Source organism: Idiotropiscis lumnitzeri, chromosome 13, assembly GCF_059441095.1.
Source record: "Idiotropiscis lumnitzeri isolate Australia: NSW breed Sydney's pygmy pipehorse chromosome 13, RoL_Ilum_1.0, whole genome shotgun sequence".
Classification (NCBI taxonomy): domain Eukaryota; kingdom Metazoa; phylum Chordata; class Actinopteri; order Syngnathiformes; family Syngnathidae; genus Idiotropiscis; species Idiotropiscis lumnitzeri.
This window is the reverse complement of record NC_142403.1, coordinates 5,433,982-5,491,170: the sequence shown is the minus strand read 5'-3', so window position 1 is coordinate 5,491,170 and position 57,189 is coordinate 5,433,982. Positions and strand designations below refer to the sequence as shown.

Below are 57,189 nucleotides of genomic sequence, written 5' to 3'. Positions count from 1 at the left end.
CACAGACTTTGGGACTGGGATGATACTAGAATTTGTATACATGTATATATGTAGTGCGCAGAAATGTCATACAGTGGTGGAATGTAGTTTCTACTCTTACTAGTGTGGCCTTGTTGTTCTCGTAGTGCGCTGATTGTCTTACTCGTGAGGACAAAGGCCATACTAATAAATTAACTTTCAGGTGGCTACCAGGGATTGAAAAAAAGATGTTTTCCATGCTTCTACACAAAATACTGTTTTGATCACAGTTTAAGGAGTATTTAAAAGACATATGTTGTTGTTTGACAATATTAGGCATGGAATTAAAAGTTGTAAACTTTCATAGTTATTCTGGTGTAGAGGCATCACAGTGAACAGCACATCACTAGTAAATGCTCGTGTGTATCAAATTAAGAACCCGTGTTCTGAAATGGGGATGCACTTTTCACAAGGATGATGATTCATCATTTGTATTTTTCTTGAAACAATTTGTAAACCATCCCCCTTTTGACTGTTTTTTGGTCTTTTCTTCTTTGTCTTCGTTCCTGCTTTGTAGGATACTTGTGTCGCTCGTCTGCGATAATCGATCTTGCTCCGTCCCTCGGTGGCGTGCAACCTCCCTGTCTTTGTCTTTTGCTCCTTTGCGGTGTAGGATACTTGTGTCGCTCGTCTGCGATAATCGCTCTTGCTCCGTCCCTCGGTGGCGTGCAACCTCCCTGTCTTTGTCTTTTGCTCCTTTGCGGTGTAGGATACTTGTGTCGCTCGTCTGCGATAATCGCTCTTGCTCCGTCCCTCGGTGGCGTGCAACCTCCCTGTCTTTGTCTTTTGCTCCTTTGCGGTGTAGGATACTTGTGTCGCTCGTCTGCGATAATCGCTCTTGCTCCGTCCCTCGGTGGCATGCAACCTCCCTGTCTTTGTCTTTTGCTCCTTTGCGGTGTTTAACTTTTCTGTCCTTTCCCCCCTCTGCTTCTTTGTGGTATTCAACCTGTCTGTCTTTTCTCTCCCTAGTTCCTCTGTGATACGCAACCACTTTATCGTCATCATTTTCATCATCAGTTGCACTGTTGTATTCACCAGGTTGGCCAGCACTGGTTTGGACCTCCTCCATGTTCTTGGTGGCAGGTCTGTGCTCCACTTCCCACAGACTTTTCTGTCTCTCCAAGTCCTTTTGTGCCTGAGTCGATGCAACCTGCTCCATAATCATCTGCCGCATATTGGAAGCCCTGCGTTGTTGAAGCTTAAAATCTAACTCTCGTTTCCGTTGTTCTATCTGCTGTTGAAAATAGTGGTCTTTGGAGGGAAAATTCCTAAACGTCTGTGTGAATGGAGTTGCGAGCGATGCAGGTGTTGTACTCATTCGTGTCATTCCAGTTACTTTAAAATCATCCTCAGCCGATGCAAAGATTTTCTCCTCCCAAGGTCCATAGGTGCATTCTTGTTGAGCAAATGATACTGTGGTTTTCTTCTTGTTCTGCTCTTCAAATGCATCAGTAGCTTCCTCCTCATCCTCTGTGGTTTTCTTCTTGTTCTGCTCTTCAAATGCATCAGTAGCTTCCTCCTCATCCTCTGTGGTTTTCTTCTTGTTCTGCTCTTCAAATGCATCAGTAGCTTCCTCCTCATCCTCTGTCTCCTCCCAGGGTGTATTAGTGGATGCCCACCTTTGCTTTTCTTGAGACACACCGATGGGTTCCTCCTGCTCCTCTTCCCAGGATGCATCAGTAGTTTCCTCCTCAAGTTCTTCAGTTGTCACCTCACCCAGATCAGCGTTAGTCATGTTGTGCTCCATAAATCCTGCAGACCACTCAACCTCATCTGCTGAGTGAGTTATATATCGCGCCCTGGGTGCTGCATACAGATGAAGCTTCTTTCAGATATGTGGTTTTTATTTGGTTTAACTGTGTATTATGCATAAGCCATAAAAACACACTCAGTCCAACCTTCTTTTGACGTAATCAAGAATAATAACGTTCTCTATCTATCATGTCTACTCTTGCGTTAGATGACGTCATAAACGAAAGCGTGTCCGCGACTGACCGCCTTGAAATTCAACTAACCGCGTGATTGACGACAGTGCAGCGCGAGTTTTAGGGATCTTCTCGGCACGCGCACGTATGCTATACAACGTTAAACCTAACGAAGGCCACTTATGTTGGCATTTACACAACGAAAACAGGGGGAAAATACAGGCAATTTGGTTGACCACATCAGTGATTAAAAGCTGCATCGGCAGAAAAGCCATTGAGTACCCTTTAAATTTTGACATCGTATTAGGTGCGTTCAACGGCCATCATCAAAATAGGATGTTTAAAATTCAAATGAGAAAACACCATCACTGAATGAAACATGAATGGATTAAAAACATGAACATTCTTGACATCTCGGTGCTTTTTCTCTTTTGCGTTGAACTATACCTTGGATGTTTTAAAGATGCATTGTTTTTGGTACAGAAAAAGCACGTAATATTCATTGAAAATTACGGATTTTCAACTATCAACCATACAGTGAATGCGCCCTCTTCTGCGGACACGTGGTACTGCAGCAATCTCATGGCGTCTTTTGACCACAACTTTTATACAATACATTACAATACAACACAATACAATACAATACAATACAATACAATTTTATTCATAATTCGCATTTCACAACAACTGCAGTTGTTTTGAACCCAATTCCCAAACACTCAGAGCCAACATAAACTCCCACATTTCTCGGGCCACATAACGCGCTTTACAAGATTTGGTGGCGCTACAACCCTATGTTCACCCAGAATGGACTTCAAATGGCCGTTTAACAGTCCATACTTCCGCCCCTACTGACAGAAACTTGAAAGTTTGTACTTTTCAATGTTCAATCGCGGGTTAAAAAGTAAGTCTGACGGTGCATCATTAAAACCACCAACGAAATGGTTTAAGAAAAAAGGGGCGGAAGGCCCTTATTTCCTTGTGGGTGGAGTCAAACGTTTGGTTTGAGCAACGCCTCAAACTGCTTAGCTTAGCCTGATGAAAATTAATAATCTCGAGTGTGACCACCAGAGAGCGTACTTGGCCCACTTTTAAACGCGTTCCACCCTCGGGTGAGCAATAAAATCAATTTTAATTAAGAATTTAGAATGGATTAAAATAAATGTATTGTTTAGTATCATAATAGCATAATTAACCAGGTCATTCTTGACTTACTGTCAAAATATCAATAATAAAAACAATGTGCTTGTTAAAATATGATTTTGCTCCACAATGTTGATGTTATTATTATTATTATTATTATTATTATTATTATTATTATTATTACTCGATTCATACCAATTTGCTATCATCCATGAGTGAATTACTTTGAATTGCACCATGACGTGGGTGGATAAACACCACGATTTATATGATTATTCATTCATCGATTCTCAAAAACTGTTTATTGTCAGGGTCTTGGGTGACCTGGAGCCAATCGAGTTGGTTTTGGCCAAGAGCTAGGGTAAACCCCACTCGCAGTCGTAGGACACTTGTAGACAAACAATTTCATGCTCACATTCACACCAATGGACAACCTTCTATTTTTGAAATGTGGGAATTTTTGTTCTCGTGGTCTGAGAGGGCAACCTTTTAGCAAACTGCAGGTGGCCTAACATGTGCCTTTTACTGAGATGGCTTTCCTTCTGAAAGGTTCTGCTCTCTCCACAGAGGTCTGACAATGTCATCATCGGGTTCTTGGTCGCTTCTAAAGTCCCTTCTTTCCTGCTTGTTCAGTTTAGACCAGACGTGGGCAAACTACGGCCCGGGGGCCACATGCGGCCCGTTAAACGTTTTAATCCGGCCCGCCAAACTTGGAAAAAAATTAAATGAATAAAACTTGTTAATGTTTTATTGTCTAAATACTGTGGTTTTTCAGAGACATATATATTGTTGTAATGCATTTGTTCACTTTCATTTAAAATTAAATGTATTTGTTTTCTCTGATGAGGTGAGGTTACCAAAACACTCCACCCATCTGCTCCTGGTCCGGTCCCTCTGTCAAATTTTAGAACCCATTGTGGCCCGCCAATCAAAAGGTTTGCCCACCCCTGGTTTAGACGGACGGCGAGCTCAAGAAAGAGTCTTGCTGATTCAGAACTCCTTTCATTTATTAATGATGGAAGCCACTGTGTTCCTTGGAACCTACAAATCAGAATTTTTTTCTGTACTCTTGCCCAGATTTTGTGCTTCGAGATAATGGTGTCTCTGAGGTCTACGTGTGGGATCTTATCGGACAGGGGTATGCCTTTGCAAATCATGTTCAAGGGATGAATTTATCACAGATGGATTCTAATTAAGATGTAGAAACCTCTCAAGGATGATCAGTGGAAAAAAATTGAGCTTTGTGGCATAGGTTGTGAATACTTACTGAATGTACGTGGGATTTCTTTCTTTTTAATTTTTAAAAATGAATTAAAAAAAAAAACTGGACATTTTTTTTTTTATGTTGTTATTATGGGGTATTGTGTGTAGAATTTTGAGGGTGAAAATGTATTTACTCAATTTTACAATGAGGCTGTAACATAAAACGTGGAAAAAGTGAAGTGTTATGAATACTTTCCCGACGCACTGTATGTGTGGCTCATTACAAAGTTGCTGTTTTCAGAAGTCTGCCTGGCACAGATGTGTGTCGGCGTACTTCCAGGTGTTTGTGAGGAAATGCGCTGTCTGAATGAGAAGACCCTCCCAGTGCCCTGTGAGGTCATTTCGACTATAGAACAGATCTGCCAATTATGACGAAGATCGCCGGCCTCTCTCAGCCTATAAAAACAGCAGAAGTCCAAAGTTAAGCAGGATTTACACAGAGCCTTATGCTTGGTAGGTATATTTTTGCCTGCAGTTTCAGTCATTTGCGCTACAAAAAAAAGAAACATTTCAATTTAATGTGCTTACCTTCAGGTACAAAAGAAAATGTCTTGCACTCCTCTCTGCTCACTTATTCTGCTGGCTTGTGTCTTGACTCCAATTGTCAGTCAAAGTGAGTATAATGCTTTAGTTCTCTGGTGACTTTTAAGGGAATGCTGTGTCTAAAAAAATCATTACTGACGCGTGTTTGTTGTACTCATTTATGTTTACCGTGGTGGGAATGATTTACCAGAGAGGGAGTCTTGTGTGTGTCATCTCTTCTCCTCTCAATTTTCCTGTAACACAATGCTCTCATCCTATGAACAGCCAGTTGCAGAGGAAAATGTGGTAATGATTACTACCGGGGTTACCTGTGCCAATGTGACTATAGCTGCATAGCCTATGGCGAATGCTGCCAGGACTTTGAATCTCAATGCACCACAAGTGAGTGAATACTCTATTTCCTCTTGTACGTCACTAATGTTGACCCCTTGATAATGGGAGAGTCGGTGGATATTTGATCAAACTCTCAGCATTCAACAGATATAGCAATGGTTCATTTTCAAGCTTTAAACAATATACATACACTCAAATTTAATGTCACTGGCCTTGGTATTAAAATGTGGCATGCTTTATTGTTATTCTTGCAAAGTCAGCTATTTATAATACTTAATAATAATGACAATAATTACCAGAATACCGGATTTCATTGATCTATTGGTTTACCTAAAGTGTCCGATGTTGCCCTAATGTACTACACTCATTTGGTTTAGCTCACCATGCAAGTTTGTCATTTTGGATTTATCTGCCACAGAAAACTCTTGTAGAGGTCGATGTGGGGAATCATTCAGGAGAGGCCAACTGTGTAGCTGCGACTCTGATTGTGTTAAATTCAAGCAGTGTTGTCCAGATTACAAGATCCACTGTGATGCCGAAGGCAAGCTTTGTCCAGCATATTCAGCATGATCAGTGTAGTGTTTCCCATACAAAGATGACTAAAATAACTTGCATGAACAATAACAATAACAAAAACGAAATAGGACAGGCACAAATGTTCAAAATAGTAGAGTAGTCCAAAGTAGTCCTGCATGGCAACAAGCATGTAGCATGCAATGCATGGAGGAATCCACACCAACACATTGGGTTGATGCTATTTTCTGTTTTAACAATTGCCACAGAGGAAAACAATGGCGCATCCAATGCATCACCACCAGGGACGAGTAGTTCATGTGATAATGTAGATGATAAAAACACCAAAGGTATATTTACTTTGAGAAAGGCTTGATTTGAACAAAATACACAATATATATCATGAATTATCTGTTATGCAAATACATTACCTTTATATTACTGCATATGGTGAAGCCGCTAATATTTTTTCATCAACATTCCAACAGAGGAAACTGTCAATGAAGCAGAACAGCCGCTTTTGGCACTCGGTGAGGGAAACAATGAAGGTAATTAATTGAAATTATTATCTGTCCCGCTTCTCCTCATTAGGGTCGCGGGGGGGGGGCTGGAGCCTATCGCAGCTATCTTCGGGCAGTAGGCGGGGTACACCTTGAACTGGTTGCCAGCCAACCGCAGGGCACACAGAGACGAACAACCATCCACGCTCACACTCATACCCAGGGGCAATTTAGAGTGTCCAATGAACCTGACATGCATGTTTGTGGAATGTGGGAGGAAACCGGAGTACCCAGAATAAAACCACGCAGGGACGGGAATGGCGTCTGCATGTTCTCTCCGTGTTTGGCTTTCCATGAGTTCTCAGGCTTCCTCACACCCCCGAGAAAACGTTCATGCCTCCATATGCACTTCTGAGGGTGAATGGTTGCTCGTCTACATGTGACTGGCAGTCCAGAGAGTTCTCTGCCTCTCACAAAACGTCAACAAGGAATTTAATAAAAATTAAACACAAATAGACAAGAAGAAAAATTGTAGTTGAATTTCTTGTAGTTGACCTGCAACCCCGATGAAGACAATTTCTATCATTGATGGGTGGAAGGATGGTGTGAATTCCAAGGTCCTCCCAAAAATGCTTGAGCTCATCTGTTTTTAATATGGGCAAGACTTATTTATCAAAAGGATATTCTTGAGCAATTGTGGTTCTATTGCTGTGGTTTTGGTCACCGTGCAGAACGAGCCAAGAAGCACAAGCTTGATTGGCCAACAGTAACACAAGAGCAGTGCTGTCATAGTGTGGGAGGCTCATGGGCACAGCTTCACGCTCAAGAGTGGGAAAACAAGAGTGGATGGTAGGACATAGGCTACATGGACAAAAGTATCGGAATGCACTTCGTAATCTGAGAAATGGTCACTAACCAATCAAGGATGGAAAGACCACGAGATTTGGGGAGGGCCTTTTCTTCCCCACTGCACCACCAGTTCGCAATGAAAGGTCCCATAAGGCACGTTTGGATGCTTTTGGTGTGGAAAAACTTGCACAGGAAAATTTAGGCCCAACCTGCTTTTAAATTCAATACCGGTGAACTCTGATCTCACAATTGTTGTTATGGACGAGTGGAGCAAATTTTCCACAGACACACTCCATAGATTTCTCAGACATTTGAATGACGTCCAAATGTGCTTCCATGATTTGCTCTCAAATATCTAATGGCCTACGAGTTCCATTACATGCTCCTTCGTGCGAATGTATTTTGAAAGTATTCATCCAGGCATATGAGTGTAGACATCTGCATCATTTCATATTTTCCTATGACAGATAACAATGAAGTTCCGCTGGTGAGTCCAATATCGTTTCCACACGATGATGTCAGTGATGGTGAGCTGGTTTATGGAAATGTTCTTTTTCACTTGGTGTAGCAATGTTTTCACACTATAACATTGCGTATTAAGGTATGTACACCGACACCATTCCCAGTGATTACCAGGCCTACACCGAAGATCCAGAAGAAAGTCAGTCGCCAGAGAGCACTAGCGGATATGCTGAGCCACTGGATGCCATCTCCACTCAAGCCAGCGTGATCGCAGACACGCCACAGGCGAGTACAGAGACAGCTCCATTGACGACGACACTTTCAGAAGATGACGTCACGTCAACCAACTTGGCCATCGCTGATGAAATCGCTTCCACAGAGAGTGCAGGTGTGTTAAGAGTCCAGTGGGATGGGCTCTAACTTGAGATTGATTTTGCTCTCCGAAGTAGTAGATAAGATGGATTTGGATATAGAATGTTGAAGTTAGAGCAATGATCACCAACTCCCGTTCTAGAGGGCTTCGGTCTTCCTTTTTGATGTTTCCCTTTCCCAACACACCTGATTTAAACGATCAGCTCATCAGCAAGCTCTGCAGAAGCCTGATCATCATCCTGATGATTTGAATCAAGTGTGTTGGAGGAGTGAGGTCAGGTCAGGTTCTGGATGACATCTTTGAAACTGGATTATTGAACCATTGACATTTTACATGTCAAAAGTTCCAATCAACTTGTGTTACTGCACCAACGTAAATATATGTCATTCTGATTGATCTGCTGTTACTGAACTTCCAGAGAGCAGTGATGCTACCACTTTACCAGATTCCGGAACAACATCTCCACAAGCCACCACTGCAGCTGAGCAAGTTTCCAACCAACCCAATCCAACTTCAGCCTCCCAATCGGAACCTCCTCCCACAGCTGACACCACACAACAGGAAACAGCTTCCCTGGCACAGACCAATGAGCCGACTGAAGCTGGTTCTCAAAAAACAGACGGCACACCCTCATTTTCTACCGAAGTTCAAAACATAACTTCAGAACCTTCAGAGGAACCATGCACAACTTTAGCCCCACCAGAACCCTCACAAGAGTCATCCACATCGTCAGTCCCACAAGAACCCTCTCAAGAGTCTTCTACATCTTCAGTACCCTCACCAGAAACCTCTCAAGAGTCATTTAGACCTTCAATATCACCAGAACCCTCACAAGAGTCATCGACATCTGCAGAACCACCAACAGAAACCTCACAAAAGTCAACCACTTCTGCAGTCCCACAAGAACCCTCTCAAGAGTCTTCTACGTCTTCAGTACCCCCACCAGAAACCTTTCAAGAGTCATCTACACCTTCAATATCACCAGAACCCTCACAAGAGTCTTCCACAGCTGCAGTGCCATCAGCAACATCACAAGAGTTGTCCAGAACTTCAGCACCCCAAAAACCAACACAAGATTTGTCCACAGACGCAGCAAGCTCTGAGACACCGCTCACCCCTGATTTGACGACGGCGGTTCCACCATCAATCCCAACCACTTTAGTTGTTGCAACAGCCCGTCCTTCCTCGCAGCCAGACCCTCAGAATTCCTCCACTCGTGTTTCTCCGACGGGATCGGACCTCACCGTCATGACGACCGTGACTGGTGATTCTACAGATGAGGCTACAACAGCAGAACCTTCCACGACTCCAGTAACAGAAAACCAGAAAGCCACTAGTCCTAAATCAACTGAATCTACTGCAAAACCTGAGGACAAGCCAAACACTTCCAGACCACTGATAACTACAGACCCTGTGGAGAAACCCGCACGCATACCTGAAATCAGGCCAGTGAATGCAGTGCTGACTGTGGATAACGCCAGAAACTACCAAGCAGGTAAATAAACACTTGCTTTGAATATTATTTGAAATAATTTTGGAGTTGTGGTTTTACCTATGGCCTTTCACACATTTTTTTAATTCATCTAAAAATGTGATTTCTTCATTTGAGCAATTTCCTTTCACTCCACTGTTGAATGAAAATTCCCATAAAACACACATTTATTATGAATGGAGGAAACTGTTAAAAGAAAATTAGTACAATGGCCAGAATCGCCCACCTTCAGATGAACTCGCGGTTACAGTGTAAGTTTTCATTTCCCGCACAGTGATGTTTTTATTAAAGATGTCTTCATTTCCAGATGACAGCAATGACACAAACTTGTGCAGCGGGCGTCCTGCCAGTGCTGTCACCACATTGAGGAACGGCACAATAGCAGTCTTCAGAGGTTGGTGCCAGAAATGATTTTAATGAGGAAAAACTAGAAGTACAGATGTTAAATTACTGTGGTTCCTAAAATATAATTTGTTATTGTGACTCTGGGACAATATTACATCTTAATCTATGACACTATTATTACATCACCACTTTTTTTGTCAAGATAATTTTGTTGCATACTCACGAAGGGAAAATGTTCAGAAAGTATCGTTACATTAGTCATAATACTTTACCTTTATAAATATATCAAACTTTTAGCTGTAAGACGTAGTGTTAAATATTCAGCATTTTCAAATGATTCATATTCTTGACAATTTTGAAGATCCTTGTAGCTACTGAAATAATATATCTAACGAACAGCAGTCCATTCAACTACAGAATTTACATTTCATGTGCGTGTGTTTAAAAACAATACATTTTTGCGCATCAAAGCTTTCGTGAAAACATTGAAATTTGCCAATATTTTGAAAGTAAAAGCAACTCGTCACTCTCTTCTGCCAATCCCAGCAGGAAGATTCAACAAATAGAAAGTTGTATCTCCTCACTATTCTTTTTGTGGTACGTGTCACGAAGGAAAATCCTTTTAAGTATGCTCAGCATACTCATCAGTGTCTTAAGACAACATATTTACTTGAATGTGTGCATTTTATCTTCGGGGTTTGCATGCAGGTGGACCAGTCTTGATATAATGTGTGTTTATGTTCTGTCTGGTCCACAGGTCACTACTTCTGGTTTTTGGACCGAAACAGGGTACCAGGTCCAACCCGTAACATCACAGAAGCATGGGGCGTCCCGTCCCCCATCGACACTGTGTTCACACGTTGTAACTGTCAGGGGAAAACTTACATCTTCAAGGTCATTTGTGTGACTTCACCTTTATGATCTTAAAATAAAAATAACAACCTGGAATTTTATGTATGAGTTTCATGTGGTTTGCAGGGTAACCAGTACTGGAGATTTGAGAACAGTAATTTGGACCCGGGCTACCCAAAGGTTGTTGAGACAGGCTTTGATGGGCTTCGAGGTCACATAACAGCTGCTCTGTCTGTGCCTCAGCACCGAAGGAGGAGAGAATCTGTCTATTTCTTCAAGAGAGGTAACCAACATGTCAATCATGACCCAAATATTCCATTTGGACACATTCATGTTTGAACTCATGACTGCTGTCTGTTGATTCTTCCAGGTGGATTGGTGCAGAAATATTCATATCAGTTTGGCACCAGTGCATCATGTAACAAGAAACCCACTTTTGCTGTTTATAGAGTCCGTAACCGAGTGGTGCGACAAGCAGGTGGGAAAAACACCACAACTGTGACTGAGGGGGGGAGACATTTTCATAGAACTACAGTGTGTAAAGTGCTCTTTAGTTTGCGGTTGTCACCCCAACAATCTAGTTTATGATGTCAAGTTGTTTTTTTTTGGGAAGGATTTTGTCACGTTTTGATGTTTGTATGATTTAACATGAGGACTTTGTTTTATTCGTGTGTGTGTTGACAGGGAAGAATAAGTTGTAGGGACTGTGTGGCTTGTTTAAGAAAGCCCAAGGCTGTGTTAAATTAATCTTTTGGCAGTATCAAATGAGTGCATGAAAACTTTTGTAAAGGAAGAATTTTTCGTGCGTTAAGAAATTGTGTGGTAAATGTCACAATGGGTGCGAGCAAAGCAATAACAATCAGTGAACCCACGCAGGCCGCTCTTGAGTTACAACACAGCACTCGGGAAAATGAGTCATGCTTCAACTGAGAGGGACAACCTGATCCTGTGAGATTTAACACATGGGAAAGGGCCTCAGCAGCATTTACAAGACGTCTCAGGAGTCAAATGTTAACATTTTGTTTTTTGACAAAGCCGATTTTTTTCCAGCGTCACTTTTGGGACCCACAATCAACATCCGGACAAACTGGCGAGGATTCCCCACCACCATCACTTCGGCTGTGTCTGTTCCCAGTTACAGGGAACCAGAAGGCTACAAATACTATGTCTTCTCCAGAAGTAAGTAACAGAGCATCACCTAAAAAACACACTTCAAACTCATATATGAGGAGTCTGAAAAAGGGACCATCTGTGTTTGGGTGTGCCAGACGGTGGATGTAAAAACAAAAACCCCAACACGTTTAGTGCTGTTCTGACCACAGTCAAAGTTCCATTACAGTGCAAGTCTAGTTTCAAATCATGAGGATGTCGTAATGTTAATTTTATTTTTCCAAAGTTTAATTTTTTTTAGTTGTATTCCCACATTCCCAAAAACATGCATGTTAACTGAAGGGTAAAAATTGTTCATAGGTGTGAATGTGACCACGAATGGTTGTCAATATGTGCCCTGCAATTAATTGGCTGACGCCTCTTGGCTAAAATCAGCTGGAACAGGCTCCAGCTACACATGATTGATGGCGGTATTTTATACAAAAGATACTTGTCACAGATAACCTACGCAACCAAAAACTAGTTCTTGTGATTGTGTCTTGCAGCTAAATCCTACAATATTCGGATGGACAGTGAGCGGCCCGTTGTCACCTCCCCGAGAGAAAACCCATCAGCTCAGAACAACTTCATCAACTGTCCAAAAACACTCTGATGACCACAGGCCACTTCAAGAAGCCTTTGCGATGGACTGGTTAATAACATTTTTCAAAAAGCACATAATTTCATCATAGAGTGTCATCAAAAATTGATTTATTTGTAAGAGATATAAAAGCAACAAGCTTTAGAACAAGTAAACATGATCAAGGAGACTGTCAGGATGATCGTGTGGGAGCTTCACCTGGCAATGCGTCTGCCATGTACTCCTCGGGAAGGAAATGCTTGCCCTGTTGGAATACACAACAGAAGTTTACACAGTGGCTGAATAAACAGAGCGTCTCAAGTCTACAAGTTGAAAACAGAAGTTCAAAAAAGCATGCAAAGACATATTCATATGTTAGAATCATTACACTTTTTGTAACTGCCTATTTAAAATGCAATAAAGATTGTCGAGTTGGAAGCATGGTTCTTTTCTTACAGCTTTGAAAGTGCAGCAATGAAGGCCTATTTACGAGTGCATCTCAAACATCAGGGAATGAAAAATGTCAGCATTTGAGACCAAACGAAACCCCAGATTTACCCTTAAGAAATGTGAATATTACATAACCCAATTGATTCTTTATGTTGAAATTAGGCAGTAATGGAGTTCTGAAAAGTAGTTCCTAATGTGTTTAATCAATGAGTTCCACTTTTTGAATTGAACTACTGAAATAAATTTGCTAATTTATTTAGATGCACTTGAATACGTATGTATTTTTGAAAAAAAACAAAATTTCTTCATCAATTCATAAAGCACAATATCTGCAGGCTCAATGAATCCAAATTTACTGGTAAAGGTATGATTTCTCAATCAGTAAATAGGAGTACCTCAAGTATGCAATATGTACTATCGACAGCTGAAATGTTACCTCCTCGCTTGGCTCGCCCACCGCGGCTCCCTGGCCAACGCTGCAGTTGTCTGCTGGGTGCAGCTCTGGTTGGAGCACTGCTCGTATCTGCCATGAATCATTCAAAAGGACTGTTCGAGTTAAATGTCATCAGAATGTCAGGTGATGATGTTAGGTCACCAAGAGTACCCGCAGAGCTGGACGAAGGCTCCTGGCTGGTTGAAGGCAGGCTGGCTGTGTCGGAAGGCTGACTGGGCTCCACCAAATCATCCTGAGATATCACAGCATCCACCGAACTCTCAGCACTGGGCCTGGAACTAACATGAAATATACCTTTAACGTTTTAAATTTGGTGTGACACATTATTAACCCTAACCCTACCCCCCACATGAGCTTTTATGACACCCTATGATACGCTTGACCTAGGACCATGAAAATTGGGAGGCACGTGTAACACCCCAAGCAATACAAAATAAATAAATAAATAAACAAATAAATAAAAACTTCGGTAACCATCCAATCTAAAGGAAGTGAGATATGAGTTTTTGAATTTGAACAATTTTTCACATTTAAAGGGGTCATTACTTTTGCCTGCATGTACTGGACTGTAAACACAACTTCAAACTTCGGCTGTATCATTTCAACACCTGAGACAATAACAGGGTAAAAAAATCTTGAGTTTTCGACACATTAACCACCTTATTCGTGAGGGCTCTCAAGGGGGAAGCAAAGTGTTCATGACCTCCTGTAAGACACTTCCGGTAATAATTTGGTATTTGTTTCAGCGGGTGTCATTTTCATTGAAGCATTACAGAATTTCAAGCACCAGCTGAAATGCACTGTTTGACCTTGCTCTCTCATTTGTCTCATCTGATAATATCAACACTGACAAACAGCAGCATGGATGGCATCTTACTTATCAGGGTCTGACTCCAGGAAGACGTCGTCTCTTTCCTCGCTTGTACTGGCTGTGCCTGGTCCAAGTATGCCAGGAGTGGACGTGCTCACCATAGGAACAGACTGAGAGGCCTGCTCTGCAGTGTCCGATGGAACCACCTCAGAGATGACTACATATTGAAGAAAGATTAGCATATATATGCACTGATTCTTTGAGTGTGTGCTCCATGGTCATTATTCCAATGAAACATGAGGGATACCTGGGGCCGCCACCTGCAGTGGTGTGGTGGGAACACTACGCCCACCAGAATCCTCTTCATGAGATGTGAGGAACAAAGGGCTGTCAAACATCCCGAGACCTGGAGTGGGTCACATGAAATGTTTTGCTATTTAAAGTGGGATCAGACAAATTAAACAACTGGGTGGTGGGAGTGTACCTACCGCCTTGGGCTGCAAGCTGGCCGAGATCTGAGCTGGTCTGTGGCACTTCGTCTAATTGGCCAAAACGGAAGGACCTTGCAGCCACTTGGGGAGAACTGCTGGAGAAAAGACTTGAGTTACTAGGGAACATTTGTTGGCAGAAGCATGGGGAGACTTAAATTGATTGAACCCACAGTGAGTTGATATAAAAAAAAAATCCAAATCAGAATCAGAATGCCCTGTATTGTCATTATACCCATTTTTTTAAACTTCTGTCATTCTGGGACTGCACTTGGGAGTTTAATATTAAAGCTTCAAAAAAATAAATCACTCAAAAATACTTACTTAACAGTGGCATTTCAGAAACATACATTGCACACACAGCCACATTTTTTTTTGTAATCAATTACTTAAATATTTTCACTTTTCATTGCAGGGCTCGGTCCCTTGCTTCACTGTACTGGTATTTGTGAATTGCCGAATTATTGTGTGCTTATCAATCAGAACTAAAAATATAATTTTCTGAGAGAATTAATTCCTAGAATGAAAAGGTGTGCATGTGTGAGACTTACTGGACAGCCTGGTCAAAACTATCAGAGCGGTGTGGCACCACCAGCGTGGGAGCACTAGGTACCATACGGTCCTCTTCATCAATGAGGTGCTGCTGCAAAGAGAACCAGGTCATTAAATTGTGTCATGTGCTGTGTGCAGTTTGCTTTGGCACATGAATAAAATTTTATGGATGTGACTTACAGCACTGCTAGGGACCGCAGAGAGTTGAGGGACTCGGCCCACCGACTGGCGACGAGCAGGGATACGTTGGGACATCTAAGATAAACACAATGATATATTATTGCCCTTAAGCTGAATGATGAAGAAATAAAAAAAAAAAAAAAGCTTCCCTTTGGGTTAGAAAACAATGTGACATTAAATGAAAACTGATCTATAGTGCAAAAACTTTCAGATTATTATAGGAAGAGGGTAATAAAAAAAAAAGCACTGGTGCAACATTGTCTGTAAGTAGCCATATGATTTGTGCTATGCCTGACGTACCTGAGTAGTGCTTAGTGGATGCGTCGGTCTCCTTGGTGATTGGGGCATACGTATACCAGAGCTTGTGATGGGTTGTTCAGTAGAGAAGGCCTCCATTGTCGTGGTCTCAACTAAAACATTTGGAGAGATGATCATGTCAGTGGAGTGACAATTGTCTTTTATTGCAGTATCTTACAGATGTCTTATCATTCAGACAAAGAGTCCCCATTGGCATATAAGAGATTTGGTTTTTAAATGGAAACACTGTAGGGAGGACTACAACAGAGAATGGAAAAGTTTTTCACCCTCTACTGCAGACAGACAAAAACATTACAACTCTTCAAGTCATGGTGAAGCATTTGATAAGTAATTAGATGACGGGACAGGTTGTGAGAACATTGGGCGAGTCCAAGGTGGAGTTACACGTGCGCATAAATAAGATTTCCTGGATCTTACAGCTGGCTGTCTGGGAATCTGCTGGTCTCTGGGTGGAGTCGGACGCCCCCAAACTCTCCTCTGTCTCTGTCCCTGGGTCGGTTACGTCAGCTCCCTGAGAAGAGGAAGGCAGACAAAAAAAAAATATAAATAAAGGTATTGTAAGAAAGTGCTAACAATGTTAAAACTTGAACTTAGAATAAAGAAATGTACAGAAAATGAAATGGTTGAAAAGCAAAAGCACGATACAGATACTAAACACAGATCACTTCATTATCAAAATGAGAACGCTTAACTATATTTTCCCCGTTAATGATGCAGGCTGTGAAACAGAATTGTGTGAAATTGATTGACCTGCTTACCGCTGTTGAAGTGTCAACCAAAATAGCATTTAACAGCCACAACCACCGGTCACCAGATTGACTAGTAATGTTTAAAATGTTTTTCCTTCAAACACGCGTGCGATATTTCGTGTTTGGTCTGAACACAGTAGAACTGTTTAGCAAGTAATCCTACATTAGTGCCAACTTCAATCATTTAGACTAGAGCCAACTGGCAAGTGTTTTTCTTTCCAGCAAAGGTTGTTAACAGTCAAGATTTTATTACATAACACCCGAGTTCTACAAAAACAACATTGGTAGCGGTTTGAAAATCATCAGGCTAATCTCACTCAAGAAGATTACAAGTGACAACAAATTAGCGCTGCACAGACACTGACTCATCCTGAAGGCTCAAATGCGCAAGACCCCCAAAAAATGGTAAACTAGTGAATTAAACAAACCGAGACAGCAACTTCAGTCACAGACTTAAAATTCGGCTGGAATAAGAGTGGAAAAATTGAGTTGTTGAGCTGGAAAGAGTATAGAGGACCGGTGTGGGAAAGGTTAACATCTACTGGAAATGACAAGTGTGTGGGTGAGTGCACAAGTCAAGAATGTCATGGCAGGCGCATGATAGGTGTTCTAATCAAACCTCCGTGTCATCTCCTTCATAGGCTTCATTGCCTTCGGCACTCCCCTCGTTACTCTCGTCTCCGTCGTCTCCGATTCCCCCGTCATCTTCCTCCTCCTCTTCCTCGACCTCCTCATCTTCCTCTTCATCGCCCTCATCGTAGTCCTACAGAAAAACATCGGCAGGTTCAGGGAGACTCTTGAGCTTGTATGAAATGACTTAGGGTGACTGGTGAGGTATACGGACTGACAAAGAGACGGAGAGCTATTGTGGAACAGTATTCAATCACATTATTTTAATTTGGAACATGGTGTGGAGTGTTGCCAATTTATTTAGGTATAGGTGAAATAAAAGCTATTAAGATTTTGAGGTTTACTCCCTTTTTCACAAATTTCAGCAATTATTCAAAACAACTATGTGTTTTTGGACCGAACCGTAATACCGTTTAAAAAAAAAAAAAAAAAAAAAAAAAAAAAAAAAAACACACACAAATGGGCCAGAGCTGAGATTCAATACCAGCAGACAATACTGTAAACCACTCATCCCAATCTGCGGTCTAAACAAAGCATTTTTTTTTTTACTTTACCTGCTCATCCTCCTCTTCATCCCCATCATCTGGATTTTCCTCACTCTCAGTATCGGTCACAATGACAATTACTTCTAGCTGCTGCTCAGGAGTTTCACTCTGTGCAAAAGAGACTTCTTGGTGCATGGTGGTAGACTGAGAGGCTGCACTCTCATCATCTTCATCCAGTGCCGCAAGCTCTTCAGTCTACAAGGCCAAACAATCAATGCGGTTTTCAACATAAAAACAGCTTGTATAAAGCACCTCAATCTAGTAACTCTTGTAAACAATGCGGTGAGATGAGTTTTAGGTACCGTTAACAAAAAGTAATGATCACCACACTCCTTAGAGTCATGGTTTCAAATCAAAACCATAAATATCACAGCATACAAGCAAATAATGAAACAAATAAAATTAACACAAAACATGCATCTCCCATGCCATTCATATCACCAAAAGAAATAAAAATAACAAAAACAGTACTGAGGCATTCTGGGAGATAATCAGCCTTATCAGGTTAGAGAGATGTGAGTGGTGTTTTTTTTTTTTTTTGCAGTCTGTTGTCTAAGCATGTGATGTTTCTTGCTTGCAATAACATGAATGATAAGACAGACTACGACATTGTGGACAGCTGCCCTTTTGTCCACCTTTCTCTTGCACCATCACCGAAAAGACATTCACATAATGTATTTGTCACACTCAATTTGTAGCATAGTGGTCTCAGACTTTGGCCAGCAAGATGTGCTAACATGCACTCTGCAATGCCCCAAAGGGACAGGCTCGATGGCCAGGAGAGTTGTTCAGTCTAAAGAATAGGCGCGTCGCATGACAAGGCGCATCGTTTGTTTTGGGGGAAATTTGAGACTTTAAAGTGCGCCTTATGGTTGCGAAAATACGGTCAGTGCTTTTCCTCAATGAAGGTTGTTACTACGGCTGTAATGTACTACTTCATTTCAGGGAAATCCTATTAGCTCATCTAAGCACACAGGACATTTTGAACTTCAGAGTCTGACTCAACATTTGGATAGTATGTCACAATCTAAATGAATATTTGTTGACAGCACAATGCAAAACCTACAGATTCAAATAAAACTTGACGACAGGGAGCAAAAATGAATGCGATCCTAATTTGGTGTGACTTTGGACAGTACATGAAGGAACCCTTGTTAAAAAAAAAATAGATCCAAAGACCTTGGCATCCATTTCCGCTTCAGTTGCCAATCACTTTTTAAGGCACATCGTCATCATTACTTTTTTACCACCAAACCAGAGCATCAGTGAAGGTGAATGGGATCAGCGCTTAACTTATTTATCATTGTTTTTAATAAATGTTAGCATACCTGACTTGCTTCTACAGTCTCTTGACTGTCTGTCGGTACCACCCCCTCAGCCTCAGCACTGTCATCAGCCATCATTTCCTCCTGAAAGAACCACACCTGTATCTATAATACAATTCCAAATGAACTAAAAGATGTGCAAGCTGTGCAACCTCCTCACCTCTGGACCCACCCTTTGGATAATGCGTAGCTTTTTTGCAATGGGAGCCCTGGAGGTGTCATCCAGAGGGGCCTCAGTATCTGTGACCACAGTGCTGCTACTCTCATCTTCTTCACGGGGTCTTTTGGACAATGAGGAAGAAGATCCTGGTGTCACTGAAACTAGACATAAAGCCTTGCTTTTATTTAGAAAGATCTTAGGTTGAACATTAGTTGAGGTAACTAATTTGCATTATACAGTAGGTTTCCCAATAAGACATTTCCGCTGTGTACTGTATCAAACTAATTGTCACGGTACCGATTCATGGTGCCTGGCGAATAAGTCGCCAACTCTTCCACTCCCGCAAAGTCACAAGATGACTTCTTATGAGTATAGTATGAATATAGTATGAATGGCCATTGCTTGAATTTGAACGATTCCAGTCGCGATTCTGGTTCCAAACGTTCCTCAATTTTAAGGGTAAAAAAATAAAAAATAAATTAAAAAGTGGCATGATTTTAGTCAGGAGAGTCTAAACTAGAGCCATACACCCTTTTTTCAGCTCACAGCATAGACTAAAATGAAAATTGGACAGGACCAATATCGTCCGCCTGCACTGCACTACAGAACTTACTTTCTTCGCTGGGTGGCAAGCCACAAAAAAAAAAAAAGCAGGACGTTTTCATCTGTCATTTTCTTGTTTTTAACCAATTACATATTATTCAGTAGGGCCACTGGCCAACCAAGAAAATCCTGAAAGATGTCAAAGTGGTCCATAGAAAAAAAAGTTTAGCCAGTTTTACATAAAGAAGCTAACCAGTTATTTTGGGATGAAATTAACTGAACTTGAATATGAATTTAAATTATATTAATTTGATTCTATTAAATGTATTTTTTATTCTTTAAGCCATGCATATTGCACTTTGACCATTCATAAACTTATTGATGAATTTATTTCTTCTCACCAGTTCCAAACACAGCAGAGGTAGAGGATGTTGAAGGCCATTCCACCTGCGTGCTCTGTGTTGCCTCGATAATCACAGGTGGCAGCTCCTGACTGACTGGCTCTGCATGGGTGACGCTCTGCTGTTGAGTTGGCTGGACAAAGGCTGTGGCCTGTGTCTGGGTTTGCTGCACAGTCAGCATGGGGCTGGCTAAGGTAGTCTGGATGTTGGGGCTTGCTGAACGCACAGAACCACTTGCACTCCCATACACAGTCACATGCTCCACTGGCGGACCCTCGGTAGTCTGCATGGCTGCAATGCAAGTCAGATCATTAGGTAAAATTCATTTCATGAATGTCACATAATGACTTAACAGTTGACATTCCTTTCAAGACTTCAAACTCAACTAGATAGGAGCTAAAAACTGACATGGTGGATGTCATTAGATTGGCACGAAACAAGTCATTATTAAGACTTACCTTCCTGGGTCTCGACCTGTGTTGTGGGCATGACGGTAGCGGTGGGTGTAGGAGTGGGCACAGTGGCTGGGGTGATCATGGGCCTGATGCTTGCCCTTGGAGTGGGTTTGTTCCCTGGGTTGACAGCTTGCTTGCTTGCTGTGGCTACTACAGGTGTCGGCTTTATGTTGGCAGTTGGTGGCTCAGAGGTACTGGCACTGAGAGCAAAGGCAACACTGTCATCACACTTGTATGACCATGTTGGACTGGATAAATGTTTCATCGGGGCAAAAACATGAGCAGTTTTTGTGCATCATACCTGCCCCTGTCTGCAGCTGGGGTAGACTTTAGACTGATCTGTCTCTGTTCCGTGCTTCGCTGCTGCTCCTGAGGCTACAACAGTAACAGACTTATTTTATTTCTTTTTCGAGAAAACGCATTTTGAACTAGAAAGATTTGGACCGGAGACTCACTTTGCTTGGACCGGCCTCAGCAGGCTCATCTCTTTGCTCTTGTCTCTCTTGCTGGCCTCGCAGTTCTCTCAGTTCTCTCTCCTGTCGGTTAAACCGCCCCTCGTATTGAGACTTTATAGCGCTTACACGCACTTCTAACTCCTCATTTAGCTGCTTTTGCTCTTCAAATCGCTGCTTTAGCTCCTCATTTTCCTTCTGCAGCTCGTCTTTGGCGCCTGGGCATGACAAGCATAGTTAAGAATCAAATTAACACAAAGAAACAAAAAAGTTCAACAAAGTACATTGAGAATTGTAGAAAATGAAAACTGTATTACAAACAACCTATCACCATCATGAAGGTAAAAGGGGAAATGGCCTCTTACTCATGAGTTGGCTGATCCTCTGCTTGGCAAAAACAATAGCCTTCCTGGTCTTTTCCACCTTGTCTGCCATCTGCTGTTTCAGTGTGTCCTCTTTCTCCTGCAGCTCTTGTCTTAGCCTGCCCAGCTCTGTCTGCAGCCTGGATGACTGTTCCTGAGCACTGCGCACCTCATTTTCACGCTCTGCAACCACCTTTACAAAAGCGAAATGACAATTGTAAAGGGGCAAACATGATCGCTGTCAAATTGTATAATTTCGGTAACTACAAATGTATGGCCATAGACTGTATTACATGAATCAAGACGGACAAGAAGAACATGGCTCACCTTGTTAATGTTCTCCAGCTGTCCCTCCAATTCTTTAATCTTTGATTCTGCCTGGCTCAGAGAGTCTCTAAGTCCCTGCAGTTCCTGAACTGAGGCTTGACGAGCCTCTTCTTCTTTGGATGGGCCTGCAGCCTCAGCTACAATCTAGAAGAAGTACAGTACAAGATTTAATCAAGGTATAAACTACCAAATAGAAACAGATGTTGGCCGCACTTACCTTGTCATGTTGTACTTTGAGCTCATCATACTGACTCTTGTAGAGACGTCCAAGCTTTTTTACCTGAGTAATCGTCTTTACCTTCTCTTGAATTTCAAGATTCTTTGCAACCACCTCTTCTTTGAGTGCATTTCTCTCATCTGTTATCTTACTCAAATTATCAAGCAAGTTTTGTATTTGGCTTTGCTGGGATGTTGTAAGATTGCTTGTCCTGAAGACAGACGTTCATGGAACAGAATAAATTGTTATGAAAGAACATATTTAACATTGGGCAGCCGCATAACTTATTTGCACAGTGTGCGGGGGTCCTGTCACAAGATTTCACAAAGTCTCGGCCACTGGTTTTGCGCCGATTCCAAATTTGGATCGTGGTTAGACAATGCAGCAACGTTGCAAATTATAGCAAATCAAAATGCACAGAAGCCTTCACACAAGTGAAATATCAATTTCCGAGTGAGACACAGCTGCCTGCGGACATTTTTCATAGTTTGGCTGGTCCTGTGACTTCTAAACAGGTGCAACTTGTACAAATTCAAATTTGAGCGGGAGGACTGCCTAAAGTCAATATACAGGGAGACTCCTACGAATTGTGCAGGATAGGGACTGGCCAAAATACGCTGATAACCATTCCATATAAAATATTTTTCAAATGGGAGAAGTGGAAAGAATCCGCAAATATAAGACTCCGCGGGTACTGAACCTTTACTACAGTATGTGGGGTCCACTATGCTCCTCAATTACTGATTGGCACATTCACACGCACAAAAATAACTAGAATTAGAATTTCTCACCTGGTAACCTCTGCTTTGATCCTGTTGTTCTCTTCAATGAGCTGCTGTATACGTTTAAGGTGTGCTTCCTTCTCTAAATGTAGACGCTTGTACTCATCTGGATCTGAATCTTTTTGCTGACTCACCAAATGCTAAAAATATAAATGCATAAAGCAGACGTCAATAAATCAAAATCTACTTGTTACTGGAAGCTCATCCATTGCCCGTTTCCATATTCAGGGGTGTGCATAAGCGGTACACCGATGGGCATGAGCACAGCAAATTGAACAATGCGCTCCAGTTCATGTTTGTGCGCTCTTGCGCACAAGAATAATGCAGCTCAGTCAGATCAAGTCACCCGCCACGTTTGCTTCCGAGGGCCAACTTTAAATTAAAAGCTAAGTGGAAGAGAAGTATGGTAAGCTAGCCATCTGATCACAGGGTCCCATACTGCAAGGAAAAGGTGGTCCAGATGGGCTATGCAACTCAGTTGTGTTAAATATAAATTTTACATTTTTTACCAAACAATCAATGTTGCATTAATAAGTTGCCATTGTGCGGCCCTGGAATTTTGTCATAATTATGAAATTAAAAAGTGAAAACAGAGAAAAAAAAAAACTTAAAAACATTTTTTTATTTATTTTGTTGTATTAAAATGACACATATTAACGATAAACCGTGCCCAGATTTGGAAGTACAACCATGTGGTTAGTGAGTCGAGTAAAAAAAAAAAAACGTATGGTGCTCATGTGAGGACCATGCCAAAATGTTTATGCGAACCCTTGTATACATTTTTAGCTGACTGGCAACTACTTAATACAGAACTCACTCTTTCACTGACCTATTCTTGCAGACAGTATAGTGCAGTTTAGCACAAAGTAAGGGGGTGTAGAAGAGGACTGCAGCTCCACAGCTGCCCCCTGGAGGCAAAAAATGGCTTTGGGCCGGAAAAACAAAAGGCTGCACTGCATGAAGCAGTTTAACACTGCCCGAGATTGGTGTCGTGCTGTCCTCATGTACAACACATAACAGTGCTTAATGCTCGTTGGACGGCTATTGGCTACATTTTGAGCATGGCACCAATGATATGAGCGCTGTCGGTGTCCACTCTTTCAACTAACCTGTGTCCGAGCCTTCCAGCGCTTGATTTCCTCGTCGAGTATTTTTTTCTCCATTTGTAGCATGCCACTCTTCTCGCTCAGCTCAGTGTTTGCTTGTTTCAGTGGCAAAACATCTGACTCCAATTTTTGCACCTGGAAGATAAAATAGATGATTGATCTGGACCATTTAGCATGTTCCACACGTTTATGACGTGCCAGACTTCCAGGTTACTTCTTTTATATTCTCGGAGCCTAGTGTAGTTTTGAGAAATAGGTCAGTGAAATATTGCGTGATAGACCTGTAGTGGAGATATATCCATCTATCTATACGTTTTTCTTGAGAAATTACGGTAGCACGCACGCACACAGACAGACAAAACTTACCTTATCTTGTGTTTGCTTCAGCTCTTTTTGCAATTTATCCTTCTCCTCTCGCAGCATCTTGTTTGTCTCCATTAGGATACTCATAGTTTCAGTCTTTTTCATCAGTTCATCATGCTGGGACAGGGTCTTTGCGGTCACCTGACATACACAAGAATTGAAGTTTTTCGTCACAAACTATTGAGTTAAACAGTGTATTTGTTTTTCATAAATTAACTTACATAAAGTCAAAGTGCATGTCACAAAACCTACAAGGGCTTACATTGTAGCAAATATGGATTAGTATTAACTGAGTTCCTTCAGCCGACAGACCTACCTGCATCCTCTGTCGAGCAGCACTCAAGCTGTCCTGAACCTCTTTTAGCTCTTGTTCCAGGTGTTCAACCCTTAGACGGTAACGCAAACCCTCCCCTTGAGCAAACTCAAAGCGAGACTCTGCAATCTCCTTTTCACGACGCACAAACCTATGACAAGTAATGGCAAAAAGTTTGTAAATGTATCGTTCCTATACACGTTCATATTATTCAAATCAGTTTATAATGTTGTCAAACCAAACAAGGATTATCATGCATGTGCTTTTTGGAAGGAATGTCATTCGGACATTGTCGTAGAAAAAGTTGCCACTACGGGTAGAGCATTTTGTTCATGGATACTTCAACAGTTAAAGCAATAATATTTCAGTTTCTGTCACTTTATCTAATACACAACTAGAAGTGTAAAAATAAAAACGACAAGTAATCAATTATCAAATGAATAAAGAGCTATTTTTTTTTTAATATTGAGTAATTGCTTAGAGTCATTGTTTATTTTCAAATTGTCTGAGTTCTCTAATTTTACCCACTCAACAATAATTATTCTCTGATTTCTCTAGTCTTTCAGGAAAGTAGACAGATATATTTTGTTATATTATCACTAGTATATTTTTTGTTTTGTTGTTGTTCTGCTTTTACTTTGGAAAACAATGAATGAACCAGTAACTGAATAAGTTTTAAAAAGGTTAGTTGATACAACACCAACACCATATTTGCCATTTCATGTGAGTAAAATAGCCTAAGCTTGTGGTAAAAAAATAGCGAGCATTATGTATCAAGTTGGATATATTGAAATGATTAATTTAATGCCTAATTATTTGCAATAGTTCCATCCTACCTGTGTTCGAACTCATCGCGCGGTGCAAAACAACTGCACAAGGAAGCAAGATAACACGAATACAATCATCAATTTACGTTGCCTGAATTGTTTGACTTCGATCCTTGTGATGTTCATTGGAAAGAACTTTGCTTGGCACTTTGTAAAATTAAATTATTGTTTGTATTATTTCTACTCTATCAATTGTAAAATGGTATAACTTGATTTTTACTCCACCCACTTTGGCTAATTTGTTTTAGATTCATGATTTGCTATTTGTGAAAGTTAATGTATCGGGGGAAAAAATAAGTGAATTTTTCTTTTTAATTGTTAAATAAAGTAACATTTAACATTAAATGTTAAAAGGTACCCAGCGCCCCCCCCATGACACCAAAGTTAACCGAATGACAATTGAAAAGGAGAATACATCAGGTCAGTGATTTACATTAACTGTTATTGATAGTGCAAACATGGGCTACCTTAAAATCTCAAGGATTTGTTCTTGAGATTTGCCTTCTTCAGTCAGGGAGATGTTAAGCGGACTCTCACTTGCGGCACGCTGCAAATTGTCAGCCATCTTGGTACTCATTGTCTGAATTTGTTCATGCAAGAGACTGTTTTGCCTCTGCAACTCTTCAAAGCGGCTCTCTATCTTGGACATCTCCTCCTGTGAGATTACAGCACGGAATGAAATTAAATAGGTCCGACCAGCATGCACAAAATCCAGTGTGGCCTTCTTTGAAACTGTTCCATTTAAAAAAAAAAAAGCAACCTTGAGGATCTTTTCCTGCTCCCCCCAGGAGATCCTGGCCTCCATTAGCTCAGTACTGGCTATTTGGGCTCTTTCTTCGAGCTGATGTCTGAGCTCAACTGCTTGCAGGGCCTGAGCCTTAGCCTCCTGCATAGCCTTCACATCGGCAGCATGCAGCATCATCTCCTGCTCATACTTGTCTTGTGCTTCGGCTGCCAGTTTAGCCTAAAAGGTTGATAGAAAACTAAATTCAGAGTTTATAAAAACATCCGCCATGCTATGTTGAAGGGAATATATGAATAGAAAAAAAACAGCGGTCGGTAAACATGGCGGCCATTTACCTGCTCTTGGCTGTCTTGTAAAGCCTGCTGCTGCTGGGATTCAGCAGTTGACAAACGCTGTAGTGCCATTTGGTGTTCTGCCTGGACACTGCTCAGGTTTCTTTTGACCTTATCCATCTAATTAGGTTTGGATGAAGATATTTAAAAAAAAAAAAAAATAAAATCAAATAAAATTTTGGGGTGGATGAATAAAAAAAAAATGTACAGATATGAAAGTTGACTACCTGCTCATTCAGGGAGACCATCGCGTTCTTATTTTGTTCTTCCATATTCCGTTTCTCGTTCTCGGCATCCAGAAGCTTCTCTTCAAGTTTGCGATGCAGTTCCTCAGCCTCCTTCACACGACTTTCAATGGACGCACGGGCCTGCTCCGTCACCTGCATATTAGAAATATGATCCAAAAAGAAACTCTCAACATTTTAAAAAGAAATATAGCACAACAAAAAAGGGTAACTATTATGTTTAAATATGAGACCAAGATCTGTGCATGGTTTTATTTCCTATGAAGTGTACTTCACCTGTTTCTCTTTGTCCAGGGATTCTTCCAGACACTGGGCCATGGCTCGGTACTGTTCCATGCTGGAAGTGGCTGCTTTAAGACTCTCTGACAGCTGCTCTGCCCGTGTTTCAGCCTGAAGCAAGCGACCTTGAAGTTCCTCCCGCTCCTGATTTGGAACATGCAAGCCTGAGAAAAGGAACAATTGAATGACATTGTTTAAACAGTACTTTCATTCAATGTAAATCACTTTCAATCTGTGCATGTATTTTTGTTCCAACCTCTAGTTTTAGGCGTGGAGGGGGAGCCCAGGATATGACGTTGTTCGCTGCTACCTTGCTGCACCCTAAAGGAGTCGAGTTCCAACTCGGCAGCTTTCAGCAGCTCTTTGGTCTTCTGGTGTAAAGACACTCGCGTCTCAAGTTGCCGCTTTACTTCCATTACTTGTATCTTAGAAGAGGAAGGAGAATTATTATTCAAATATTCTTTTTCTGCCCTCAATTGTGCAGTCGTTGGGGGGGGGAAACGCCTCAATGAGCTATCGCTTGTTTTAAATTGACACAGTTGACATGTTAAGTTACATCTAACGGATGGAAACAAAAATGTACGGTGGCCAACAACAAAGAACTGAAATTGATTTCTTACTTCTTGGTTTCTGCTTAGCAAATACCGCTGTTCCACCTCATGCTCCAACTTCTTTTGTAGGTGAGAGATTTCTCGCTCTTGCTTCTCTATCTGGCTGTTGAGATGCTGACGTGCGTCAGCATCTGAACGCTCAAGTGTAGCCTACAAAACAATAAATCATGTTGGGACCAGATAGTTTTGTATGTGTGACAGTGAGGGAGAGTGCAGACAATTACATTTACCTGAATAGCCTGAAGGTTGGTCATCAAAAGGTTCTGACTCTGTTGCTGGCTCAGGATCATATCCTTCTCTTGATTCAACCGAGACTCAACCAATTTTAACATGTCTCTCTCTTTACGCAGACCTTCAGAAAGACCCTAAAAAGGAAGATGACTACAGTTAGATTATTTTCAAAAACGTCAATCCCTGCAATTTACCTTATTAAAAAATACCTCTGCTAGTGCAAGTTTTTCTTGTGCAGCTCGTAGGTCCTCATTTAATGTGCTGATTGTCTGCTCATGTTTCTGTGTAGCATAGGTCATTTTCTGCTCCTTTTCTCTGAGGGAAGCAATCTCTTTCCTGTAGCCCTCAACATTGTCCTGCAACATCTCATACCTGCCATTGTTGAAAGAAAGCTTTTTACTCCTCACGATGAATCAAAAATGCAAAAATCCAACTTCAACATAATCTTATGGAAAACATGTTACAACTTGGTTCATGCCTAAGTCACAAGGCCATTTAGATTTGCTCTAAAGAAGCACTTTGAATTCTTCTGCATTAAGTTTTAAGTAATTAAAAAATAAGTAATAACAATAAACATCAACCGAAAAGATGTATGTCAAATTTGAGATGGAAGATAGAACACACCTCTTGGAGGCAAACTCCAACTGTGTTGCCGTCTTGGCATTCTGGGAGCGAAGATCTGAAAGCTGCTCCAGGAGTTTGTCATTCTGCTGGGTCAGTGCCTTGTCACTCTCTAATCGTTCCTTCTTATAAGAGGAAAACACCTCCTGCAACTGCATGTGCAAGAAAATGAGTCTTTTTTTCAACTTGTGTAAAAAAAAAAAAAAAAACATACAGCTCAGGAGTATTTTGGTCAACAGAACAACAATCACAACATTTTTACTATGTTTCTGAGAAGACACCAAATTGTGTTGTGTTTAGACAGATTTCACTTATGCCAATTGCTTAGCAAAGTAAACATTTGCAGTTCAAAAACACAGTAGTAGTAGAAGCGCCGTACATCATAAGATCCCAACACAAATTACAACTATGACTTGAATTTGGTAGTATTGTTTTGTCCTTTTTCCAACTTCTACATAGAAATCTGTGAAATTGATGTTTAGGGTTATTTTGGATTCCCCTGGAAATTTGCCCACCAACAACAGCCACCAAGCTCGGTTCGTGCACAGAAGATAATTTCCCCATTGTGGGACTAATAAAGGACATCTTATCTTATCTTATCTTATAATGTCTCTGGCTGCTTTCACAAGCAAGGACCTTTGTCCGTACAGTCTCGTGGAATATCTGGAGTTTGAAGATGGTACAGACACTTGACCCACACCTGATGAGCAATACCAACACGTACTGTCTTGCAATATAACAATATATATTGCAAATACCATATAAAATGTTTATCGTACGATATAACAACATATCATGTATATCATAGACGTTTACAATTTTTCTTAATTTATGGATAATATGTACACATAGGAAAGGCATAGGGAGGTGCTTGCAGCAGATTTAACAGAAAGCTAATTCTTGACCTGTAGTCCACCTAAATAGATTTAGTTCGATTTACCTCATCGCTACGAGTGCATGCTGTAGTTTCCTTTCCTCGGCTAATTAATATGCTTGTGCTGATCAGCATTTGTATTGTAATTAATTGTATTACTGCTCATCACGCGTTAGCATGGTATCCATCTCCAGTGGGAGCAGCTATTTGGGGATTTTTTTTTCACCAATATTTGATCATTTTCCTTCATTTCATTATATTGTGAAGTCTATATAGAATATGGATTTTGTAAATAAATTGAGAAAAGATGCCAGAAAATTGCCATTAATTTTACGTATATTTTTAGAAAAAAATCTTACATAGGGATATAAAATTATCTGTATTGGGATACAAATTTTTGTCCTGATCACACAACTCCACTAACAGGAAGACGAACACTAACCTAATGCAATACCTATCTCTGTGCATTAACAATACAATTGCAACATTGACAAACCTGTCGCAAGGCTGCTTTGGCCTCCAATGCTTCAGCAGTGTCAGTTGCCATGGAGACAAGTGCAGCGGGTGTTCCAGTGGTGGGAGTGGCTGCAGGTGAACGGCGGGGAGTGGACGTGAGGGTGAACTCGTCGGGTGATGTACCTTAAAGAAAAAAATTGAGCTATATAACAAACCTAACATTGAATTAGGTTTGACTGTATTTTGGTGTAGAAGATTATATTCAATGTCTAACATTTTTTTCATACAAAACTAACAGATTCTTTAGTATTTGTATTGACAGTGGCACCTTGTTGAGGAAAGTTGACTCCCGTTGCCTGGGCCAACAGCACACGGTACATGTCTCTTTGCCTCATGATGGACTCTGTCATCTTCAAGTGCTGGTTGCGTTGTTCCCTCAGAGATTCCACCTCAGCCAGAGTGGTCTCCAAACTCTGTTCCACTTCACCACTCCTGCGAAATCACATCCTGATTAGCACAACTCTCCATATCATACAAGACGGATTTACATTACGCCGTTAAAGTGACAGGATTCAATTTAGCTTTGCTCAGGTAAGGTACAACCCATTAAATATGATGTAAATACTTTTTCATGAATTGAAGTGCACAGACACTGATTAAGGATACGGTAATTGTGGCCAGTGGCGTAATGCCAATGTTAAACGAGTTTAAATGGCAGAAAGAGCAGGCCAACTAAACGTAGCAACTAATGTAGTGTTAATATTTTTACTATTATTAATATTTATTATGGTTTACTTCAGTGTTGTTCGCTTTATGAACAGCTGCACATGTGGCTTCTTTCGGTGTGAACGTTAGACCTATGTCATTTGAAAAATAAATCTAAACATATAAATTGCTTAAAGAAACTTAGTTGAAATTGGACAATTGCACATGCAGTGTAATTCCGGCCATAGAAAGACCAATGGGGTGTCTTGAATATAAATTATATTAACATACTTGTAGCCAGAGGCTTCCAACTCTTCTTTCTCTTGCGCATCACTAAGATCCCTGAGGGCCACCAGAAGACGTTGATTCTGCTTCTGTAGCTCTTCCACACTTCGGAAGGTCACCAGGTGTTGACTAATCACTTCAGAGGTACTGCTGACATCTGCAGAACTCAACTCCTCCTCAATAAGCACGTGGTTTCCTCTGGCCTCCTCGAGCTCGATAAGGAGCACACGCACCTTAAAAGAATAAATACATATAAAAAAAATAATAAAAGATCTATTTTTAAAATAATAATAATACATCATCGCTCATATTATCCTGATTTGAAAATATTAGCTAAACCAACTTAAAAAAAAAAAGCTGGCCTAGCTATAATTTTAAAATCAGGAAAATATGAGCCATGATTTTTATTTATTGATTTATATTTTCATTTTTCTTTCTCTTGTTGTAAATCAGAAGAGCCTACCTGCTGAGCCATGTCTGTGAGCTGCAGTTCAAACCTTTTATTGTCCCTTTCTACAACAGAAGAACGCTTGTTGGCTTCATCAGCCTCATTCTGCAGGCGGTGGACCTCCTGAAACACACAAACAAGCAAACATGAAATTCAATGATAAAAGGTAAAATGGTGTCAGCAATAGAGGAATTATTTTAAAAAAACTATCAATGATTGAAAGATGATAGAAAATGAAGGAAAATTACGGCTCATACACCTCATCCAAGTTCAAATTCAAGCACCATTTTATATATTTTACATCCACTTAATTTTAAATAAGTGAGAACATTGCAGTTGAAAAAGACATGAAAAATATGTTATTTGTCTTTACTGCAAATAGACCTTGCTTGCTCGGCAAAGCTGATAGGAAACGGCCTAGCCTGGGCACAACTAACTTATAAATGAGGATTAATGACTTTGTGACAGTGTAAAACAAAAAGAATAGGATGGCAGTCAATTAGTTGAAGAGAGTAATGAATGACAGATGAAGAGACTTATTTTGTAGACTTTGTGACCAGATAGCGAACACCTTGAATTTCAAGCACATAGGCACGGGTCGATTACCGTCAGACGGTTTACCGCGGTTTTCATAAGTCATGGTTTCAAATAGCGCTAAAACTGTCCCTCACTGGCAATGAGCTTTTCTTTTAAAAGGGGACTGCAAAGCAGGCAAAGCAGCACTACAATAGGATTGGCTGCTTGCAGAGATCACTTAAGTTTTTTTTTCTCTCCTCGGCTGAGCAGAAGGGTGGGGGTTGAGCAATTACAAACAAGCGAGAGGAGGGGAGGAAGGAAGAAAGAGGAGGGAGAGCAATTGACTTTTGCTGTGGATTAATGTGCATTGTCCTATTAAAAAAATAATAATTAAAAAATACACGGTGCCAGCGAGTACTAGTTAGCCCCATGGACAACATGAGTAGCAAATAGGTCTATTCTAAAACTAGCTCACCAGTGATGGAACACTTTGACTTATTAAGAAGTGTTAAGACAGAAGACAAACGTTAATATTTATTTATTTTAACTTAACATGGTACATGCTTCTGAATGTACCAAATATTCTTCATTTCGTTTAAAACTTAAATATATTGTGTTCAAGGGAAGAAAATTCAGTTTTATTTACCCAACTATTTCAAAGAAGGAAATTTTATAGAGCAGTAATTTTCATACTGTGATATAACCACAACATTTTGGCTCATGGTTATAATATCGTCAGAGTCAAATATTGGTACATGCCTACAAGCACATAAAACTAAAGCACCTGTCAATTACATTAAACTAAACATGTAACTATATGAAGCACTTTGGGAAGCACTGAAACAAGCATACGACTACATACCTTGACAGCCTGCTCCAGCTTGGCTGAAAGACTGGCTACAGATTTCTGCATGCGCTCATGCTCATCCCGCTGCCGTTTCAGAATGGGAGCCTTTGCCTCCACTTCTTGCACTATGTCATCGAGATACTTGTTGATGCGCTTGTTCTCCAGGCGCTCCAACTGCAGCTGCTCCTGGCTTTCTACATAGGCAGTATACAACTGCAAAAACCACCAGTAACAAATCATAAAACACAGAAGACAAATCATTATGATGTTTATCAGAGGTCTTACATTGCGCTCTACTTTAATTCAGCAGCAGTAAAATCATGTGAGCTCCATGAGGGCTAATAGCACTAATTTGAGAATTGAGATTCAATTCCACACACCTCAGTGAGCTTCATTCCAGGTTTAATCTTTGCCACAGCAGCGGCTGTCGGAGACACTGTTGTCATTTGTTCCGCAGTGAGCACAGACGTTGTGCCAACTGGACCTACATACAATAAATGAATGAGAAAAGTAAAAGGAATTTAAGGACCGGTCTATATTTGCTGGGTAGCTAATGGTCAGTAAAATGTAAGTGGTTCACTATAAATAAATAACATCCATTACACGGTGACAGACTGCATCCACGGGAATAGCAGAAGCCAATTACCTCTTAGTTTAGAGTTAGAAAGGAGCTCATTGGCGTTGTCCAGTTCCTTCTCAAGCACATGGATCCTCTCCTTCAACCCTGCAACAGTCTTATCCGAAGCAGCATTGGCCACTTGAAAATTCTCCTCAAGAGTTTTGTTAGCTGCAGGCAAAAGAGGAATCAGAGCACCATAATGGAGTGTTGACATGGCAGTTATAAGGGAATCATAAAGAGAGTTTCAATAGTCTACCTTCATGGACAAATGTAAAATAATTTTGAATAAATTGTAACCTCATACCTTCTCCTGCCTCTTGCAGCAGTTTATGCAACTCCTCCACAGCCCGACTCAGCTCTTCAGCTTTGGCCTCAGAATCGGCTGCTGCTCCCTGTTGCGACAACAATATATTAGCATCTACTAAGCTTCCAATTGCTGATGTCTTGTTGAATACACAATCGCACACGACATACCTTGTATAAGTTGGACAGCTTAATGTTGGCATTCAGCTCATTTCTGAACTTTTGCTCGATAGTGGTCTGTTGCTCCTTGGCCTAAAATAAATAAACATTGTAAAAAGAATTACCATATTTTTCTGCCCATAAGTCGTACTTTTTTTTTCTTCACAGGTTGTCTGGTCCTGCGAGCTATACTCAGGTGCAACTAGTATACAGTGTATACACCCAAAATATCTGTTCCCTAATTGTATGGACTCCCTTTTGGCAATTGGCAAATACTTTTTGATCCTTACCACCAGTGGCCACCTTCTTTAGCATCCTTAAGAAGGTGGTGGTAATGCACCAAATGTATTCACTCATTCAGTCACTATTTCTCAACCGTGAAATGAAAGAAGAAGAAGAAAACTAAATGGATGAAGCAATAGTACTAGTTATGCATTATCGCTGGTGGCCGCCCTCTTTAGTGATAATGTAGTAAAAGTATTTTCCAAAGACCAAAACAAAGTAGAAGAAATGAAAGAAGAAAAAGAAATTCAAGAAGTGGTAGTAGTAGTAGTACGTATACATTGCCAACGGCAGTCAGTCCATTTCTTTTTCTACTTTCATTTGTCAAATACAGAATTAATAAATACTTTCAGCATGCTAAAGAAGTTGGCAGTAATGCATCAAAGTATTTGCCAACCGCCAAAAGATACAAGAAGTTGTCGTAGTCATGGAAACCGATTGAGATTACTAGTTTGCAGCGTCCTTATAACAAAAGGATTTACAATATCGAAATATGGATTTTTTTTTTAATTTATTGTGCAGCCCCATTAGAAACTGAACTTCGTCCCCATCAACACGGCTATGTTTGGAAACTCACTCTCTCACCAGGGCAGAATGATGCATTGTTTTTTATACCGAAATTGCGATCTAAGACAATGAGATTTCAAGATCGTCAAAGCGATGGTTTGTGTCCCACATTCACGAAGTGGTTCACACAGTACTGATTAAAAAAAAAAATACTTGCACTGCCCGTAGACACACAAGTACCTTTCTTTTGTCATTGCTTGAATGCAGGGCCGCAAGCTATCTTGCGGCCCTGCAGTTTGGGCTTTATTTGTACTATATGAAAGTCGGTGCAGAGCAGCAACAAGCAATTTAGCGCTCTCAGACCGGAACACTTAAACGGCTGACGTCATGAGGTTCGATGTCAAGCATAATAAATATTTATCATCTCATCAATAATATTTGGACCACAGAGTACTAAGTTTTGAGATCTACACAAAAATAGGTCTCAAAATTATATTTTTAATGAATTTAGCTTTGCTAAGGGACAATGATTTTATTGCCATATAATCTGACATTAAAATACAAAAAAGGACATTACATAATGTAAAATATTTCAGAGTTTAAAAAAATGTATTCTCATATACAGAATTACACCAATACAAAATTATACATGACAAAGTAGTTTTTAAAAACTTGAGAAAGAACTGCCTACCTCACAAAACCTCTTTAGTGTCTCTTACAGTAATAGCTTTTTTGTATTTAATGCTATAAAGGCATTTTCTGTCATGTTTGTAAAGGTCACTGCACATTGTGAATAAAATCGCAAATTAAATTAAAACCGCAATATCTTTCCTAAAATCGCTCACCTCTATCTGACAGACTAACAGCACCCTGACATTGTGTGTGTGTCGGACAAGACGAATGTCATAATGGTGTTTCCAACGGCCCCACCTAACACATTGGGCCCCTGCACTACAAAAAAACGAACGGCACATATATCCAACGCTCTGTATTTCCGAATGACTCGAGTGAAGCAGTCCGCACACTTAGCATATTTTCGAAAGCACTCACGATCAGGGAATAGGGAATTTGGGCGCGAGCCTAAATTCTCCTGTGTGGGTAAAATAGATTTTCCTCTACAACAACAAAAATACAATGAAAACCATCAAACAGGTTGCACATACATCTTTCAGTTTGTGGATTAGGTCTTCATTCTGTTTCTGGTGGTTTTCATTTAAGGTTTTCAGACTGGCCACTTGTTCCTGGACTCTGTTCAACTACAAAATACACAGACAAAGAAGTGATTAAATCCACATATATGTTATAACACTTAATATATCAATGAAGAAAAGAAACATGCCTCATCTATTTTATTCTCCAGGCTGCATTTCAGTTCCAGGATTTCTTTACCCTTCTGACGGGACAGGCTCAAAAGTTCTTCACTCTTGGCCTTCAACTCAGTATTCAGCCAAGATGTTTGTCCATGCAGCAGGTCTTTTTCTTGTTCCATACGCTTCTCCTTGTACTGGAATGGCGAACCAGCATAAGTCATGTTAGTTTACTGTTCGCGCACCAAAATATATAATTTTACACTACGACTAGGACCCTACCAATACGGATTATATCTAGGTTGATGGAAATTCTGATATTTGACAAAAAAAAAATACAAATTCTGAAAAGCATTTAATGGGCTCATCATTTTAAAAATATTAAACATACAATCAATAATATATATATAAAATAGTTATTTTTGTTAAATTTATTTTTTTATCTCTTATCTCTTACAATAATATCATATGAATTACAGGCAGAACATTTGATTGATTTACAATACTTTGTCCTTTAATATGAGCGATAAAGTGATATACTTAGTTTTAGGCCATAAATGTATACAGCAATCAGGCAACATAATGAGACAAGATTCTAGCAAAACACGATTTATTGAATTGTATTAACGTTAAATCACATTTCTTCGCCTCGACTATTTTCTTTGCCCCAAAATGATTACTTAAAAAAAAAACAACAAAAAAACGGGGACAACTTTCTCACATGCCAAAACATACCATCTTTGACAGAGTACGGAAAATATATTAAATTAAATTTGGAATACAGAGAGACTGTTAAATGAAACGAGAGCCAATATTAACAATATTAAAGCACAATAAGCACAAATAGAAATCGTAGCAACATATATATACATTTTAATGTGTTTTAATATGAGATGGTGGTAAAGGACGTGATTCACACAGAATAATCTGCCAACCACACGTCATTCACTTCCTGCCCATAACAACTGTTCAACATTAATGTTATTTTTTTGTGAGACAGTAAGGTCACGAATACAGTATTGACGTTTATTTGATGATGCAACTCCGACTGATTAGTATTCTTTTGCAAAGGCCTAATACAGATATAATTGGTCTGGCCCAAACATATGGTGTAGTGTGTAAAATCTATTTTGTGGGTGAATAATAGTCTAATAAATATGAAGCAAATTTATAATGAACTCACTTTGATGTTGACTTCTGCTACTTCAAGTTCATCTAACCTCAGCTGCTGAGACATTTTGGAGGCACTGACCTCCACCAACTTATCATTCAGTTTCCTCAAGTCATCTAGTAGGGCAATGGACAAAAAACAAAAAAGCAGTTGAACGTACTTGTTTTTTTGGTTTGTTTGTTTTGTGTATGCGTGTGTGTATGTGTTTGAGAATAAAAAAATAGACTGGAGGAAAGATTGTTGAAGAGCACATATTGTGGGCAGATTCCACCTCACCTGTGAACCTATTAAGGACAAGAGGGGGGAAAAAAAATGATAAAAGGGATGGGTCAAGGTACCCGTACCATTTAAATGCTCCAGTTCCAAGCTCCTTCTTTCAAGTGTCCGCACAAGTTCAAGCTTTTGTGCCTCCAGTTCTTCCTTGGCTTTCGAAAGCAAAGTCTAAAATTAAGTAAATAAATATGATTGATCAAACTGTTATTGGTGTCGCAGATTATACTGAGGAAATCTCAATTACCGGTACTTGGTTATTTTCAGCGAGCAAACAAACCAACCAACCAACTCCCCAACATAGCGAAAGAACAATAAATACATAAAGACATTACCTGATCTGAAATGGACTTCTCTTGAGCATGTTCATACTGCTGGTTCTTCTCACGGACATTTTTGAGCTCATCCGCTACATAATAAGGCGAGATCACGTTCATCGTTAGCATAAAGGGTCAAGGGACGTGATAAATTGTGAAAAGTTCACCGTTACCGATTTTCGCCAACTCTTCTTTGAGTTTACTGTGCTCTTGTGTTTGTCTCAGAAAGTCTTCCTGACAGTCAGCCAGTTGTTTCACCTTGTCAAAGAAATGTTGCTCTGGGAGAGCGGAGGGAGACGAAAGCACGGCGAAATAATGTTTACGTTGTTAGCTAAGCACCTTAGCGAACCATAGCATTGGTTATCGACTTATTTAAAAAGCATGTGACATGGTGACTTCGAATTAATCATTACAGCGGTTGCGAAATGAAATGCACTGTATGTAGCTGCACAAGACAGCTTTAAGTGAAATTACAAAAGAATTGTCTACAATAGCAACCAAATGTTTACCAACTGTGTGCATGGTGAGCCCGACATTTTAGAACCGCTAACTATCGAAATAACGTCACATATCTTACCACTGTCAACTCGGAATTGCTCCCACTGGGCTTTGAGAGTATCGATTTCATAATGCTGATCCGAGAAAATGTTCTCGAGTTTGTTAAGTGTCGCTTTTGACAACTTAGACAGCTCGGAACTATCTAAGTCTTGCAGCAAGAGTGCCGCCATTTTTCCGAGGGTGACACGCGCATGCGCACAGCTTCGATTCGTGTTCGTCAACACATGGTGCATTGTGGGAGGCGATTGAATTTAGGCAACAAATTATATGGCAACATTTTGAAATTAAATCACAATCAGAATAAAATGTTTACGATGATTTTCTTGACGCATCAGAAGCCCATTAAATTCAAGATTGTTCTTCTGTGTGGTTTAGCGTAGACAGCTATCACCACCAGATGGCACTAACAGAAAGTAAATGGATATTTTACACTGTACAGTTGTTACTTTGTGAACCGCGGTAGCGCTCTCGAAAACGGAGTTATTGTGATTCCAAATGACTCTAAAACCAAACAAATGTGTTTGATGACGAACAACACTTTTTTACCTATACTTTAAGCAAAGACGAGGACAAAAAATCCTCTAGTAAAAAAATGGATGTCCCATAGTTCAAACATTAAATAAAGGCCATGTCAAGTAAAAATAAGAATTTTGATTCACCACCGAGGAATGTTGGTGACAAATTTGAACAACTAAAAACGTTGACAAATGCATAAAATGAGGCTTCAAAATTGTAAATAAGCAAGCCCTTATCTTCACCCTCAAATGCTGTGGGCATGTTTGCTGAATGTGTAAAACCACACCAGCCAAAAATGGATGATACTTTGTCCAGCAACTTTCTTATCCCTACTTATCTTCTCATGTAAAAAACAAAACAAAACAAAGCAAACAAACAGCAAGCCTTCGGCCACTAAGGTAAACGACAAAATTGGCTTTTTACCATCCAGACATGGAACTCAATTTCGCACAACGCAATCAGATAAATGCAAATATTTAGCAGAGGTTAGCTCCGCAAATGCTGGAGTCTGTCCAGCCAGAAATACAAAAAATACATGAAAAGAGTTATTGAGTGAAAAAAGAGGCATCCTTGCTGGACCCTTCCTTTAAATATGCTGCTGGAAATTCATGGGATTCATGTAGTGAATGTTAAAAAACATAACTTGTTTGTTTTTTATTTTCACATTCAATTTAGGGGAAATTGCTTGTCTTTCCAGTGAAATAAATTGAATGGTACAGAAAGTATTTATTTGTTTCATCATCAACTTAAGAAAAAATGTGAACTTGAGAGGAATGAAGGGAGAGGTTTGCCTCCAGGCAGCGGAACTATTTAAAACTTAACTGCTACACCTGGTTACCAACATGTGCGCCAAACATGTTTTGTAGAATCTGAGCAGTCCAGACATTATGAAGATACAATTTAAGGTGTTGACAGAAACCAAGAAACATGGTGACACAAGCTGCCATCCCGAGTCATTCACACTGACAGTGATTTTAATGGCGCTATACGGGAGTCAATGTATCACATTTCAGCCCCAACAAAAATTTGCACAAACACGATTGAGGAGTAACATTTGGCTTGCATGACAAACACAGAAGAGATCGGCCTAAAGGTGAATGTGAGGGTGTTGCAGCTTGAGCACTGCATGTGTTGTGTTGCAGGGACGTGCAGAGCCCTGCCTCTCCCCCGCATGTGAAGAGTAAAAACCAAAAAGCAACACCTAATAATGATTACATTCATATTTTCCATTTTAGTTCTGCCAGTCTCTTGTCTGTCCTTTACATCAATTTTCTTTTTCAATCGAGTAATGTCAAGGATTTCTTCATTAAATAGCTGAATTTAAATACATGGGTCAGGAGCGAAGAGAGACTGTGAAAGGCATTGTGCCAAAGTGCCTCATGCGACTACTTACTCCTTAATTGTCGCAGGCAGTTATTGATCGTGCCCTCACACAAGAGACAAGAGAGAGAATGAATGTGTGTGACATTATTTAGTTTTTTTGATTGGCCTGCAAAGCAAGTGAAAGTACTTGTGAATGAAGGTGCCAGGTAACTGTGTTCCTGTTATGTTGCAAAGTGATTTATAGTGTCTATATTTTCATTCATCATGAAAGCCATTAAATACATATCACAGTTATGTAATATCCTCGACACCCATTGCCCATATTTGGTGAGAGTGAGTGACCAGCAAGAGTGTGCTATATAGCGCAATCATGACATCATCACGGTGACATTTTTTTATGTGGGTGAACTAGAGCGTGCCAGCTGGGCTCTCACAAGTCCAAACAAAAGGCGAATACATCCTTTAATTAGTGAATTTGTACATTCAATTGTTAGTATGATAATGTCAGACATGGGGGTGGGGTCATGTGACCAACGTAGAAGCAAACATTTTGGCAGGCTTTAATTGGACAGTATAATGAGTCAACCCGTGATGTTTTTCTCACCAAAACAAAAACAACAACAAAAAAATGAATCTTACCTCTACGAATTTCAGAATTATTCTTTACTTGGCCTATGTGCGTGTAAATATGAGCTATACATCCATTATCCCCATCACAAGGATCACTGGAGCTTATTCCACCTGTATTTGGGCAGTAGGCGGGGTACACCCTGGACTGGTTGCCAGCCAATCGCAGGGCCCACAAAGACAAACAACCATTTGCATTCAAAGAACATTCAAATGTTACACAAGAAGTCCACCGTGCCACCTTAAATAGGAGCTATTTTAATTTAAAATACCGGTTCTCAATTTTGACATCCTCTTTTCTATATCCAGTGTAGATGCCAAATAGGGGTCAAATGTGTGTGTACTGACTGATCATATAAAAGGGAAGAGGAAGAAAGTGTGCTCAGGTACAGACTTAAAGGGGCATACAGGTTTTTGACCGCTTGGGCGGAGCATGTGAAACTTTATGGTGTTTTAGATTGATTTTAAGATTGACAATTGATAAATAAAGCTTACCTTTTAACAAGCTACTCATGGACTCTTTGGTGAATAACATCGCAAAGCAATCACAGGTAGCAAAGCCGCCAGCGCCAAGCCAATCTAGGCAAACAAACAGTCGATACCTCACTAGCCTGCTAGTATACTGGCTAGTACACTCAGTATTGTTAGGGGGATCAAGTCAGCATCTGGAGTCTACACCAGCGAACATATGAAGAGGCTTGATGATCATGATGTCAGTCACGGGGCAATTATGGATGGAGCATTGAGTGGGAATGGATTTCACAACACCGGCAACAAAGTCAGGTAGGTGAATCACGACACTCCTAATAAATTGGTAGCATGTCACTGATGATATGTCTGAGTATTAGATGAAGACATTTTAGATTATTGGAAAGATGACTTTGGATGCAAGACTTGCAACTTCTTGTTTAACACGTTTGTCTCTGGTTTTGTTTGTGTGGGAGAGGTTATTCAGTTTGTGATATTAGTTGATTAATTTTATTACAATGTACATCCGTTCTTTAAGACAGGCGGTGTCAAAGACCAGTTGACTGACGTGTTCCAACACCTCCTGCAAACCTTGGTTTAAAAATAATCAAGTAAATCTTAGGCATGTGAGGTGTTATCAGCTTGAGGCTATGCAAGCCTTGTCAGATGTGGTTGTGTGAAAAACACCGACTCGTGTACATCTTCAAAGAAATATTTGTAACTGTGGCAAAATTTAAATGACTTGCAAACAAATTAGGACTCAAGTGCTGTTTCGCAGGCAACAGGTAATAGATTAAAGAACCTTGAGGAATAAATCCAATAAGTAGACAAATATAATAATTGACACAACCACAAAAGCAGAGTCACGAGAATGTGTTGACGTGCATTTAATGATTTTTTTTTTCCCAAAAAGATAAAGCTGGCTATGGTAGTTAGTTTGCTTTTGCAGCAGATGCATAAATGTAATATAGTATGTTAATATGACAATGTGTTTATTATATTACACAAGTCAACATTTTTTTCTTTATTTTTTTAATTTGCGAACGTTAGTTTAGTAGATATTTTTTTGCATGTTTTTGTAATACTACTACCACTACTAACAATAGTAATACTACTAATAATAATCTCCCTCCAAAATACTCAACAAATTGGCACACCCCCTTTGGAGCTCGGCTTGTTATTTTTTTCTGGTTTCAGCCGTCTACGTCACAGCAGGGACGCCAACAAGGCAATATTGCGAGCTTTGTAAGTTCTGTTGTCTAAAATGTTGACCGATCGCCACCAAAATGCAAATGCACATTACTACACTTGTCAACTTCAACCTGTGAAAAATCTCCTGATGTTAATAAAATGTAAGGATTCAAACAATGCGAAATTCGTCGGGAGTTTAGAATTACAATTTGTTGGTAGAATGACAAAATGATTAGTCAGGGGTGCCTCTTGACCAAAACAAACAAAAACAAAAACAAAAAAAAAAAGAATATTGATTACCCTGGAGATAAAATGTAAAAAAGCCTTAAAGAGGACATCAATCCCCCAAAATTCTTCTTTAATAAAATTTTTATGCGCCTTCAAGTCAAAACATGGTATTCTTATTCATATTGCTTTTGTGGAATACCACAAAAGCAGCAAAATCCAACTATTTTTAGTCATCTCAGTGGGCGGGCATTTTTTCACTTTTGTCGACTGAAAATGACATCAGGTAAAAAAAACGGCTCATTGGTTTTGTGAAGCTGTCCCGTGATTGGTTGTATATTGCACCCTGAGCAATTGTGATGTAGTTTTCAAAAGACTGAAGTGAAAAAATGGTCGCCCCCTAAGATTGCTTAAAATTGGCAGACTGGACCGCTTAACTCATATTCTGCAAGTGCATTGTTCATCATCATGTCATGTTTTGACTGGTGGTTATCTGCACCGCTCTCCTCACAAGGGTCCACCACATTTGTCCTTTCCCACTTCATGTGCCGCTGGCTGTGTAAAACCCGTCAACTTTTTTTTTTGTCTCGAAATTTGTCATGCTGAGAGATTCACACATGCAATACTCTGAAATGGATTTGATATTAAAAGTGTAGCTTACAAGCACCACTCTGGTTCCGAGTCAGAGTTGTCAGAAATCTCTCTGGAATGGTGCAAAGATTTTTTATTTTTTTTTGGAAGACATGAAGTTGAATGTCACTCACAAAGTGAGTTTTGAAGCTGTAACGGAATTCAAATAGCGTTTGCGAAGGCTCCCGTCAGTCATTTGCTATGGGCTGATATTTGTGCCACTAGAAACTGAATATTTGAATTGAAGACTGAATATTTGAATTGAAGACTGGATATTTGAATTGAAGACTGAATGTTTGAATTGAAAACTGAATTCTTGAATTATTATTCAAATATCCAGTCTCCAATTCAAATATTCAGTTTCTAGTGGCACAAATATCACACCACAGTGGTGCCTCTAGGATAAGCAATGGATTCCAGGTACATCGATCTCTTTTTCGGCCAATCAGCAACTTCTTTTGGAAGGCTGGAAACTGCGTACTGAGTTCTGCCACCCGCCATTGCGCGTCAGGAGGCGAGCATCCTCTACGTCAACGACTACTCCGACGGGCCGACGACGTTGGCCCAGCTGGAGGAGTTCCGGGACGAGCGCGGCCACGAGATGTTCGTCCTGGACCGCGCCAAACCCGTGCTGCCGCCGGCCCCGCCCGCTGCCCCGTCGGAAACCAGCACTCGCTCGGGGTCTTCGGCGGCCGGACCGCCCCAACCCGCCAGCCCCGCGCTCCCCCCAGTGAGGCGGACGCTGACATTCGGACCGCGCGGAGAATGGCGGGCGAGGGCGGCGAGGCCGAGCCCATCGTGACGTCCGAGGGCGAGGGGATGTTCGTCAATCACGCCGGTTTGTTTGCGGACTCTCAGATGGCCTACGAGATCCACTGCTGAAGAGCGGCCCGTGCGGCCGGCGCCCGACACGGTGACCCGACCCATGCGCTTTCGTGGGAACTGCTCGGACAAACGACGTCGCCGCAACGTAGACTTTCTTGGTTGTTCGGCCGGCGCGCGCGCTTCGTCTCCGTACTTGTCTTCTTCTTCGGAAGGTGAGCGAGACCCAAAACATGCCAAAAACCCGCGAGACGCGTTTTAACTGTGGAGCGGTCCAGCTGGCTGACAAAAGAGCTGCGAACTGGCTAGCAAGGAAGGAGTTTACGGCCACACTGGAAAGAAAAATGATGGTCGCGAAAGACCTGAGGTGACCTCGCACCAGAACGTTAAGCTCATTGCGCAATTCTTCAAAAACATTTGGACAGCGAGCGTCCTTTAGGAAATAATTCCCCTCATGGCTCAGCGGAACTTGTGATGGTTCCAAGTCGGAGTCTTGCGAGGAGACTTTAAAAAAAAATGCCAAAAATTATTTTATTTTTTGCAACAAACATGCATTTTTGTTGTTTTGAAACCTCAAACATTTTTACTTTCTCTCGAAGGCAAAAGAGTTTTTTTTGTGATGTGAATGCATTTTTCTGATGTTTGTTGTTTTTCGTTCAACTCAAGTTTTTTCCAATCTTCAGATTAAGATTAATTACTTTTTGCTGATGAAAATGATTGTTTTTCCAAGGGGGAAGTCAACATTTCTGCAGAGAATGGGAGAAAACGGAGAAACTTTACTCTGTATAGTTTTAGGGAAAAAAGATAAAAAAGTATTTTGTTAAATGTCATTTTTTGAGGAAAAAAAGTATTTTATTTTAAATGAAAGTTTGTTTTCTGGGAAAGATCTAAAAAAAAAAATTATAATTTTCATCCGAGAAAAACGATATCCAAAATCTAAGGAAAATTAAACATTTTCCCAAATTTAGGGAGCAGAAAGCTTTTTTTTTCCAAAGAGTCAAAATCTGTTGTCATCATTTTAAAAAAAGTCTTTTTTTTTCTCACTAAAAGTCTTTTTCCACGCTAAAAGTTTCTGTTTTGAAAGGCTGTTCTTTTCTGGCTGCAAGGTGCTATTTGACGAGATTTGATGAGCGTCGCAATTTCCGTCACTGCGAGTCAAATAATGTTCTCACGAGCGTGACGTCGATGCAGCAAAGGCGCAAGTTGACTTTTGTGGCGCTCGCTCTAATTTTCTTTCCAGTGTGTCCGTCTTCCTCCTCCACAGAATGCTGCTCATTTTTTAGCAAATGTGGTGGTGCTCGTTAGCATGTAGCAGTTGTCGTGTTGTTGTTGTTTTCATTCCTACATGGTGGGGTGGGGGGCATTTGGAAAGGTGACAACTTCATTTTCCATCTGAAACGAGGGCACCGTTTCTTATCGTTAAACGTTTTGCACCGAGCTTGTCAATGAAACAAACGAGGCTGGTCGTGTGTTGGCCACGTCTTCATTTCAGCAACAAACAAAACGAACAGCCGGCAGCGACGGGGGCGAACTCGTTTGCTGCCCTTGTCAATCACGCGACACAAATATGAACCGACTGTCGGACGGCCATTGGAGAGCGTTTTGCTAAATCTTTCGAGACTCGCGCCGTTTGCTGTTCACGGACATGAGAAGGACGGCACCAACCATTTCGTTCGCCTGCGCCGACCTTTCGGAAGCAGCTGCGGATCTTGAGTCGGTGTCACCAAAAACCGCTTCCCGACTAAAAAGCAGAGAAAATCAACATGACAAGCAGAAGTAAGCTTCGGGGATCGGTTTTCATGACAAATTTGAATTTGGCAGACAAGCTGGGCAAGACGCTTGTTCAAGCTTCCCCGTCGAAAACGGCAGCGAGCTGAAGGTCACCTGACCTCGAGTGACGATCAACATGGCCGCTTGTCAGTGTTTGTTTGCAAATTTGAAAAAAGTCCAATTTAGGTCCAAAGCTCTTCATTGCATGTCCTCCATTTTTTTCCAAGCAAATATGAAAGGAAAAAACATTTTTGACGAGGAAATAACGTGAGGTTGATTTATTCAAGAAACGTAAAAGCCAAAGACAAACGAGCTCATCTGAACAAACAACCACAGAAAACAAACGTGCGCCGTGCAAGTAAAAAACATCAAGAGTGTGTGTGTTTAACTGGCTCCTTGGCGTGCAGCGCCGCGTCCGACGTGGCCTTCTTGCGACGCAGCGAGCCGACCAGCTGCGTCAAGCGCTGGCACTCCTGCGCGGACACGCACAAGTTGGCGGCAAGTTCGGGCTAAAGTACCGAAGGGTTGTCTGATTTGCTCCTGAAAGAACACCGATGGGCGCTCGTGGTGGACGTACCTCCTCCGAGCCCGCCAGCTTGAACTTGAGCTCCCTGAGGGCGGCCTCGTTCTTGTACTTGAGGTCGGTGAGCTCGCGGCAGGACGTCTCCAGTTGCTCCAGACGGGTCTGCAGCTGCTGACGGAGTTGTTCCGACTGCAACCGCAGGTCCTCCTGCAACTACGACACACCGCCGCCGCGCCGTCACTCAGACATTGATGCGAGCGGGTCGCTGCCGATGGGGGCGGGGCTTCTCCTCAGACGCCTTCTCCCGCTCGGACCGCAACTCGTCGGCGTGACGGCCGGAAAGCGAGCTGCTCTCCAGAGTCCATTCCAAACGCAGACGCTCCATCTCGTTGCTCTTCTCCGACAGCGTCTGGCAAGACGTGGCAAATGTCTTTTTTCAACTTTTCGTCAAGGATGGGCCGATGTCGGCCATTTTGATCAAACAAAGATAATCGGGAAATTGTCATGGAGGACGGCAGAAATCTTGAATGCGGAGAGGCCGAACTTGCAAGGATTTGGACAATTTCAAATTCACGTCACAAAATGGAAGCTCGTTTGACAAAAGCTGACTTGCGGCGGAGCTGGACTTTGTCCCATTTTCTGCTTCGAACAAACCAACCTGCTCGGCGATATGGAGCCGCCTGGTCAGATCATCTTCGGTCTATTGCAGTTTGACCGCGAGCGCTTCTTTCTCCGCCTGAAATGCGACAAGATGAAAACAACATGACGCTTGGGAGAAGAGCCACAAACGACGAGCACAAGTTGCTCAAGCAGCGTTCGCGTCGTCTTTCACGTTGAAAGAAGAAAACAGACAATTTGTTGGAATGGAGCGATATTTTTTCATTCGTTTATCTCCTCGAATCATTTTGCAGTCAAACGTTTGTTTTTTTAATAATTAATTGATTGGGGGGGTTATTTCTAAAGAAATGAATTCAAAACAATCAAATAGAAACATTTCAGCACGAGCAGGCCTGTGTCCGATTTCAATATGAAACGTGGCCCACGAGCGCAAAACGTCACGTCGTTCTCGTGCGTCACCTTGAGAGAGGCCAGACAGGCGGCCAGGTACTCCTTGACGTGTTTGTCCGAGCCCTGCGTCAGCTGCAGAGAAAGTCGGTTGATGTGCTGGAAGGAGTTGGTCTCCATCACGCTCAAGTGGGCGGGGCCATCCAGGGATGGCGAGTCACATGACAGCAGCAGCTGGAACCTGCAGAGCAAAAGAAAGAAACTAAACAGAAAGCGGCCACCCAGCAAACACGTGGCATCGCGCAAATCCAGACGGCAGACGGCACGCATCGGCGCGTTTGCCCCGAACGTCAAACTTATTCCGTCAACATGGACATCGGTGGGGTGCAAATGAGAGAAGAAAAAGAAATAACTCACTTCCGGGAACATTCAATCAGCAAAAACTATTTTGTTTTTCTAGAATGATCCCTTCATACGCCTACAAAAAGATCAACTGCAGATTTAGCAGTTTCCTAAAAAGAAAAGATCAAAGCGTCGTGTGATGTCGAACTTCGTCAAGGCAGTTTGTGTTTATGAAGCATAATCAATCAGCGTGGGACTGAGGCACTTTCCACAAAACTATACGACTTTTACTGCTTGAATGCAACAAAAGACCAAAAACCTGAGGAAGGCTTATTGTTGGACTCGTTTTCCATGTGTGATGTTAAAATGAAAATGTGTGTTGTATGGTGGATGAGGAAATGGAAGTGGTCCATGTTGACGTTGGGAGGAGGAAGAGGAGCAGAAAGAGGAGGAGGAGCACCTGGGATGGCTGCAATTCTGCTCTGACCGACATTGACGTAGAAGCTGCATCAGCATCTCAGGGAACGACGGGAATTCAATGAGTAGCGCTTGCTGGACTTTTAAACTACGCATGAAAAAAAAAAAAAAAAGAAAAAACAGTTGTTCAGCTCATTTTGACACTGGGAATTAATTCCACTTATTCTTTGGCAAACCTTTGGAAGTCTTCCTCGGATATTGTGAGGCTGAAGAGAAAGTGTGGATCTGCATCATTGGTTAATCTCACCAGAAGATCCTGTTCAGCAAAGAACAGAGAAAATCGATTTAAAATCGCTTCACTTGCAGAAAGAGAATAAATAACCTGAAACTCAATTAGTGGTCGATCAATCAATTAATTGTTGCACCTTGACAATGTTTAAATGCCTTTTGTTTTTGTGGGTTACTTTTTAAAAGTAGAAAGTTTAAGAAGTGAAGACAAGCAACCAAAGAACTATTTTTTTAAAAATGACAAATAAATGCCATACTCACTCGTTTGTGAACGCCACTTACGCTCGACTGTGCCTCAATAGTGACACGGATGTGTGCTTTTCTGAAACGTGAAAACATACTTCATCACACAGACGAATCCATTGTTTCAGATTTTCGAATGGGAACTTTATTTCTTCAGGTAAGGCCTTCGAGAAAAGATTTTTTTCGCAATAACCCCCCTCGCAGCAGACAGCATCGTAAAACAAGGCAAAACTAAACCAAACACAAAACTTATATTTACAAAAATTAATTTTTTAATTAATTCTGAATGCAGAGAGAGAGAGAGAGCGAGAGAGAGAGAGATTGCCGTGAGAGCAGATGACAGGGCGTCGGCATCGGCCACGGCCGACATCAGCCGTTACTAAGAATAATAAAAGTGCTGACTTACGTGCGTCTTTCGAAGACGATACAATGCGTTCATTTCACTAATCAATCGCTTAGTTAGTTTTTGATTATTCTGCCTTTAAATCAATATAAACATACGACAAGATTCAAATGGAATTTGGCTTTCAACTCAAGCATTCCTCTCCCAAATCAAGCAAAGCAAAGCCAAACAAACAAAACGCATGAAACTCAACTCGATTCGTTCATCGTCAACCCAAAACTAAAGCCAAAAGTGTGCCTTTGACATTTGATCGCAGTGAGGTGATTTAATGACGACTTTGACAACTTCACTGAAAATGCTCTCCATGTTGAACCGCCGAACCGATCGTATTTCTTCTTCGTTGGTGAGCTTCTTCTTCATCCTGGGCAGAATGTCGGCAAACTGCGCATTAGCGCCCCCTATTGAGACAACGGCTGCTAGAGCCATAAACCGAAGTTCATATCTGTTTGTTGTTGCTCTTTTTTTTAAGGAATGGACGTGTCATTTGAGCTGTAATTTTTCTGGCAACCGGCTCCACCCAAAAATTAAAAATATATATTTTCTGGGGTTCTCTAATTTTGACATCTTGTGGGGCGTTCCGACGTAAAACACACTGGGGTCTGTTTTTGAAGAGCCATTTTTTTCATTCCAAATTTCAACTCACCTTGGTAAAGCTTTTCAAATAGGAAAAAATTCCCCATTTTCAAAGAATTCTAAATTTTCACCATTAACACCCCAATAAAATAATCAAAATTCATGATCAGTTTTTTGTTTTTCTCTTCTAATTTTTAGCGTGTGACTTGCGAGCGTCTCCCCGCAGGTGCCTGGCGGTTGCGATGTGCATTTGTTGCTCAAGCTGGCGCAGACCCAATGTCATGTCACCAACCCCAAACCTCAGCAGCAGTGCGTCCCCTCGCTGGTGCAAGCGTGTGTAAATCTTCACTTGCAGTGGATCTTTTGCCTCGTTGCGTCGGTCTATGACCACTTTTTCATTTTTTTTTTACTTCACGCTGCTGGAAATTTCTCAAGTGACGTCCAGGGTGATTACCGCTTGCCGGCTCACACGGAACTGTCCCCCCCCCTTTTTTTTTTAATTTTTAAATTTCCGCTTTTCATGCGTCAGTACATCCCAATCACCGGCGAGCTGTACTGGCTCCTGGTGAGTCTGGTGGAGACGACCTGCCCCAGAGAGGGCGAGCATCATCCTTTGGAGCCGTGCGTCCCTCTTTGCGACGATCAAGCGGTGAGTTGGCGTGCGAATGAACAGTCAAATGTTTGTCCTGGCGTGCTCGAGCCTATCCCAGCTGTTTACGGGTAGTAGGCGGGGTACACCCTGAACTGGTTTTCAGCCAATCGCAGGGCACACAAACACAAACAACTATGCATGCTCACAATGATACTTGGGGACCGTTTAGAGCGTTCAATTCACCTCCCATGCATGTTTTGGGGATGTGGGAAAAAACAACAAACACAGAGAAAACGCATGCATGCACTGGGAGAACATGCAAACTTCACACAGGAAGGCCAGACCCTGGGATCAAACCCAAAACACTACAATAGTATCGTATCTGTACAGAGTTCCCTCGTAGATAACTGTAAAAATGTACATTTTGTGATGGATGTGATTGGTGTGAATAAACCAAAACAGAAAATTTCCCAATGTTTTATTTGTTTAAATTATGGGCAAATTATAATTATGACCATATATACTTGCAATCATTAACAAAATGTGATGATTATGTAGATTGTTTTGTACTTTTACTAAATATTGTCCTGTATACACAAAATTGTACGCTATGTTCAAATACAATGAATGTAATTACAACCGTGTCCACCTCCACACTTCTTTGGTGAGTTTCACGAGACAGCCCTTTGCTTAACAATTTGTAGAACCGTAATATAAATTTAGGATTAATAAATAAATCCAGTCAAGTGCTAAGAGTCTTTCAAATATTGCATTATGTGTTTCTTCTAACATTGCAAAACAAAATATTACCTAATTGATTCAAGTTAGAGTAACGTAAAATGGATTTTGCTTTTGTAGGAGAGATGGTTCTATTCTAATTAAAACACAAACTCTGTTTAATTTCGCCAAACCAGATTTTTTGTGCAACCATGCCTCTGAGAAAACTCTTCTCAAATACATATTCAATCATTTTAGGATATGCAAATACCGCTCATTACTCAACATACAAACACCCAGGCATCATTTTTTGGGGTTCCTCAGCAGCCACAAATGATTATTTACTCCACATCATTTTCCTCTTCATCATCCATCATAGGCATCTCTTTCTCTGGCAGCAAACCATAGCTGTTGAGGAAGGCTTCGACATCCGTAGCAAAGAACTCCTCGTTTAAGTGCTGTGTGCAGGCCAAGAAGTTCCCCAGGAGTTCACCTGCCTTGTAGACCAAAAGCGTAGGCAACACCTCGTCTGAGAATCTCTCAGCCGCGCCTGAGGAAACTGCATCAATCCTGCAGAATTTAACAGTGGGATACTCTGCGGCCAGACAGTTGAGGCAGTTGTTGAGCTCTTCGCAGCCTTTCACTCCACCCTTGTAGATGTGGACGACAACCACTGTGCTGTGATGTTCCTTCTCGATGACTTCGAGGAATGCCTCCCCACTGTCCAAGTCGTGCACGACTTCAAACTTTGGCCCAAAGCTAAGCTTGTCATGCATCTCCTGCATACACCGCTTTCTGTATTTCTTAAGACAGCCCTCATCCTCCTCCTTTAGCAGTTCATACTCTTGTACACTCATCTGAAAATAATTAGAAATGCATTTTTAGGTTAATAGCCCTGTATGGTCTGAGGGATTTTGTTTGAACACTAGAATCAAATTTTCAAATGTATCTGGCAACAGCAAAATACTAAACAACAAATATAAACACTCAGCATTATTCATTGTGAAATAGGTGCAGCAACACACATAAATTGAATTTGTGTGAAACATCATTCATGCCCCAATTAAGAATATTTTAATTTACGAAAACCTACGAAGTAACTCAAATTAAAATAGAAAAAAATATTTTTAGTGACAAAATTAAATAAAAATGCTTTTAAAAAAAAACTAAAACTAACTGAAACTACATTTTACCATGATAAAACTAACTAAAACTAACTATAATTACAGCAAAAATGTCCTTAGTTTTCATCTAATTTAATACACGGGCCCTTGGGGTTGACTGAAATGTATTTACTATAATATTACACAAAAAGAAGAGGGTCGAACTGTTGTCTGGGAGTTGTAGTCCTCTTAACGTGTGTCGCTCGGAAAGCAACATCATGCAACAGCCAATAAAAAAGAGCCAGCAAATGACGTTGCTCCTTTAATAAAACTACTGTGAACAGAAACTAAATGTTTTGGAAAAAACTAAAACTAATAACAACTAACAAAGCCGTCCATAAAACTAATTAAAACTAACAAAAAAAAAACAAAACAAAATAAAAGCTAACTATAATTAAAATTCCTGAACTATAATAACCCTGGCCCAATGCACAATTAAGAAACTGGCATATGGCAATGTGGTGACATATTTTCACACGATTGTTTGTCACTTTTTTAAAATAGCTAATCAATTGTCCAACATGGAGGAGAAAACCCATCCATTTCTCACGACTTGTTTTAAGCTTTTTTTCATCACACCGCCATTGGCTGTAACTCACGGGGGGTTCCCTTCATTTCCCTTCATGTGTAATGGCTGCTTGACTTACAAATTAGTCAGCCTGCTTATCCTCCATAAATGATCAACTTTTTTGTTTTGTTTAACTACACATATTCTGTTTATCTGTTAGTCTGTTGTTCAGTAATGAAGCAACATTTATTGTTGAAATGAGTTTTAACATAATGCTGCGTGTTGCCAACATCAAAGTGTCATCTTTGAAACTCCCCAAAGCCAATATATACCTTGCGATTGAGATTTGCCCGCGAGTCGTCCTTTTTCCGATGAGGGGATGACATTTGTCTGAGCAGTTCCCGTTTAGCAGGTGGCAGGTTTTCCTGCTCCATGCTCTCCAACTTAAATCTCCTCCAGTCATTGATAACACCCTTGGGACCTTTTGAAATGTTGACAAATAGTAGTTAGTTGGGTTTGTTCAGCATTCTGAAAATGCACTGACATGACACATCGGTCTTTTGTATTATATTGAAATGGTGACGTGGTGTTTCAGTGATGAAGGCTTTGTGGCAATCTCAAGAAAGCTTATTAATTGTACAAGTGCCAACTAGGTAACAAAAATATTGATTATCGCTCTTTTTGGCTGTTAGCCACACTTTACATGTAAGCAATCTCTAGTTCACATTATCTAGTCATGTAAACTGTTCCAAGGTCTTAAACCGTCACGTTCATTTTTAATCATTCTTGACTCACACGTTTGACTGTAGTGCACACGAAGCTTCCAATGTTTTAAAATGAAAATGATTTAAACACCGATTCACTCACCCGTGTGGGTTGCTGTTTCTTCAAGGTCGATCTGGTCACACATGTTTCTGTATAAAGCAGAGGTGGAAAAAATTATCAGAACTTTTCCAAATTAAGGGAAGGTGTTTGTAACAATAATAACTACTAATATGTTTTATCGACCATATTACATTAGTGATTAGATAGTTGATAGCTCCAGATTTGTTTACAAAGTGATTGCCATGATATTTAATTAAATTAATGCTGTCTAAGAGGATTAGTTGACTGTAGCGGGTCTCTAGGTGGCTTTGTTATCCCTGATACTGTTTTTAAAAAGAATGTGCTGTATGTCCAAAAATGTTTTCAAATGAACAAAAACAACACATGCTTACATTTTACATGAATATTGTTTTGAATGACAATGAATTGAAATCATCCCATAGTTTCACTGTTAGCAACTATAAGAAATATGAAACGTAGTTACAATATAGCCAATGTAATTTGGTAAAACATCCTTACAGTATGTCTTTGTATTGACTTGGTGGATTTTAGATTTTCATGACGTGATTTGGCCAGTAAGTTGAATTAAAACCTCACTGGATCCAATTGTCATTCTCCAGTGTTCCTTTTTGGATGATGTTTATTTTCAATGGGAAAATTGGTCCTGATTAGTTCTAGATGGAACACATGCCCAAGTTTTTTATGAATGTTTTATTGTTTAATTTCTGGATGTGCACGTGTGTTTGAAAGAGAGATAAACAGTGAGTTCTTTGAGGAAAGATGGACCCATGACGCAGTTGCAAAATAAATTGCTCTTTCTCTTTAGATTTTGTTGAAGACTGTAGTTTAAAACGAATTTTACACAATTTATTAATATTTTATTATTTTAATGACTCTATATGATACTCACATTAAGTCACCTCGAAATATTTCAACTTAAACTCATTGAATAATTGATAGGGAAATGACATTCATGCTCCCATAATAAATGTCTAAATTTAAACATGTTAAATACAAAACTCCATGTACAATAAATCATACATTAATGTAAGTCGAACAACAATGCCCAAGTAAAATGTGAAATATTTTTCTTACCTTTCACAATGATTTCTTGAAGTTGTGCGCTAACTTCACACTGGTCTGCGCTCGATATACTTCAAAGAATTGTCTGTTGCTGCTTGGTGTGTGATTTTGCGTGCATGCGTAAGTTCTATCCAGCCAATGAGCAGGGTCTAATGGAGATTTCAAAAAAGACGCTATAGACCTAACGGAAATAGATCCTAAGAGGATTTCACTTCAGGAATTAGAAGCCTCTACTTGATACAGGCCCAACTTACCCAAGAGAGAGAGAGAGAGAGAGAGAGAGAGAGAGAGAGAGAGAGAAAGAGAGAGAGAGAGCAAATGAGAGAGAGCAAGAGAGAGAGACAAAAAAAGAGAGAGAAGATTAATTAATATTTTCCACAATATTGCAGCTGAGTTGGTGTTGCCTTTCAGACTTCCCCTCTGGACACATCACATCCTACAACAGAACAGAACGACAGATTACAGTATGTCTTCAAATTCTAAATGCATGTTTTGTTTGTAATTCAGTCAAGTGTCTCCAAGGCGTTCCAACAGTCACACGAAATAAACACATGATGGCAATCTTACAAAACATAAAGCACTTCTAGCTTGGGATTTTTCATCACGTGGCTCATCAACACAGAAATCACACTGTTGTCCCTGAGCTGTATCTAATGGCTTTGATCCGTAAACTATTAGACAGTGCTCATTATGTTTCAGGACTGTAATACACCACTGCAAAGTTTAACACACATATTTTTAAATGAATACCTCTCAGACAGTCTCTTTTCAAAGTGAATAAACACATTTGATCGTTTTTGCACTGGATATCGTTATGTTGTGCAAGTTGACAAAATGATGTGGGTGATCGATGTATACGGCACACAGTGAACATCCCATGTCACCGTATTCACCTCTGAACACACAAATTCACCTAAAGTTGCATTTGCAGATTTGTAAAAGAAAATTCTACAATGACCCGTTTTCCTTGGATTATCTTCATTTGCCCTATTGTAAAATGAGCTTCAGTCAACTGCTGAATCATCAAATGTTTTCTGAGTCAGGTTGTGGAATTCTTTGACTTCTGTGTGTCTCTTTTTGCCCTTTTGTGTCCTGTATTTATTGGCTTAAAGGATTAGCAGACTTTTTAAATTCAGGCACACAGAGGAGCTGTGCATGTCATGTGGGGTTTTCATCATCTCATTCTCTCACTAAGCACTCGATGCTTAAAATGGAATACGGTACAGCAGATTATTTAGCAGTGTATGTTCCAAGACCTGACAGTACTTCCTAAGCCTGGTGCATTCTTTCTTTCATGATATCCCTCTCTCTATACCAATAAAAACTACACTTAGGTGAGTCATGGTGATCATGGCAAAATGTTTGCAGCACATACATCGAATCAAAAGTTTCTAACATGTTGATAAATCACTGCTTTTGTAACATATACCAAAATGAGCAACAAATAGCAAAAACCTCCCAGTTGGAGATTGGGATTAGGTAGTATAAATATGACTCCAGTCGTGTTGTCTGTTTGTTATTCACTTTTTTTGAAAAACAGTAGCTGGAGGGGTTTGAAATTTGAATTGGTTACGGTCCTATCTCTTTATCAGGCCAAGAATATTTCGGTTAAAAAAAAAAAAATCCCCATGGCATTTAATGGTGTACTAGGTAGTTAGGTTTTAAACTTCTTAAGAAAAGGCTTTATTTATGGTTCCAATCATAGCTGCCTATTTCCTCAACTTTAATAATAATTATTAAAAAAAATGATGGCAAGTTATTGTTCCTTGCTGAGCAAATTAACAAGACCATAGACGGTAAGGTTGTCATTCTCCTCTGATTTGCTGTACATGGTTGTGTTTCCTTCTTCTGATCCATATATTGTACCTCCCTTGACAGTGGGGAGGATTGAGATCCTTCCAATGTTATGACAACTCCAGGCTATTGCAGTCTTATGGGAGCTTGTTCAAGATTCCTTTCAGCTGCACATGATGTTCTCCTGGGCTGACTGAGGAGTTTTCACTCTCTAGAATCTCACATACAGAGAATATACATTTGTTTCTCTTAATAGGATGATGATTTGGTAAATTTCAACTTTTTTCAAAAATATATATTATTGGTAATTCCACGTGTGGGTGTTATTTTTTTGTGGTTTTATATTTCTCACAATACAATATATATATATATATATATATTTATATATATATCTATATATATATATATATATATATATATATATATATATATATATATATATATATATATATATACATATATATATATATATATATATATATATATTTATATATATAGTGGAACCTCGGTTCTCGAACGACTCTGAGTTCGAACAAATCGGAGTCCGAACAAAAAAATTGAGAAATTCTTGCTTCGCAGTTCGAACAAACATCGGAGTTCAAACGCCAGTATGACGCGTGAGTGCGTACGCGAGGGTGGGATGCTGAGCGGCGTACGGGTGTAGATCGCTCTCTTGCTCTCTTCGTGACCAACTGTTGTCGCGTGCGGACGAGCTGCGTTTTGCTCTCGTGTTTTATATAGGTGTACGAAGTGTTTTAGCCCCTAATTATGCCTCCAAAGAAAGTCAGTTGCAAGCAGCAAAGGAATGGTTTCGGTGTTCGAACAGTTCGCTTTTCGAACAGGGTTCTGGAACGGATTATGGTCGAGAACCGAGGTTCCACTGTATATATATATATATATATATATATATATATATATATATATATATATATATATATATATATCACTGATGGTGTAGTGGTACACAGCGTGGCATCATTTCAGAGTGTAGTGTGCCTTTGGCCTAAAGTCAGATGGGATAGGACCTGGGACTCCCCCCGCGACCTTTTACTTAGAGAATTAATGACACATGACACAATACATCAAATCTGGTGGCGAATAGAGGCTGCTCAGTGGAAACTCAAACAGCAAAACATTTGTTTCTCTGGTACTGGTTTACGAATGGTGACACAATAACCCGTACTAATTTTAAGGGTTAGTCGTTTGGTGCCTGGCAACCATGGTGTCATAAACATAACCTGCTGTATCATGTGTATGAATCTAATCTTTTTTTTATCATCTGTGAGCAGCTGGCATGTGTGCA

General features: G+C 40.5%; 4 protein-coding genes across 11 annotated transcripts; 1 reads left to right on the top strand and 3 right to left on the bottom strand.

Moving 5' to 3' along the window:
* Positions 1 to 4,614: 4,614 nt before the first annotated feature.
* On the top strand, positions 4,615 to 12,419 carry prg4b (proteoglycan 4b). Of its 4 annotated transcripts, XM_088312789.1 has the most exons (15): positions 4,615 to 4,802; positions 4,884 to 4,962; positions 5,157 to 5,273; positions 5,644 to 5,766; positions 6,008 to 6,088; positions 6,227 to 6,286; positions 7,555 to 7,614; positions 7,689 to 7,937; positions 8,341 to 9,417; positions 9,722 to 9,808; positions 10,517 to 10,653; positions 10,738 to 10,894; positions 10,982 to 11,089; positions 11,662 to 11,790; positions 12,267 to 12,419. In XM_088312789.1, exons 2-15 carry the CDS (start codon positions 4,896 to 4,898, stop codon positions 12,371 to 12,373), a joined length of 2,559 nt encoding a protein of 852 aa, XP_088168915.1. In that variant the 5' UTR covers positions 4,615 to 4,802; positions 4,884 to 4,895; the 3' UTR covers positions 12,374 to 12,419. The 4 variants fall into 4 exon arrangements, with proteins under 4 accessions (XP_088168915.1, XP_088168917.1, XP_088168918.1 ...); XM_088312791.1 differs by lacking the exon at positions 6,008 to 6,088 and having other exon boundaries at positions 4,616 to 4,802; XM_088312792.1 differs by lacking the exons at positions 5,644 to 5,766; positions 6,008 to 6,088 and having other exon boundaries at positions 4,617 to 4,802.
* A 32-nt stretch (positions 12,420 to 12,451) lies between these two features.
* Positions 12,452 to 38,045, bottom strand: tprb (translocated promoter region b, nuclear basket protein). 5 transcript variants are annotated; one of them, XM_088312784.1, is made up of 51 exons: positions 37,858 to 38,045; positions 37,454 to 37,558; positions 37,299 to 37,372; positions 37,038 to 37,134; positions 36,706 to 36,809; positions 35,555 to 35,719; positions 35,379 to 35,471; positions 33,439 to 33,519; positions 33,269 to 33,356; positions 32,992 to 33,132; positions 32,726 to 32,829; positions 32,361 to 32,558; positions 30,998 to 31,105; positions 30,541 to 30,767; positions 29,873 to 30,036; positions 29,585 to 29,727; positions 28,218 to 28,366; positions 27,803 to 27,965; positions 27,593 to 27,727; positions 27,372 to 27,512; positions 27,008 to 27,176; positions 26,749 to 26,915; positions 26,455 to 26,607; positions 26,231 to 26,347; positions 25,911 to 26,114; positions 25,618 to 25,805; positions 24,327 to 24,474; positions 24,014 to 24,151; positions 23,651 to 23,782; positions 22,551 to 22,681; positions 21,760 to 21,970; positions 21,543 to 21,686; positions 21,219 to 21,408; positions 20,857 to 21,071; positions 20,703 to 20,776; positions 20,405 to 20,601; positions 19,947 to 20,237; positions 19,003 to 19,163; positions 18,846 to 18,926; positions 17,527 to 17,712; positions 16,962 to 17,105; positions 16,011 to 16,104; positions 15,576 to 15,685; positions 15,276 to 15,350; positions 15,095 to 15,186; positions 14,544 to 14,641; positions 14,363 to 14,461; positions 14,122 to 14,272; positions 13,395 to 13,522; positions 13,227 to 13,313; positions 12,452 to 12,605 (listed from the first exon to the last, which is right to left on the bottom strand). In XM_088312784.1, the coding sequence occupies exons 1-51, from the start codon at positions 38,006 to 38,008 to the stop codon at positions 12,556 to 12,558; spliced, it is 7,056 nt and encodes a 2,351-aa protein (XP_088168910.1). In that variant the 5' UTR covers positions 38,009 to 38,045; the 3' UTR covers positions 12,452 to 12,555. The 5 variants fall into 5 exon arrangements, with proteins under 5 accessions (XP_088168910.1, XP_088168911.1, XP_088168912.1 ...); XM_088312785.1 differs by having other exon boundaries at positions 14,544 to 14,638; XM_088312786.1 differs by having other exon boundaries at positions 15,095 to 15,183.
* Positions 38,046 to 45,743: 7,698 nt separating this feature from the next.
* LOC148324107 (spindle assembly abnormal protein 6 homolog) lies at positions 45,744 to 49,896 on the bottom strand. The gene is given in 9 exon segments (XM_088313550.1): positions 45,744 to 45,883; positions 45,988 to 46,148; positions 46,225 to 46,342; positions 46,592 to 46,669; positions 47,011 to 47,179; positions 47,741 to 47,845; positions 47,934 to 48,013; positions 48,247 to 48,307; positions 48,876 to 49,896. Coding segments are annotated over 9 exon segments (1,059 nt in total). The 5' UTR covers positions 49,058 to 49,896; the 3' UTR covers positions 45,744 to 45,778.
* A 363-nt stretch (positions 49,897 to 50,259) lies between these two features.
* pdcb (phosducin b) lies at positions 50,260 to 54,267 on the bottom strand. Its single transcript, XM_088312276.1, has 4 exons — positions 54,105 to 54,267; positions 53,052 to 53,098; positions 52,517 to 52,665; positions 50,260 to 51,370 (listed from the first exon to the last, which is right to left on the bottom strand). Exons 2-4 carry the CDS (start codon positions 53,092 to 53,094, stop codon positions 50,855 to 50,857), a joined length of 708 nt encoding a protein of 235 aa, XP_088168402.1. The 5' UTR covers positions 53,095 to 53,098; positions 54,105 to 54,267; the 3' UTR covers positions 50,260 to 50,854.
* Positions 54,268 to 57,189: the final 2,922 nt, after the last annotated feature.

Excerpts from the sequence above, each read along its gene's own strand:
- prg4b (XM_088312789.1), top strand. The coding sequence starts at position 4,896 with ATGTCTTGCACTCCTCTCTGCTCACTTATTCTGCTGGCTTGTGTCTTG. Across the intron at positions 7,938-8,340 it reads CGCTTCCACAGAGAGTGCAG|AGAGCAGTGATGCTACCACT; the intron begins GTGTGTTAAGAG and ends CTGAACTTCCAG. Across the intron at positions 9,418-9,721 it reads CGCCAGAAACTACCAAGCAG|ATGACAGCAATGACACAAAC; the intron begins GTAAATAAACAC and ends CTTCATTTCCAG.
- tprb (XM_088312784.1), bottom strand. The coding sequence starts at position 38,008 with ATGGCGGCACTCTTGCTGCAAGACTTAGATAGTTCCGAGCTGTCTAAG. Across the intron at positions 36,810-37,037 it reads GGAACTGGAGCATTTAAATG|ATGACTTGAGGAAACTGAAT; the intron begins GTACGGGTACCT and ends TTGCCCTACTAG. Across the intron at positions 33,357-33,438 it reads AGCTGTCCAACTTATACAAG|GGAGCAGCAGCCGATTCTGA; the intron begins GTATGTCGTGTG and ends TTGTCGCAACAG.
- pdcb (XM_088312276.1), bottom strand. The coding sequence starts at position 53,094 with ATGTGTGACCAGATCGACCTTGAAGAAACAGCAACCCACACGG. Across the intron at positions 52,666-53,051 it reads AGAAACAGCAACCCACACGG|GTCCCAAGGGTGTTATCAAT; the intron begins GTGAGTGAATCG and ends ACATTTCAAAAG. Across the intron at positions 51,371-52,516 it reads GGGCAAATCTCAATCGCAAG|ATGAGTGTACAAGAGTATGA; the intron begins GTATATATTGGC and ends AATTATTTTCAG.